This window comes from Gymnoscopelus microlampas (genome assembly GCF_963454915.1).
Source record: "Gymnoscopelus microlampas genome assembly, chromosome: 6".
In the NCBI taxonomy this organism is placed as follows: domain Eukaryota; kingdom Metazoa; phylum Chordata; class Actinopteri; order Myctophiformes; family Myctophidae; genus Gymnoscopelus; species Gymnoscopelus microlampas.
Window position 1 is genome coordinate 23,310,185 of NC_139943.1, and position 65,000 is coordinate 23,375,184.

General features: G+C 41.1%; 5 protein-coding genes across 6 annotated transcripts in view; all 5 read right to left on the reverse strand.

Annotated features, from left to right (window-relative positions):
* tdg.1 (thymine DNA glycosylase, tandem duplicate 1) overlaps positions 1 to 5,512 on the reverse strand; it is a 12,371-nt gene extending 6,859 nt beyond the window's left edge. Inside the window, exons 1-6 of one of the 2 annotated variants that reach the window (XM_084059155.1) lie at positions 5,385 to 5,502; positions 3,958 to 4,029; positions 2,734 to 3,053; positions 1,823 to 2,142; positions 527 to 596; positions 4 to 139 (exon numbers count right to left, since the gene is read on the reverse strand). In XM_084059155.1, coding sequence (XP_083915281.1) covers positions 4 to 139; positions 527 to 596; positions 1,823 to 2,142; positions 2,734 to 3,053; positions 3,958 to 4,013 — 902 coding nt within the window. In that variant the 5' untranslated portion in view covers positions 4,014 to 4,029; positions 5,385 to 5,502. Of the gene's footprint in view, positions 1 to 3; positions 140 to 526; positions 597 to 1,822; positions 2,143 to 2,733; positions 3,054 to 3,957; positions 4,030 to 5,384 lie in introns of both variants that reach the window. The other variant, XM_084059156.1, reaches the window with a different exon arrangement.
* Positions 5,513 to 8,570: 3,058 nt separating this feature from the next.
* LOC311046545 (creatine kinase U-type, mitochondrial-like) lies at positions 8,571 to 29,986 on the reverse strand. Its single transcript, XM_084058917.1, has 10 exons — positions 29,886 to 29,986; positions 27,222 to 27,427; positions 21,650 to 21,848; positions 20,393 to 20,488; positions 19,631 to 19,852; positions 18,799 to 18,884; positions 15,133 to 15,256; positions 14,008 to 14,142; positions 12,574 to 12,699; positions 8,571 to 10,101 (listed from the first exon to the last, which is right to left on the reverse strand). The coding sequence occupies exons 2-10, from the start codon at positions 27,368 to 27,370 to the stop codon at positions 9,988 to 9,990; spliced, it is 1,251 nt and encodes a 416-aa protein (XP_083915043.1). The 5' UTR covers positions 27,371 to 27,427; positions 29,886 to 29,986; the 3' UTR covers positions 8,571 to 9,987.
* Positions 29,987 to 30,815: 829 nt separating this feature from the next.
* Positions 30,816 to 49,287, reverse strand: ticrr (TopBP1-interacting, checkpoint, and replication regulator). Its single transcript, XM_084059338.1, has 21 exons — positions 48,052 to 49,287; positions 47,305 to 47,563; positions 46,715 to 46,953; positions 45,564 to 45,786; positions 45,100 to 45,244; positions 44,460 to 44,605; positions 42,705 to 42,914; positions 42,471 to 42,616; positions 41,516 to 41,616; positions 41,185 to 41,275; positions 40,842 to 40,924; positions 40,004 to 40,231; positions 39,452 to 39,539; positions 38,948 to 39,020; positions 38,132 to 38,263; positions 37,930 to 38,020; positions 37,758 to 37,816; positions 37,222 to 37,496; positions 33,978 to 36,189; positions 32,924 to 33,052; positions 30,816 to 31,437 (listed from the first exon to the last, which is right to left on the reverse strand). The coding sequence occupies exons 1-21, from the start codon at positions 48,742 to 48,744 to the stop codon at positions 31,340 to 31,342; spliced, it is 5,721 nt and encodes a 1,906-aa protein (XP_083915464.1). The 5' UTR covers positions 48,745 to 49,287; the 3' UTR covers positions 30,816 to 31,339.
* A 2,902-nt stretch (positions 49,288 to 52,189) lies between these two features.
* On the reverse strand, positions 52,190 to 54,576 carry cUnh11orf96 (chromosome Un C11orf96 homolog). The gene is made up of 2 exons (XM_084059395.1): positions 54,221 to 54,576; positions 52,190 to 53,853 (listed from the first exon to the last, which is right to left on the reverse strand). The coding sequence occupies exon 2, from the start codon at positions 53,806 to 53,808 to the stop codon at positions 53,392 to 53,394; it is 417 nt and encodes a 138-aa protein (XP_083915521.1). The 5' UTR covers positions 53,809 to 53,853; positions 54,221 to 54,576; the 3' UTR covers positions 52,190 to 53,391.
* Positions 54,577 to 57,371: 2,795 nt separating this feature from the next.
* Positions 57,372 to 59,495, reverse strand: LOC311046918 (kinesin-like protein KIF2A; the record flags this gene model as incomplete). The annotated part of the gene is made up of 1 exon (XM_084059497.1): positions 57,372 to 59,495. One exon carries the CDS (start codon positions 59,493 to 59,495, stop codon positions 57,372 to 57,374), a length of 2,124 nt encoding a protein of 707 aa, XP_083915623.1.
* Positions 59,496 to 65,000: the final 5,505 nt, after the last annotated feature.

Here is a 65,000-nt window from a genome sequence, read left to right on the forward strand (position 1 = left end):
TACGTTGAGAGGTCTTTGCTCCCTGGAGTAGCCCTGGCCACCATGTTGGTGAAGCCGATCTTGTACTTTCCAGGCAGGACGGTGTCACTTGTGTGGTTGAGCAGCTCGTCAGTGAAACCAGACAAGAACAGACACTTCCCTGAAACACACAAAAGAGCATTGACCAATTCAATCTGGAACTTTGTTATTGAGATCAATTGTCCATACCAAGGTTCCCATACATTTTCGTATAACTACAATAGGGATTGGTGATATCATGGACTTCATACAGTGTTCATTTTGACAGCAAATTCTGATTTAGTCTTAGTCTTTTGAATAGCACACCATTTAGTTTTAGTCCTATTTTAGTCATCTGAAATTGTTTAGTCTTAGCCAACTAAATATCTAAATGTTTTTAGTCTTAGTCAACAAAATGTACTTCTTTATATACTGTAACATCACAATATTTTAAGATTTTAACTAAAACACTGCACGTTGATGGGATATATATATTTATGAATATGACAATTTGAGACATGTAACTTACAGAAATGATTTCCAGGACCTGGGAACCAGCGTCCAATAAAAGCTGCCATCAAACCAGGGTTGATGCCAATCTGAAAAATGTAAAAGAGTTTTATGAAAACCTCTACTTTAGGTAGAGAACTATTCCACTCTTAGACAGACATTTACACATGGGAGGTAATGCATTGAGTACCAGTGACCTTACTGAAGAGAACCTCAACAGTGATTGTAGCAGGTTGAGAGGATACTCATACGTTCACCTTCCCCAGCTCAGTTTTTATGATATTATAGCTAGTCCTTTTGTGGCAACATTCTGGTCACCAGCTTGCTTTTCTAATCTTTATGTGTGCAATACTCCATGACTTACATCTGCAAGTCATGGAGTTACAGTAAATAACTAGCTTGATATATCACACCTGTATTGTTCACATGAATGAACTCGACAGGCACTAAAACTCATTATTTTCCTTCTACAGTTATCACACAAATCCTGGAAAAAGTGATTGCGTTCAGCAGACCTAGTTTTCACAGACGTTTTTTTATTTCCCTGCACTTTGCCTTCACCAGATACAGTTATAGGACAACAAATTCAGATGGAATGGTCTTACAGTAAGAAAGTCACATGGTCCACAAATTCCAACATGTAGCATCACCCTACCCACAACACATATGCAACCAAACCTCTTTACACAACAGCGGCAAAATAGTACACTTCGGAAGATCCCATCGTTTTCAGTTGACAACTGTGCCAAAGCAGTACAAAAGCCACACAACCTCGCTGCACGGAGAGGACGTTTTCACGGCCACCACAGCATGGGATACAATTGAAAATATTTTAACTTGTGGTGTCAGGTGACGTTGACGGTACTTCTGCCGCCATAGTGTGAAGGTGATTGCATCCCACTTACAGTAACTCTCGTATACTCCAGCAGCCATGCGTTATGTTTATGCCCAACCTTACAGAATGGGAACATTTCTGCTGCCGTAGTGTTTAAGGGCATTTATGTACCCTCACCACCGTTTCTCAGAAAACTCTTACGTATGTGCTCCTGTACTGTCAGATTACTGTGTTTCTAACTATGCCGTTCATGTTTCGAAAATCTTAGCTTATGTTTACAGGGAATTATATTTACAGAATTTAACACACTGGTAAGTGAAAGTCATGTATTTTTTCCCAATTTAAATCCCTCCAAATAATACACAGAATCCCAACTGTAATGAGTAATGAGTCCCCCATTTAGACAAGACAGCAATTAAAACTTCAGTGGCGAACCATTGCTTAAGATGAACTAGCTACCATCCCAAACCATTTACTTACAATGACGTAGTCCAGGTTGTATTCTAGGAGATCTGGGAGAGTTTTAGTCATCACTTCCTCCTCTGACATCCCTTTGAAACGATCCACTTTCCTCCTGACCTTCTTGAAAGTCTCATCGATCTTCTGCTGACTGCCATCTGCCTCACCCTCCTTGGCTTTCTTGGACTTGGGGCCTGGTTTGGCCTTGGGTGCGTTGGGGTCCTTAGGCGGCTTTGGTGCTTTTGGTGTTTTTGGAGCCTTGGGAGGCTTTGGAGCCTTGGGAATTTTCGGAGGTTTGGGTTCCTTGGGCTGTGCTTGTCTGCCTCTCTTTTTGGCTGGGGCTGGAGGAGTTAGAAAGAATGTAAATATTGGTGTTGTCAAGTAAATACCCCCGCCCCTCCTCCAATTACAATGCTTTCTGTTGATACATGGACTGAAATGTAAGTCTCGAGTCTCACTCCCGCCTTCAACAAGGTATTCTATTGATGTTTGTCTGATTCCATCCCGCAAAAACATGAAATAGTCTAAATTAATCTCGTCAAGCTCATGAGACAGAGGTCTGTTTGGCTATGTGAGTCTGCAGATCGGTGCAGTTCTAGGCAAAAACGTGAATTGGCTTGTTATAGTGCCACCATGAGGCTGACTTGAACATTTTCAGGTGGCATTTCTTCCTCGGCCTAGCCCTAGAGGGAATGTGCGTGCAAAATGTCAAGGCAATCACATGCTGCGTTCATGATTTGAGGCATTTTTTTCAAAACGGACAAATCCTGCAAACTTTAGAAGATTTGATTTGATTGATGCTTGGACAAAATAGTAATATCAAATATGTTTAGTGTTTAGCAAAAAACGGCCTCCTGGCGGCGCTATAACAGGCCAATCTGAGAAATATTGATCCCATAAACAAAACATATATCCAAAAAGGATTACAGTACGTTTTGTGAGGTCTGCAGGCTCCTGCTGAACCATCATGGCCTCTGGATTGGCCGGCATGTTTGGCACAGCCCTCTCTTCCGCCTGTCCCACAGCCACTGGGTACTGAGGCTGCTGCTCTGCCACCTGTCTCACCGGGTAGTGAGGCTGATTCTCTGCTGCCTGGCCCACTTGGTAGTGAGGCTGCTTCTGTACCACCTGGCCCACTGAGTAGTGAGGCTGCTTTTGTGCCACCTGGCCCCCTGGGTAGTGAGGCTGCTGTAGGGGGTTAAAACCCGAATACTGGGTCTGAAGAGCCTGTAGCTGCTGGGCAGACTGGATCCTGTCCACAGGAGGGAGTAGGAAAAAATATATATACAGAGGAGCATCCAAGCATTAATACTAACTACACATGTAGGATGAAACTGAAGTGGGACCTGCTGGAAAGGAACCCAATTAAACATATCTATCTCTCTCTCACACACACACACACACACACACACACACACACACACACACACACACACACACACACACACACACACACACACACACACACACACACACGTGTGTGTGTGTGTAAATGTGATGTGGTTGATGTGCCCTCTAACATCATGATGCCTTTTTTCACTTCTCTGCAAATATTATTTACAGTGTAGCATAAGCTGTTAATAAATGTACAATAGATCGATCAATTGATGGTAGCATGTGTTTTCTATTCCAGTTCTAAGTTAGAACTCACAGTATAATCTCACATTAATTAATTGTATATATTTTTTCCCGTTCAGTTTGACTGAAAAAGGCATCAAAATCAATTAAGCGATCCTACAGATTTGTGACAATAGAAGGCAGCAACCATCCACCATCTAAATTATATCAACCAGATCCACAGTTGAGAACATGGTGAGTAGAAATAACACCACACAGCATCTGCATTAATATACTCATGAAAAGAATTACATTCAATCTGATAACACATTCCTCTTTAATCTGCTGGTGTTAACAGACAATTAAGTAGCCCAACCCCAAACACACTAGTAAACAAGAATTCAGCCCCCCCTAGGCAGCAGCAGAAGCACACAGCACAATCAAGATGATTATGCTGTCAAAACAATGGTGGAAAAAAAAGTTACATGGACGATTGTTCGCACATGCTTTCATTTCATTTTCACACTCGGCCATTCAGAGGAGCTTTGCAATTAATCTGTGTCCTTTACAGCCACATTGGGATGGGGAAGGGGACTCACCACTGTTGAAGGTATTCCGAGGGGTAGGGCACTGATCCATACAGCTTTTCTTCCATCTTAAGGGTGGTTTGACTTTGTCAAATAGATTGATATTCATGTTGAGGATACATATTTGGGTGATACACCATTTGGGCATTACATACATGTATGCATATCTGGCAGTGTATGAAAGTGAATGCATGTGCCAGCAGACAAACTGATAAAACTCTTGCTCAAAAGAAATTGAACAAACAAAATCAAAAGTAAAGGAAATGATGACAGATGATGCAGAATAACAAATCTAAGATAAGTTTGAGCATTATCAACCTCAGTTATCAAATGCTTTGGATTGCACCCAAAGCTCTGATTAGCAAGTGCATCTTTCCCAAATTTGAATAATTATTCCTTTCATGTCTAGGCTAACAAGCTGGTGGCTATGCTAACCTCGATAAATATAATATTACAGGCCTGACCTTTTAACAGTAGTCATAGTTATTGTCTGGAAATAGAATTTGTCATATTTAATTAATGGATTGTTTAAATTATACTGATAGTATGAATGAATTAGCTGAGTGGCTAAGCCTTAGCTCGTGTATTGTGTATAGGGTACTTTTATGGCCGTGTTTAATCAAACAAGACATTACTTCCCCTTTAAAAAATAAAAATCTTACATTATGAAATATATTCAATTGTATCGTTAAATTAGTCTATTTTATTTCTGATAGAGTTGACGAGGTGTATCTTAAATATCGAAGAGTAACGCTTATTTCAAACGGTAACAGGATAGGTGGGCACTAGTAGGGACATCTGGGTACCTCGATGTAAAATTGGCTATTTTGTACATAATGTTAAAAAAAATAGTAAAGTATACATGATTAGAGCATGCTTAGACATTCGACAATTAATGTCAAATCTTTCTACAATTGTCACAAAACCTGTATATCCAGTCATTTTGGGGCTTAAACAAGAAGTTGAAATATATATTTAAGTCTGATAATGATGTTCCGTGTATGTTGAGATCATGTATACTTTACATTACTTAAAACATTTTGGGCAAAATAGCCAATTTTACATCGAGGTGCCCAGGTGTACATAGTGCCCACCTATCCTGTATCCTTTCAAAGGGGCCTTTAAAATGTGTCTGTAGAAGACAGGAATTTTAAGTTTAACATTTAAAGATAACATTTTAAGGCCCCGGGTAAGTTTAAAATAATAAAGCCCTCTTTATGTTCTTTAAGTACTACATGTGCCTTATTTTCCTCATTTCACCAATCAAGGAAAATATGGCAACCTATGCGAGTATCGTATTGTAGACACCGGCAGCTAGCTAGCTACCCGCGCTAACATTAGCTTATTTAGCAGAGCTGAATCATTACGGTTCACTAAAGAGTCCTTATCGCTACAAAATACATACAAACGAGTATTTTCTAAAAGAAAAGTACACATACCCGTTACAGTCGTGGCTATATTCGCGTCTTCTGTGCTGAAAATTGGTATATTTTCATTAATTCCGCGCTTCAAATTCAGATGTTTTTCGAAGCGCTGCCGACCAGCAACAAAGAAGACATGACTGACAGCACGTCACTAAATGTGTTGCCAGTTTGTTTGAGAGAATTAAGCAACCAGGTCTATGAAAACAAGCCCCAAAGAAGCATGAGCCCTTTATCGGCTTTAAAAATATATAATCTACAAGCTCACAACGCGTCACATTGCGACGCGTTGTAGATCGGCTATTTAAAATGTGAGAAATGTGGAATAACTTTGAAACAACTGGTACGGGGGTCCCTGGCACAACATGTTTTCAGATGGGGGTCCGTGGTGGACAAATACATATGAATCTGGGGGTCCTTGACATGAACATGTTTGAGAACCACTGGTTTAAAGAACATTAGGAAACAAGCCCAAATAAGAAACTACACTTTAGAAACCAGCCTAAAAAACGCAACTATTCTACCGATATTTACAAGCAACTTTACAGAAAAAGACGCCAAGAGTCGCTTATAATAAAAGGACATGGCAACACTGGTCACGCAACGTCAACTTTGACACCAGGAGCTACCAAATTGGGAGATTCAAGTGAACAACTTTCTTCTTCATTAATTATAATACAGAAAGCCCACATTAAATGTCCCAGTTCAAAACTAAGAATGGAGTTTCTATAACCTAATGAATATGTTTATGTATTACATAATTGACTAAGCTTTGAGTCTGAGACAGAAATAGTTCAAAGCGGACACCCCTAATTTCGCAGTGGTATGTTCTGTATATAGTAGACTTTTAAACTCTGTGAGATCGTTTCTCATTGGCTCGAGCTGGCTGCATTGTTGCCATGTCGGCTTATTATAGGCGACTTTGGGCTTCTTCTTCTGCAAAGTTGCTTGTAAAAATTGGTAGTTGTTTCTTTTGGGCTAGTTTCTAATGTGTACAAATAATAATTATTTAAACCAGTGGTTCTCAAATATTTTCATGAAAATGTTTTGTGCCAGTGAACATTTGTGTTGTTAGAATGTTTAAAAAATATTCAAAATATTCCACATTTTATACAAGCTCACGACGTGTTGTGAGCTTGTAGATCGGCTATTTTCAAATAGTTTAAAGTGCTCACGTGGCCTATAGTTGCTTCTTTTGGGCTTGTTTTAATAGACCTGGTTGCTTATTTGTCTCACAAAATATGGCAACACTGCCTGGCTGTGGCTGTTGATAACTGGTTGAAGAGCGTCATGTTGGGACCCTATGGTTGGGACGTTTAGACGCAGTCGTGGCAATCGATTGTGTTTTTTTGTAACCTTTGTAATACATAATTATACAATGTGTTTTCGTAGCTGTATGCACAGACTGCACCGTATTTCATTTCAGATTATAATACCCAGTCATTACGCAAAGTAAGATAAACATGTGCTACATGTGTGTGCACAATGTATTTATTTATTTTCTTTTGTTATTAAATTCATTCTTATTTCATGCTTTCTGACCACCAGAGGGCAGTGTTTTCATACATGAATATTCATTGAGAACCACGTCATCCCCTGACCTGATGCTAGTTATGTTGTACATTCAATAAGTGTGCAATTACCAATCAGAAATTCCAGAACATAAATACATTTACACAATCACATTCTCCCAACATGTAAACTACTTTAAATAAACAACAGCAACAACAGCAATAATAATAATACATAGCAATTACAAATAAACAGAGCACCAAACACAAGGAGGATATATAGATGCCACTATGGTGCCATTGCCATTCGTTTATTGTTGTATGCATTTCTTTGTCCTATATTGTGATATGGTGTGATACTCATTGTATTGTTTAGCTCCATAAAGAACCTCTCACTCCGCTATACAGCTCCGGAGTGAAAGGTTCTTTATGGAGCTATGTATTGTTCTGTGTAACATTTTACCCAAAACAATTTCCCACCTCTTTAACACCGGTCTTCACCAGGGCAAATAAGGAAATAAAGTTCTGTAGAAAGACAGTAATTGAGGTAGTTTTTTTAATGTACCTTTAGATAATAGAGATGAAAAACCTTCTCGATGCTAAAGTCTTACTGTATACCACTCTACTTTGATTAATTAAAAGGTGATACTTGTACCCATCACTGCCTTTTGTATGAAAAGGTTGACTGGCCTGGACCCCTCAGTCTGTGAGACATGATCAACATTTTGATTAGATTTTAGTTGGAGCTCTAAATAACATAGGAATAGTAGTAGTAGTGGGAAAACAAAACATAGTTTTAATCCCCAAAATGACCCACCTCTGTTGATTTAAAGAATATCAGTATAAACATTTTTTTTGTGAACAAATTCTCATGAAATCATTAGTTTTATATTCAGTTCTTATGTTTTAGATTCCTAGTTTTAATATGTCAGTCTATTTTGTAATTACTGTTTCCTTGCCACCTTGAATCATATTAGGAGGACCACATTGGAAATAAGTATTTCATTATACTAACTGTGTTATCTGATAGTATTTATATAATATTGTGTATTTACTAGAACACATTGCCCTATTCTATACTTCGTTGTACGATGGCGAAAATAGTTGGATCTACAAAATCGGGACACCAGGTGGAAAATGCTTAATCTATCTTCCCCGCAGGACCGGAACACTGGCATCCATCACACATTTTTAAAATCATTTTTATGAACTGGCTTGTACTCTAGGTTTCTAAAATGCTATTGTATAAATGAAAGCTCCATGCAATAGGTGGTTCCTACCAAGGCATCTCTTGCCTTTCCCCTGACTTCCTATCCCTGTAAAACCATCACAAGCACATGGCCAGGGGCAGGACCTCAAGCTCTTGTTAAACTGTGTACATGTTCACACAGAGCTGGACTGCCTGGCTATCATTAGGGGTATTATATTATATAAAGAGTCTTACAGCAGCCATATAATAGGCTATAGAATTGTTATGGCTCGGACTACATATTGTCACATGACCCTCGCTGACCAAGCTGATCGTAATCACATTTCCCTGAGTAGCTACCATGGTTACCATAAGTCACTCAAGCCTGGCTTACATGCTGGGGCCAAAATCTGCCCTGATAGTGAAGAAATAAATGTCTCATGATTAGGAAAATGAAAGAAATGTGTATTCCACAGATGAATGAGAGACACCAAAGAGAGAGTATACTGTTAAACAGATCATCATGGCTTCTTTAATATTAAAAGAGCGTACATCATGACATTCAATAGTGAGTTGAAATGATATTGCGTCAATAGCCTACAGTACTGAGAGTGTGTTTATCACTCGTCTTCTGTTAGCCACAAGGTTGTTATACCTATAAATCCTTCTCTATGGGAACCTGAGACTTTTCAATCATAGATACTCTACATTCAGATCCATTCACAATGGAAATAAACTACAACTAAATGCTGTACACACAATCCACAATGGAGCATACACCTGACAAGTGGGAAGACTAAACAAGCACCAGGTAATCGTCATCTTCATATCAGCTAATAGACCAAATCTTCATGATGTCACCACAACCAAAAACGTATTTCCGGGTAGATAAGGCCGGCAGTATTATTCGTACACCTTATTCTTGGAAGAAAAGTACACTTATGATATTGTTATTGAGTATAAGAAACATAAAATGTTGTTCTAAATATCCACAGGTTGACAAACTAAACATAGATAATGAACTGGACATCTTGTATTGTGTAGATAGATATCCATAGACATTCCACTCTGAAATACCACTTTTACTGTATATTTACAAACATTCTGATTTGGTCTATAGCCAAGGCCAATGGATAGGCCTAGACAAGAACAGGGGACATACTTATTTAGTGTATGACATGCAGTAGGACAGTACAGTAGATTCAAGCCTGGTATAATGTGCTTTAGGCTTACATATTAAGGAGCGCCATTGTACAAGTGCGTTAGCTGCAGAGCCATATTGTGCGCGGATGCAGGGCTTGGTAAACAGGCAGCCATGTTTGCTCTGTTAAAACAGTTTCTTTTGCATTCTGGCTGCTATTTAGGAGCTCAATTGGAATGCCGTGGCTTGGGTTTAATGGAATGTATGAATTTTGTTTTGGTCAACTAAACTAAACTAATTAAATCCACATGGGAAATACACAACCCACACTAAACTGATACCAATGTAGCCTTTACATAGTACAATCCTCAGTGTTAATGTATCCATTTGTAACTGAGAGTGCACAAATGTAACATTTGTACGCTCTACAAGTTAAAATAACACACAGTGTACACATAAATAAGTTGTTCTGTGGTGTGTTATAACACAGAACTCGTTAAATAATGTATGTGTATCTGAAATGCCCGTTAGCCAACTCCAGCATTCACTGGCTCTAGACGGGTTTGGACGCATAGCTGCACATCATATAATTTCACATAATTTCATATAATGTATATAGAATATAACATAAATAGCATGTGTGACAAGGGTATATAATTGGGTATTTGTGGGGTAGCTAGGTAACAATAAAATGTAAAGGGGTAAATAACATAGATATTAGTCAAGGACAATGTACGTCTGTGGGGTATGTGCATACAGTGTGTTAGTGGGGTCAGACGTCTACTTGAACTGCTTGGAGGATGCAGGGATCTTGATTTCCTGTCCTCTCTCGAGCCTCTTCTCACACTCAATCAAGTAGTTGACGCCATCAATCACTGTCTGCACCAGCTGGACCTGAGGACACACACACACACACACACACACACACACACACACACACACACACACACACACACACACACACACACACACACACACACACACACACACACACACACACACACACACACACACACACACACACACACACACAGATGGGTCAATTCAATATGAAACTATGATTTGCAGGTAGTTGAGAAAAAAGTACCACCGCGCCTCAGCCAAATCAAGGCAGGTCCAGTGTGTCACAGGAGCGGGACACAACAGCAGAGATGAAGAAGAGATGTAGTTTACATCGAAACTTCACCTCCATTAATAAGAGGCTTAAAGGCGCTCGGGTGGCACAGTGGTAAAGTCCCTTCCCACCACGGAGGTTGTGGTACGAATCCACCGTGGTGCATCCGGCTTTGCAAATTTGTAAAGCATCAAAGTAATTTTCTTGCGATGTACTTCCGCCAAATTCAACCACTTCCGGTTGTCACTTCCTAGACAACGAACAGCCCAGGTCTTGCCCAGTATGACTAAATTGGGGAGAAAATGATGCCTAAACCCAGATGGTTTTATAAAACACTCTTGAAGCAACAAAGTGTTTAGTCTACTCCAGCCCTCTTTAGAGCCTGTTGACCTTGCACTGTCCTTGAGAACTCTCCAGCAGTCTGGCTAATAATGGAACACATACACATTCACAAAGATTCTTAGACAGGAGCCTCATTCCTAAAGGTCACAATCTCCATTTAGGAAAGATAGTAGCAATTTACTCTCAATCAGCATGTTTAATAGCACAGAATTAAAACGAGTGGTGGAAAGTAACCAAGTATATTTACTCAAGTGCTGTACTTAAGTACAATTCTGACATAGTCCTGTACTTGACTTGATTATTTTCATGTATTGATGTTATACTTCTGCTCCACTACATGTAAGAGGCAAATATTGCACTTATTTCTCCACTACAATTATTTGACTGCAGTTAGTTACATGTTACTTTGCAGATTTAGATTAATAAAATATTAACTGATGTATTCATTATTATACTGTAGGTTACGCAAACTGTCTCCAAAGAACAAAAGCATTATGGAGAGGAGCATGAATTTAACCACTTAAGCCCCAAAACAAAACAAAAACTGATCATCTTTGATTTAATTTATTTTATATTATATTAATGACATGCCCAAATAGGGAAGTCAGGTTGAAAGTGCAGTCTCAAACATCTAAATTAAAACTGCAGTAAAGAGGACTGCTACAGCCTGCCTATAAAATTTCAAATACGATTTCAAATAAGGCCTTTGTTAGTGGATTCATTACTCTCCCATGGGTCCACTGAACATTGTGCCTTTTTGTTTCATGAACAGCTGTGATGACATGTTGGTGAAAACACATAAACACAACATGGACAAGCACAAACAGACACACAGTGAACAGAAAGGGTTCTCCACATCAGACCTGGCTCAAATAGAGTCCATTTGGTTCCATTCTTACACTCTCAGATACAATAAGACTTTACTGTGTAGAATTTGCAGATAGTTATTTCTTACTGTAGAAGTGTAGTATTTTCAGATAATTCTTCTCTTAGGAGTTTGTTTTACTCTTACCAGATGGGTGGTGTTTACCACATCCAAGCTGCTCAGATAAAATAAAACGTCAAAACATTTGGACTTTAAACACATCTGATAATTTGCGACCAAAACATATCAAAACTGGACATTTGAAATTAAAAAGGTTGAGAATCACTGATGTAAATGAGGTCTTCTCTATTCTCCTACATACGTAGGCTGCTATAACACCAAGGGCGGTAGGGAACATTGATCAATGCTCCTACTCTCCAGTGGCTCATCAGACAACTGAACCAACTCTATTCTTCGACAAAATGTCACAACAATTTGAACCCCGTGCTGCCGTAGGATGGAACAGTACGATGAGCACTGATGAGCAACACTCTCCATGCCTCCATCCAACACTGAAGACCCCTGTCCACGTAATAATTACATCATGTATTTTACACAGAAACAGCACAAGCACATACATGCATTCACACAGTGTGTGTGTGTGTGTGTGTGTGTGTGTGTGTGTGTGTGTGTGTGTGTGTGTGTGTGTGTGTGTGTGTGTGTGTGTGTGTGTGTGTGTGTGTGTGTGTGTGTGTGTGTGTGTGTGCGTGTGCGTGTGGGCGGCGCCCACACAGTCACATATGCACAAACATGCACAACTAACCCTGAATTAGACGTGGAGGCGCTGAAACTAGCCAATCTACAAGTTGTGGCCCTCACAGCCCAGCTGTGAGCTAAGCTCTGAGCTGTGTCCCATGTACGGAATCGGCGTGCAACTAAGTATAAATCAGGCCTTACACAAAATAGAGAATGCCTGTATTGTGTGTGTAATCTATGTGACTCAGGCATGACAGCATGTTGAGACACAATATACAGACTCTACTCTACCCTCCCTCATCCTCCTCTCCTCTCCAGTATGTAGAACTTGAATCCATGGTTGTGTTACCTCAGAGTGTCCCAGGCGGTCCAGGTTGGAGATATCAAATGTCCCCCCTACAGCTGCAGTGTCCACACCTCCAGTCCCTCTCTTCTGGAGACGCAGGTTCTCTAGGATCTTACTGAATCTAGGGTCCTGGGGACAGGGGGAAGTCAATGTTAAGCCACTTTCTCATATGAACACAGGAAAATGTCCGGGGAATCATGTCGGGACATTGTCCGGTGTTGGCGTTTCACACATACTGTATAGCATGCAAAAGGAGAATGTCCGTTTAAGATGCGTTCATTCACAGTTCACACATTAAGGTAAATACTCTGTTTGATAAGGTGAGGGGTGGGGTCTGGGTAGTAGACGCACACATTAGCTACTCCCACTTAAATATAACAGCGTGAGGGAGATGCAAGGAATCAAATGCAAACTAGGGCTTTCACCAACTAGTCCACTAGTAGTCATGTTGTTATTATGTATGTGTATGATTTCTATGTGATGTCTTTTTGCTCTGTTTTTGTTTGATAATTTATAGACATTTAATACAAGAGCCATATTGTTATGTTATATAATTGAAAAGGCCAATAAATATATTGTTAAAAAAAAAAAAACTAGTCGACTAGTAGACTACTACTAGTATAACCAATAGTGGACCTTGTTGGTACTAGTCGAATAGTTGAAAAGAAAAGAAAGTGCCATAGTAATGGCCCATTACTATTATTATTATCCTCCTGCCTTTATTTTCATCAAAAGGGAGTCAAAAGTATGCCCAATAATAGCCTATTATTGGGCAATAACCCCCTTTTGAGGATCCTTGGAGACGCTGCTGTGCTGCTGTGCCAGAAGCACTTCCCTTAAAACGGCATGAAAATAAAGGCAGGAGAATAATAATAATAGTAACTAGAGTTTGGGCCGTTTTGCGACTGGGTCGAGCAGCAAAAATCTCTGGTCGTGAAAGCCCTAAACATTGTTTTACTTTCTTCCACAGACTTGACACATTCAGTCTCCCATTGATGCACCCATACAAAACACAAACAAAACATCTTTCCTACATCAACACGTCCACTCGCCGAATGTAAATTCACCGGACTATCATCGTGTCCATTCACACATTGAGCCATTTTGGCTCAAACGGACATTACCCAGACTTAAGTCAAGGGTCCTGCCAGCATAAAGTCTGTTGCATGTCCGATCCTACTGAGCCAGAATATTGCATTCATACATACAGCCCCTCCGTTTGAAGTCTGGAAAACGTCCATATTACAGTGCATGTCTGAAAGTGCACGGCTTTAGACAGTTTTTAAAGCAATCAAATTCAGTGTAGAACATAAAAACGTGTAGCAAATATACATTTGTGAAGAAACATAGTTTATTGACACATCCTCAAATAGTAGCCTAAAAGTAAAATAATTTCAGGGCATTTTGAGATTTCAGAGGACAGCGTATATTGCTGACCTTTGCGAGGTGGGGAAGCTTGACGTGGACACCCGCACGGAGCCCGGTCCCCAGGTTAGAGGGACAGGTAAGGACGTAACCCAGGTTCTCGTTCCACATAAACTCCCAACCTTTTTCCTGGATGAGATGCTCCACCTGAGAGAGAGAGAGACAGAGAGATGGAAAGTGAGACAGAGAGGAGATACACAGAAAGTAAAGGATCAGACAGTATGAGTAAAGGACTCATGCAGCAATGCTTTTTTATGTGCATGTCACATTTAACACATAAATGTGACATAAAATTAAGTATCATATTAAGCTTCAACATTGAACTTGAATGAAACGATGAATAAGCAATCAAGTAAATATAAAATACACATATACACTGAACTTCCTTTTATTTAAACAATTTAAAATAAAATAAAATGTTCAAAAATGGCAGATCTACTAGCTCACCACACATTGCACCACAACGTAAATAGGCATGCCAGGTAAAAGTGGTAAAAAATCTGAACACATCGTCTGCATAATTGTCGATAGCAATGTCGTCAAAAAAGTAAAATAATGGCTGATATATCTATTGGCCAAACCGATACGGTCATGTTCTAGCTTCTTAACAGTCATAAGTACAGTTTGGCCATTACAACAACCTCACTTAAGTGTTGACTACACTTTCCCTAATAGTGAACTTGGATCGCTGTCAGATATAAATAATTGATGTTGCCTTGCGTTTATATCTCTCTCTCTCTCTGTGTGTGTGTGTGTGTGTGTGTGTGTGTGTGTGTGTGTGTGTGTGTGTGTGTGTGTGTGTGTGTGTGTGTGTGTGTGTGTGTGTGTGTGTGTGTGTGTGTGTGTGTGCGCGCGTGCGTGCGTGCGTGCGTGCGTGCGTGCGTGCGTGCGTGCGTGCGTGCGTGCGTGCGTGCGTGCGTGCGTGCGTGCGTGCGTGCGTGCGTGCGTGCGTGCGTGCGTGCGTGCGTGTGTGTGTGGGGGTGTGTGTGGGGGGGTGCATGAGTGAGTGTGCATGTTTCAACTTGCTGCTCTGTCACACTTAAGCCCAGCCTTTGTGTTTATCATTAAAACTACTTGCGTGTTTATATATGCACACCGGCATGAGGCACTGACACACAGACAGTCACACACGCATACCTGTTTGAGACCTCTGCAGAACCTGTCAAACACTCTCTTCATGTTTCCTCCCTTCTCCATGGAGATGACCCTGGTATGATCCTCCTCATTGATCCAAATTAAGAACGTCTTCTCGTTGTTGTGCCTACGGAGGTCAGAAAGGGACAAATATTAACATTTGGGTAGACTATCCTATTTCATTATGGACCACTCCTATTCATGACCAGTCTACTTAAACCCTCTATACTTAGTCCCTCACTTGTTCCCCTCTACACCAAATCTCTTTGCCAAAAATAGCACCGATTAGTTGGCAGTCGCCCCAGAATAAGGATGCTAGGGTTCATGTGGTTAAGTTCAAATTCAAAATCATGCTACCACATAATATGATACTTTGTTGTAAAGCACAATACAGTCTTACAACACAACAAACACACTAAAATCCTCAGTGTTAATTTAACTTTCACTGTCACAGGGCAGCCCACACACACACACACACACACACACACACACACACACACACACACACACACACACACACACACACACACACACACACACACACACACACACACACACACACACACACACACACACACACACACACACACACACACACACTACAGCTGCTTCCATTTGATGATCATCATGCCGGCTTGGAAGTGGCTGGTTGGTGTGACTGTTTGCAATATTATTTTAAAGTGACTTTTGTATATTATGTGTATGTATATGTTGTACAACCTTTGTGTAATGGTTTAGCTGTTTGATAGGATATCAGATATTCTGTAGATTGGGTAATTGATAGTAAATTGCTAATCTGTGTTCTGGGTGTGGCTCACCCGTTATAAAGACTCCAGATGAAGAATTTCAGGTTGACTTGGGCTAGCTAGTAACAACTCCAAGGGAGAACTGCCAGGGCCTTCATGGAATGTTTAGCCTGTTTAAACAGTGTCTCAAATTGTTTGTTTGTTTGTTGTGTCTTTTCAAGTGTTCATTTCTGATTTCGAAGTTATTTTTGGCCAGCCTTATGTGTTAAATTGTCGTGTCCACCTAGGCCCACTGTGAATAATGCTGCACTGATTTTTATTGGCGTTTGTGGAGGGAAATAAATATAAAAACCCTGCATTCCTGGGCTTTGAACCTTCTTTGGAGCCTAAACTGTTGGTCAACTGTTACAATATTAATTTAGCAATACGTATTTTACTACAAGTCCTCTTCTCTCTTAAAGTAAGTATGATACACGATAAGCAGGAAGTAAGTCCACAATGAGGCTAATGCTCAATTTCCCCTTCTTTATAGCATCAGTTACGAAACAATTGTCTGGTCATGAATTTAATTTAGCAACATTTGTCCAACACACACAGCCATCTTTCCTAGTAGAGAGAAGGGAAACTGAGGGCAGTGAATGTAAAGGACATGCAACACAGGTCTCCAGCTGGTATTGAAGCAGGGAGTTGTGATTATGCAGTTGCTACACTATCAGTGACATTAGCATTCTGAAAGCCTGATAGAAAGAACACCGCTCTTTCCCTTCTTCTGCTGCTGCTGCAGCAGCACAGTTACCCGAGCTGACCTTGTGAGGAACTGCTAGAGGTTTAATGAGGTAATGGATCCAGGAGAGAGAAAGAGAGAGTTTTTCTGCAACAGAAAAGAGTGGAGCCAGAGAAAGTACTACTCGTGGGAAGGAACAGGGGACAGAAGGGAGACAAGCAAGAACAGAGGAGGGGCAAATGGAGAGAGAAAGAAATAGAGAGATGGGAGAAGGAGATAAACGGTGACAGTAAATTATTATAAAACACATTAGTCCAGTAAGAGAAACTGGAGAAAACAAAGGAAGGAGAGAGAGGAAATATTGAGTGTGAGAGGAGGAGGGGAGGTGGAGAGAAAGAGAGACAGAGGGGGCAGCAAGTGAGGGGAGGAAGTAAGAACGGACTAAGGAGAGAGAGATGGAAAGAAGAGATAATGAGGGAGAGAGTGGAGGCGAAGTGTTGGTATGCTGCCATCTCTGAGGCCAGCAGAAAGGGAGATTGTAAGACAGAGATGAATAGAGGTGTATGAGTATGATGATGATACCACAACAGAGAGAGGGGTGGACAAAGAAAGAAAGAAAGAAAAGGAGGAAGGAAGATGGGAAGGACATATTGATAAAGAAAAATGTAAGTGATAAGAGTGGAGAGAAGAGACAGAGAAAGATACTGTATGGTGGGAGAGAAGAGATAAGAGAAGAGACAGAGAAAGATAAGACAGGAGAGAATGAGGTGATTGATACAGGTTGAATCAGGTCTATTTCTGTGCTGAAAACCAACTCTGAGAGGTCATTGTCCACAATGCTAAAATGATCCACCACATCTCAGGACAATAGTCAATCTCATATAAAACTGAAGAGTAAAAACTACTACTCTTCACAACATGGCAGAAAAACTAGTATTTTTATTACTTTTTTTTGTCCCTGCCACCCCCCCCCCCCCCCCCCACACAGTTTTTGTTCCATTCCACACTTTAATTTCTTAATGTAGGCCTATGGTTTGGGAGGCTGAAAGTGAGATAGTGACAATTATTGTCTTTTTTTTATATGCCATTTACATGAGCCATGCACTTCAGTGGCTGCCAATACACCGAATTTCTGCGTATCTCTGCACTAGCTCCAGCAAGCATCAGTGTTATCTGCTGCGTTACTTTATTATGTTAGCAATTAGCCTCATTTTACGATACGTCCTCCGCAACAGTCATTGAGAAAGTGTCTCCAGAAGTTTAATGCACATTTCTGTGATTACCGTCTGTAGTTATGGAGTCAGGACAAACTGAAAAGTAACAGTAAATATACTATACAATGCATGCCACAGAATGTGTACTGGAATAATATGTTTTCATGCTTTGGCATCCCAAATAATATCAGAATATTCAAGGTACAATATCTCGATTTCTTATAGCTGTGATAAGACCTCCGGCTCGTACAGTAAATTGGACATGAAGTTTACCTGCAGTGCATACTGTAAACAAAGTATTTGACATTAATGTGATTCAGATGTGAATGTAAACATATAGCCAGTTAAAAGGAGACACAGGAGCAAGGCTCTTGTGGGATTTGAACATACATTAAGCCAGCTATGGCCTAGGTCCAACTGTGTGTAGCAACCTCTATGGTAGCAACAGCGATCCTAAACTCCCAACTACAGACACACAGATGATGTGGATCCATACTTGCCATAGTTTGATGGCAAGTATGGATCCACATCATGTATTCATAAATGACTTAGGATGTTACGTGATTATTAAAATAATATCACAGTAAGTGTTTCACTCATGAATGTTATTCTCAGTGTTGTGTTCTATTTTTTTTCGGAAGGTATACGCTACGATACGATGCGCGTGGTTGTGGGTATACGCTCGTGCGTTTTCAATGGATGAAACAGTTGAAACAAGGAATACGGTAGCGACGAAAAAAAGTCTCAAGGTATACGCCGTACACAGCATCTGACGGTAGAACACACCACTGGTTATTCTATTGATCTTAATGGAAGGAAAATCAAATTTCACTTCTATTTTGTATACGTGTTATGTTAAGTATTTTGTAAAATATGTTTTGTAAAAGTGCTATAGAAAAAAAAGATGCTTGCTGGAGAATGATCAGTGATCGACTAATATGTCAGAGTTTCAGTATCGTCTGTTCGGATAGGATTCCTTGCTTACCATATACCACGGGCGTCGGGCCAATCGCGGGCCATGCCGGCACAGGTCAGGAGAGGTGACACAGGCTTGTCAAACAGGAAGTGATCCTGCGAGAGACAACCAAGGAAAAACAAACTCATGTTTATAATGAAGATAGTCTTGGCGTCAAGATATTCTGATTAATGTTTGCTTTTTGGCACAACAAGATATGTAGCAGCATCTTTTAATCTGTCTACATCTGTGCTAACAACTACACCCTGTATGGGAATCCACCCAAAGACCTGTATTACAGGTTAATGTCCTCTCTGTACACCCTCCTTCATGTCTTTATCCACAGTACTAATACAACACCTTTAAGAGAGGGAAACAGATCATTTTAAACACTGGAAATTCAAATAATGTGGAAAAACTGTACTACTTTTATAATTTGGCATTCTCATATACAATGAATATGTCATATACATTTAATTTCACAGTTAACCGTAGAGAGGCTTCCAGAGCATTGCAAATATAACTGGTTTTGAATGCGAGACATTTACAATGTAGCCCAATATTATACCAATTACAGTCAATACACTATATACAACTGGCAACTTCCTCCACTTGTGACATTATGATTCTTCATACCCGAACAGGTGTAAATATCTGAAGTCGTGCCTTATCTGTTCCCCTCCCTTTAACATGTTTAACATGTAACAAAAAAATAAATAGAACACAGTAAAATCCTCAGTGTTAATTTATCCATTTGTAACTCTGCTACTATTGGAGTTACAGACCCCCTGGGACCCCCTGGGACCCCCTCTCAAGGACCCCTGGGGGACAGAAGATGCTTCAGCCACCTGAACAGACTCACATCAATGAGCTGCTGCTGCTCCTGGTCTGTCATCACGGTGAGGCTGTAATATTTCCCGGTCAGGTCTCCCTTCAGTCCCGCCAGGGCGTCCACCACCACCCTCTCCACCTCGCGGCGCTCTGCGCGGGTGCAGGCGGGGGGCAGACTCAGCCCGCGGATGCTACGGCCTGTTCTCACCCTGGACGACAGCACGTAGCGCTCGTCAAACTGGCCAGACTGAATCTGAGGGTGGCGGACAGGGTTGGATGTCAATGCTGTGTGTTATATGGATCTATAAGTCGTCTCATGTCTACATAATGTCTTCACTATAGACAGGCTCCGCGGTAAGTAATTGGTAGGGGGATATAGTGTTAAGTGCCTAAGGACACCTGAGAATCACGAGGTGCCCGGTCCCCCCGTCCCCCCGTCCTGTCCCGCCTAGTCTATGTGTGGAAGTGTCCCTGAGCAAGACATTTAACCCTTAGCTGCTCCCCGGGTACTGTATTAACAGCGCTCACTGCTCCTAATAGTTATGATGGGTAAATGCAGAGGACAAATTTCATGTAAAGTGCAATTGTGTAGTGACAAATAAATACCCCATCCACAACACGAACAACAAATATCTTGTCCTCGCTGCCAGTAGGCCATCATTTTTTCACATATCATAATTTGTTTAATATTTAACTTTAACCCTATTTTATACACCCCCCCACACCCCGCTTGAAGATCAATAAGCATAAATTAGGCTTAAGCCCTGGCTGCAATATACATAAAGTTGAGTACCTTACTACAATCCAGGTCAGTGGGGTGTTTCATGACTAGAGGGTCGTAACCATTATGCCTTTCTTTAATGATCGGGTTCAACAGGTCACCAAACACCTAGAAACAAACAAAACAACATTAATTACTTTGAATAGCATGTGTGTGGATTACAATAAGTGCTTTGTGATTACAGAGTGTGATTACAGAGTGTTTTTACATCTAGTGTTTACTACATCTCAGATTTGTCTTTTTCCTTTGTGGTACTGTATATGACAGATACTAGACAGTGGGGAAATGCATTTGGTGCAATACTCCAACCGAATTATCTAGTACAGGCTGTGTTTTCCCCGTTCACATTTGGCAATACAGTATTAAAATGTGAATACTGATGGCCCTGCAATATTCATGTACAGTACAGCTACTGTACTTGGTAATTAACATGATCCTGACCATCCACACATTATTGTTAAGGGGAAAAAATGTAACTGTAATTTTCCCTGCCATTTGTTGTCAAAAATAAAACGTGAAGAGACCTGTTATAGTGCCACCATGAGGCCAATTTAAAAGATTGAGGCCAATTTAAAAGATGTGGGCCCTTTCAACATCAGACTTGATTAAGAGATACGATATTGCCCCAATGAAATAAGGCCAAATAAAATAAAAGCTGTTGAATGAACACTATGCCACATACAAACGTGTGTATACTTGCTGCGGATGTATGTTTAAGCACCATGCCAGAAGGATGTTTTCAGGTTCATGGAACAAAGCCAGAAACAAGGGTTTCTACATCACTGCCAACAAATGAAGAACCCATGCTCTCCCATTTTCCGCAAGTCTAGTCTTGAATGGATTCATTTTCAAACCGACAGAGAATCAATGTAAAACAGCAAGTGGAAGAAACTGAATCAGAAAAGAGGCTTTCCCGCTACTACAGTAGGCAACACAGCCAAACGTGTGATCATTTTAAACCAATTACAGAGTACAGTGTATCAACGGTCTAGTCAGAGGTGTGCAGAAATGTTGACTCCTTGGACACAAGGGTTCATTGAAAAAGTCAATAAAACAATTAAACACTGTTGTTAGATAAGGAAACCCTTTATGCAAATAGGAATAACCATTATACTGTTCACTGTACCCTTTTTTTGACTTGGTAAGAATATGTCCTGTGTGTGTGCTGTGCATAATCTTCATTACTTTGGAAGTCTGTAACTAACTAACTAACTAAAAATGAATCCAAGACAAATTCCTCTTTAATCAAAGCTCTACTATATGTCTGACCTCGTATGACTCCTCATCTCCAGCCACCATGCCCACGGTCTTGATGAAGGGGTGTCCAGGGTTGTCAACACCTGTCTGGATGGCCTGATCCAGGGTGTAGCCGTTGGGAGTGGCCTTGTCGACCAGCTTGGCATAGATAGCTGGGCTGAGGTGGCTGGCCATGCAGTTGTTGTGCTTGCGTAAGTCTGGGTACTCAGCACTGTTGAAAGAGTTAGGTTTGTTTTAGTCTGTATTGCGATTAGTCGAAGGATCACAGTGACTAAAGGGGGAAAAAACACAGTGATAAAATGTGATAAAAACACTGAAGAAAAAAAAAGGAAAAAAGAACACAAAGCCATTAGTTTGACAGAGTTCAATGACAGAATTCTAGATTAATCAGATTTAGTCATGGTTGAACCTATACAGTAAGAATGTAAATCCTTCTGTTTTCCAATTGTCTAGGCTTACTGCATACTGTTAGATCGATCATACATCTGCAACTATGTTGTATGCCTTATTAGACATATTTGTTTTAACTGTATGTGAGGTACTGTTGGCTTAATGAGTGTCAGTGTGAAATGTTAAGGTAGAGTAAGTGATATGTTTTGTTTTTTATTAAAAGGTTAAAGCTCTATATTCTGGTAGTAATCATTTCTGTATAGAGTGTTCAGTACAGGGTCTCCCCGTCTCTCCAGCTCTTTAATGAACAGAAAATACATTTTCAGGTGGGTTGCAAATGTTCAGCCAATCAGGAGAGCGTACCCCTTTATCTGCTTAAATTTGATAGTGTTACAGGTCCAATTTTGTCTGCCAATTGTTTTTGTGTCATCACTTCAATTCACTTGTTTATCCTGTATCCTGTGTGAGTTCTCTCTCCTGATTGGAGAAAATTGGTATCCCATCCATAAAATGTAGTTTCTGTTTACCAAAGAGCTGGAGAGACAAGGAGACTCCTGTTACTGAACAAACACTCTATAGCAAAATTGGTATCCCATCCATAAAATGTAGTTTCTGTTTACCAAAGAGCTGGAGAGACAAGGAGACTCCTGTTACTGAACAAACACTCTATAGCAATGAGTATTATCAGAATATAGAGCTATTTAACACTTATTTTAACAAAAAGATCACAATATACACATTTTATACAATATACACATTTTGTGATCAAAAAGATCACAAAATAGCAGATCTACAAGCTGCACAAGGCTTCATAATGCAATGAGTTGAGCTTGCAGATCATATTTTCAAATGAACGCAGTATAAAATAGGGCTAAGCTACAGTATACTATAAGATACTTTTAATAATTATGAGGCAGAAAAATAATATCTGATGTACAGTATGAAGGTTTCATGTTGTTTTCACTTCCTATGTTGTCACAAACCGGCCCGACTCCGAGCTCCTCCACCAAGCTGCTCCCAGATCTGATAAAAAGAAAACCTTGACACCTCCCTTGCTGCTCACTCCCACCCTTACCCATGCTTCCTAATATGGTGGACCCATGCAAAATGACTAGAAGCTGTTTGTCTAGTTTTGGCTGCTGCAGTCTGTTGGACATGTATGAAGGGAAAGGGGGAGCTGGCATCTACAACCATATTGTCCTACCCAGAATATAGTTGCAATGGAGCATGGCTAGTTAACAGAACAGGATAGGTCTACGACTCCTTGAGAGAGAGCTCTGTCTCGATGCCACAAAACCTCTAATATAAAATTGGAATTGTGTGACTTGCTGATTTAGTGCAATTGTCTTGCTGAATTTACAACATCAACATGTGATGGCTAACAACCGTTTGTATATTCATCCTCCAAACAGCCACGTCTAGCCAAGATACTGCAGTGAACGTTTGGGCCTTATCCAAAGACTCACTTCAATTTGGCTCTCATGTCCAAATGGAAAGATGCACTCCATATAGAGAACAGATCTCCCTTGCGGTGCTGCAGTCTCTGTGTCTCTGTCTATTTATATTGCGGGCCACGTGCGCGTGCAAGCGGCGTGTGTCACAATGTATCTGTGTGTGGGGGATGCACGTACACAGGTGCCCGCTATGTTGGTCGCTGTGCAAGTCTAATTTTGTCTCAGGAATTGTAAAACTGCTGTCGAAAACCAAGCATGGAACTTGCAACTCTAAACTACTGTAGGTACAATCAATGATGTCGGCCCGGACGGCTGGCGTTGTAGCGGTCCGGGCACCTAAGCTGCTAGTGCAGTCTTAAAGAGTGTTGTGGGTTCGACTCCCGATCCCGACGACCTTTGCTGCATGTCACTCCCTGTATTCTGTATTCTATCAATAAAGGCATGAAAAGCCCAAAAATATCTTTAAAAAAAGAGAATCAATGACGTCACCGTATGTGTAGCCAATAGAGGGACTTCTGTATGAACAGAGACACAGGCTTCTCCTTCCTATTCTACTCCGGAGGGACGGTACGGTAGGACTGCGGTAATACATTCACAAAAATATTAAATATCAGTTGTCGTTGAGGGATTGGAACATTTTGGGAGAGTGACTAACATGGCCTACTGGCAAGCGCAAAAGGTTTGGCACTGATTGGTCCAGCGATTTGCGAGGTTAGCACACACTCCATGTGTACACACACACACAGGGGTGAAAAGATAATCTCTCGCCCCGCCTTTGGCTGGCGGAGATAATAAAACATGTGCACACACACACACACACACACACACACACACACACACACACACACACACACACACACACACACACACACACACACACACACACACACACACGTCTTTGTGAATTTGTGTATTTGCCATGATAAGCTCTTGTTATTGTATTTCATATTTTCTTAACCATCCCATCATGTTTAATCAGTATGTGTTCATTGTTTTTTCTATGTGACATGACGACCGTTGAAAAATGATTTATTTTGAATAGTCTGTTAACAATGGTTCCCTCTGATGTCACTGTCAAGGTTACTGTGTGTCTGTTTTCTTTGCACGTTATGTGTTTTTATTCTTATCAGGAAAATGTATAGCTAGCATACAGTTTATACCGCATCTGACAACATGTTTTCTATCTATTCCCAACTTATTTTGCCTACTTCTGTATCAGTTACTTTAGAACTACCATGTGACACTGCCTTGGTGTGACTTCTGTTCTCCCAGCTCGTGCTTGCTTACAGATCTGGTAATTCAACTGAATGACCAGTCACCAGACCAGTCAACATCCTATCAACATCCTAGAGAAGCTTGCTATCACATTGTCATTACTGTGTAATATCACTTTTTTTTAAAAGACAAATGTGAGCATGTACAGCACAATACTGTAAAGAAAATGAAAATACCAATACAGAAAAAGTATGTAGCCTAAATTATGAACTGTAAAATAAAAAACATAGTAAATTAATTCCACTGGCCAATGGCCATCCAGTCACTCATATCTATCTACAGTGACCATTGAAGTGCCTCTTCCTCTGTGCCCGCCCCCCCCCCCCACCCACACTTATTCTTATGTCTCTTGCAAAGTGGCTGGCATGACAGAAGTCGATAGGGCACTATATCGATTTCGGTGTTGCATCTGTTGTCGGCTAGGTAAACCAGCGATTAGGGCACTCAATCAATGGCCGTACAACGTGTGCAGAGGAGCTTCTTCAGAGACTGCATCACACACAGCTGAATCCATCTGCAGCCCACAAGGACTGTCCGCAGACAGGGAGGCAAACATTACAGCAGTTAGCAGTAGACAGGCTACATGTGTATGGGCTACATACATACATGTTTGTGTATGTGTGTCGCAGACATGTAGCATCCCATGATCCCAAAGAGAGAGAACATAGGTCCTGTGGTTGGCTGTCAGGAGACAGGTTTGACATGCTATCATTCAGGAAAATCATGTTCAGCAATGTCCACACATATTCCACACATGAGTGTGTGTGTGTGTGTGTGTGTGTGTGTGTGTGTGTGTGTGTGTGTGTGTGTGTGTGTGTGTGTGTGTGTGTGTGTGTGTGTGTGTGTGTGTGTGTGTGTGTTGGGGGGAGGGGGGGGGGGGTAAAGTAGCCAATTGTCTCTGACAACCACCAGACAACTGCCCATCCCTCCAGGCCAGGGCATAGCAGTCTACCAATTACAATGCGTTTTATAGGCTACAGCAGCGCCTGCATCCAGATCCAGGTCACTCACTATATAATATGACGATGAATTATAGCCCTGTATGAACCAGCTGGGTTGTCTTTGGAGTTCAAGCGAGGACATTCCAGATCATTCTATTGCCTATTGGGCGCTGAGAACACCTGCAGCTTGGAACATGGCAAATGTGTGAATATGAAATTGCATGTCTCCAATCTCTATCTCTTCACTGAAGAATTTGATTTATCATCGTCATCAGATTATCAGTCTCAAACAGTCACCGCGGCGTTTCATGTAGGCTAATCACGGCCCCAATAAGATGCTATGTAAAGGAGGCGCGTTAATTGGTGTAAATTTAGAATCGCAAACGATTTATTGACAGAAGACTGGACGCTTACAGGAGGAATTTGACAAAACTGTATCAATCAACATGAAGTATAAATAAATATCAAGACTATTAGATCTGTAGCCTTGGATCACAAGACGGTCATCGGTCATGACCGTCCTGCATGATCTTCAAAATAGTGTTTGCACTTTCTCCCTTTTTGGTCCGTACATCTACATAAACGTTCAGAATTCAAATATAAAGTGCTTACCCCATGGCCACAGATGTTACAATTATGTACGGGCCCTCGGAAGTACCCGTATCTTCTGTATTGTTCAACTAAAAGCATTTTAGTCCAATCGATTGCCATATTTGCATAGAGTTATAATGTATCAGAGTGCAATACATCTCCCAACCAATAGGGTCGCGTAGTTGAAATAGGTGAAAATACGGAGAAAATGGCCAACAATCGGATTAAAATGCTTTTTATTGAACAATACGGACAATACGGGTAGTTCTGAGGAACCGTACATAATTGCAACATCCATTGCCATAGGGTCCGCAATTTATATTTGAAATACGAATGTTTTGTAGATGTACGGACCAAAAAGGGAGAAAGTGCAAACATAATTTTGAAGGTCATCCATGACTGTCACAGTCATGTATCAGGGCTGTGAGGACAGTGGCGGAGCGTCCGGGGAGGCAAGGGAGGCGGCCGCCTCCCGGCCCGCGACCCTGGAGGGCCCGGCCGCCGGGCCCTCCAGGGTCGCGGCCCCGACCCGGTCGCCGCGACCGGGCCGGGGCCACGACCTCTCCGCGGCGCCTCTCCGCTTCTCATTTAATTAAAGCAACAACATAACCCTAACCTAACCCTATCCTAACCCTAAAACCGAAATAAAGTGACAAAAAGCCCCCCAAAAGGTGACCCGACCCGACCCAAACCCGCAAAATTTTCCGCGCGCGTGGTGGCACGGGGGGGGGCCTGATCACTGTGCTCTGCCTCCCGGCCCGGCTTTCAGTTGTTCCGCCACTGTGTGAGGATGACAGTGCGTGCGCGTAATACATTTATCTCATGTATCTAGTTTAGGCAGAAGAACGGAGGTAAAAAAGAAGAAAAAGACAAAGAACATAAGTGTGTCTATGAAGTCTGCAATAACTGTAGCCTACGGGGCCGGGTTTTTACCTGGCGGGGTACAGTCTCCGTACTGGGGCTCCAGCGCTGACATGGTCCCGGTGGAGCAGAAGCCCAGCCGTTAAGGATCCCGCTCCCACTAATGACAAGATCCCCAGATTCCGTTTAGAGGACACGATCCTGGTGAAGCTGCTTGCCATTTTTCCGTTTTCTTTCTACCTTTATATTTTTCCTCGGTGATGATGCTGATGCGACGCCTGTGGTGGAATGAGAGAGAATGGAGAAATGGTTTTAAGCGAAAGAGAGGAAGAGGAGGAGGCGGGGGGCGAGAGAAAGCGAGAGAGAGAGAGAGAGAGAGAGAGAGAGAGAGAAGAGAGAAAGCGAGAGAGCAGTGGTGGAAAAGGCAGGCTACTCACAAGTAAAAGTATCAATACTGCAATGTAGAAACACTCTGATACAAGTAAAAGTCTGGTAATCAAAATGTACTTTATGTTAAGTACAAAAGTATTGCTATCAAAATGTACTTTAAGTACTAAAAGTAAACATTGTGGAGATTGTCCCATTTCACAAGTTTTCAAATGTATAAATATCTTTTGAAACTTGTAGATCGGCTATTTTCAAATGGCCGAAATGTAAACTATATGGGCTGAAGTGGTTAGTCAGTGTATGTAAATGTAAATAGTTACTTTACACCACTGGAGAGAGAAGAGAGACGTGTGAAACTACAGAGAATAAAGGCATGGTCGCCATACAAAGAACAAATATAGCCTATCATATTTCTAATTATGATATAGCCTATTTGATCAAGCTGCTACCACTCCCACTTAAGAATCATTAGCCTACACCTGTGCACACACAGGAGTGGAGTAGCCTATTGTCTTTTAAATATATCCATTAACTGTTTGAATACTCTGGGACAAACCTGTTGCTGCAAGAGCAATGTGCATGATCTACCATTTTCAGAAATATATGTCACTCTCCTGCATTTCATCCAGTTTGATGTGCAATTCTTTTGTGAAAAGACATAGCCTAGAGATTATATTAACTGAGGGCAGGCATATCAGATAGATAGAGCATTGAATGAATGACAAACATATCCTGTCATTATTTATTCATAAAGACAATGATAACATATCATTTGTTCAAGTTTACAGGTTAATATTCGCTAAAGTATGGGAACTACCCCAGTTAGCAAATATATATTCTGTAGAGATATAGAGATTCTGCCTTCTTTCTTTTTTACCAAATCGGTTTCCAGATCGGCAAATATCCCCCATTGCCCCCAATGTATCAATATATTTTGTGTATTGGTTCCCTGCACACGGATAAATTCCAGTGTCTCCTCAGCCATGAATTTAACATGTAATTCTCACCAACCATGATCGGTAGGTAGGTAGCTGAGTTTTGGTATCAACCGCTAGGTGCCTGTTCAGCCCATGGTGCTAAATCTGAGCTGATTGGTCAGCTTCCAACTTTGCCCAGCTTTCATTATGATTTGTGTGCATGGGTATCTCATCTTAAACAAGCTCAGTGCTTAATGAGTCTCCCAGTTTAGTAGACCTTGTATTGTGAATGTGTACTTCCATGTACTTATGTTCTCATGTCTTACTAAATAAAGTAAATCAATCAATTCCGTATAACCCCTCTGGAAAAATACAGCTTTAGTTTGCACTGATTGGTCAGCTGGCATATAACCCCGGCCCCTGGGGCCAGACATAACCTCGCATCACCAGTCTTTGTTTCAGGCAGACAAGAAAGCTAACCAATCAGTGCAATCATTCTCTCTGTCCTTATATCACTCCCCATGGCAAATAAGGTATACAATAGGCCATTAACAGTCATGGGCTGGTCAAAACCCAGGCAACACAGAATAAAAATTGTAGCCATGGCAACATTTTGAGTTGCTAGAGTGTCTATTTTAAAACATTGTGAAAAATGTTATTTAAAAGTATATTGGCCAATCATTGCAAAAAATAGCCCATGGCAAAGTCACAATGGAACTCAACTGAGCGTAGTCAAGGACAAGGAACTCAGTGTTGTGTTTTGTAATACTAATTAATGTCTTAAGTCTTTATACTGTATATGACCCAACCCTCGGACATTGCCGAGTTGCAGCAATGTCCTCATTCCTATGAATGAGTCAAATGCTTCTGGCAGGTTGCAACAATCAACACACACACACACACACACACACACACACACACACACTCTTTCACAAATATTGGAAGCAGGAACACTTGGCTTTCAGTAAGTACCCTGAGCTGCTTATGAGGGATAACTTCTGCAGATGAATTGGTCAAAACGTGGGCATACAATACACTCAACAGGGCCTGGATATAAGTATGTACTACCTACCGTAGGGTGTGTGTGTGTGTGAGGGGGGATGCTGGTAAAATTGTGCATAAAAAGAAAGAATGAATTTACATAAATTGTGGTGACTGGCTGTTTTGAAAAGCAGCCAGTCATTTGGGTTTTCATCCAAATGACTACAAACGCTAGAAGAAAGAAGGTTACCATGTCAATAACATATAGACATGGAAGGCAAATTAGCATATTAGTAATACATAATGACATGAATAATTGTAAATTAAAAGAAAAATATTACACACAGCAAAATCCAGAGTGTAAATGTAACTTTTGCTGTATTTTGCTGTGCAGATGTGATCAATTTGATCTTGTGTATAAAAATATGCAGAGATGACAAGTTAGTCTTACCTGTTGCAGAACCCAGTACCTGGAAAGAACACGTCCTCTGTAAAGACGCTGCGTCCAAACAAACAGTCCAGTGCAGGCGTGCCTGACGTGAACAATACAACACCAACAATGGCTGTCTGACACAACCTACTGCATGACTAATAAGATACACAAAAACCAAACACACACCCAAGGAAACCATCAACTCTACCAGAAAGAGAGGGGTGGCGAGTGGGGATAAAATTATTGGGCATCTAATTGAAGATAATCACTACTATTAGGTAATTAGATGTCATTAAACGTGATGTCCTATCTACTGTAGTATATTACTAACAACTGTAGAGAAAGTAAGCAATGGAAGGGCTCTGTGACCTTTGAGCACCACAGTTTTAGTTGATTCAGGTTTACTTTTATCAGGTGATAGCTGATAAAGCATACACACTTTGATGATTTCAGAGCAGTTTGCTTTACAGTACAGAGCTACTCTGCAGATTACATTACTGTATTTAAATACAGCAACAAAAAAATCTTACTACCTGAGGAAGATCTTTGCATTATAGTGGTCTCACTTATATTTTTTTATTTGGACCTGACTTTTTTGTGAACATTAGGACTAAACTTTTTTGTGGGGCAAAACCCCTCCGCTAGCATCTAAACTAAGTTTCACCATCATTTGTAAATGCCACAATATGACAGATGCCAGTTGGTCTAAATATATAGAGTACCCTGATACCGTTAGGCAGAAAACCAGGTTTTCCTCCCAATTCCAAAACTTTTCAAGGACCTGGAATTTATCAAACTAATAACATTTCAAACCCTGCTAATTCCATATTTAAAAAATTCTATGACCCGTAGAAAGATTGTTCCATGATCCCCAAATAAATAAAACACTGCAAGAGGATTTATTTAAGAAACATAGTATTTATTTACAAAAAACAATATATTTACATTATAAGTCACCAGTTCTTTCCTTTTATTTAAAATAGAATTTGAGATAAAACAAAACACAAACTAATAAATAAACAGGTATATTACAAAAAAAGTTGTTTCTGAATTGATTGCGAAATGGCTGATTGCAATTTTGACAAACAAGGAAGTGATGGCATTTAAAATGACCACTTTCCAAGTTACAGGCACTAAACATATGTAGTGAAAAAATGCGTAAAAAATGGTGTGGACTTCACAGCAAAAGTCATTTGAGATATTTTGACAGTTGCTCTACAACATTAAGACATTTGTAGCCGCATATTTAGCGGGACATGGATCAACTTCATTCCCAAAATACATTGAGACCTGGATGAGAAAAATTACCTTTTAGGAACGCAACAGCCATGCGACAAAATATGTCTCAGATGGTGAATTAGTGTGTATTGGTGAACTGCAATTGTTGTTTAAAATAGAATTGAATTTAAAGAAAAGTTCTGTTTAGTGCTGTATGCCTTGCCTTAAAAAGTCAGAGTGTCAGGAGCAGTGGTTCAATCCAACAGTCTTTTCCTGCTGAAGGATTTCCCTGTGGTTGAATGCCTGAAGGGAGAGCGTTCCATCTCCACAGTCCTCTCACATACTGGTTCATCTACAGGATTAGTGGAAAGTACATTTTTAGTCAAGTCACATTTCATACAAAGTAAACTCAATGTAATTCACATTAACCAATTTCAACTTGCCGTCCCAAAATTGGCCATGTTATAGGCAAAGAATTATTTGTGAGCTTATCGATCAGCTATTTTCGCCATGCGGCAACACAGTATGATGATAAAAAGATGAGGCTTAAAGGTAGGGTAAGTGATTTGCTTTGGTTAAAATAAGTGTTAAATAGCTCTATATTCTGATAGTACTCATTGCTATAGAGTGTTTGTTCAGTATTAGGAGTCTCCTTGTCTCTCCACCTCTTTATAAAACAGAAAATACATTTTCGTTTCAGTTTCAGTTTCATTTCCAATTTTATCCAACCAGGACAGAGAACTCAGTCAGGATACAGATTAAACAAGTGAAATTGGAAGTGATGAGACTAAGAAATGAGCAGACAAAATTGGAACTGGAACACTATACAAATTAAGCTTAAACATGGGTACTTTCTCCTGATTGGCTGAGATTTTGACACCTACCGAAAAATGTATTTTCTGTTTATTAAAGAGCTGGAGAGACAGGGAGACATCTGTTACTGAAAAAACACTCTATAGCAATGATTACTATCAGAATATAGTATTTTAACCTATATATATTAACAAAATACTTTTTGTTTTAACCAAAAAATATCACTTACCCTACCTTTAAGTGGTTTAGAGACAACTAAAATATATCTACAAAGTATAGTCCACCATATCCATCCCACTCACATAGAATAAAGCATTTATAAACCCCATCCATCCGCACCCCCCAACAACACCCACAGGATACAGCAACCCACACAATTCTTGTTTTTATAAGTGACAGATATCAGGTTGGCCACTGGCTCCCTCTTGTGGATATAACGGTGCTTTAAACCAGTGGTTCTCAAACTTTGTCATGTCAAGGACCCCCAACTTGACACTTATTAGCCCACGGACCCCCATTTGAAAAGATATGCCTCAGGGACCCCCATAAGAGAAGATTTCTACAGCTCTAGCAGTGATTCTCAACCATTTTCATTTCAAGGACCCCCAGTTTGACATGCATTAGGCTACGGACCCCCATTTACTGGCATTTCTATCTCTGGGACCCCAATTTATAGTAAAATAAATGTTAATTTAACTCTGAGAGTGTACAAATGGAACCAAATGGACCCGTTAGGGTCCATTTGGTTCCATTTGTACACTCTCAGAGTTACAGACCCATAAGGGTCCATTTAGTTCCTAACTATCCATCATTTATCTGGGGACCCCCTTGGAACTCCCTCAAGTACCCCTGGGGGTCCCCGGACCCCACTTTGAGAACCAATGCTTTAAACTATTTGCTTTTTTTCCCCCCTTCAAATATAACATAATAAATAACTATTTGACAATGTGTCCCCTTTAACAACTAAAAGGGATACATTTATAACAATATTTTACAAACACAATGTCAAAGGCCAAGTGTTTTACCTTTAAAGTGGGGCCTTCTCCTGGTAGCAGAGGCTGATCTACCCTCAAACAACAGCGGAGACTGAGTGAGAGCGAAAATCCCACTGGCTGTCACCGTCTTCCTCCTCTTGGCGCTCGGTGGCGTCTCCACTGGACAACATAATGAAACCGTGAAAAAGATTAATGGTTGCACGGATGGATAAAGAGATGAGATTCATTAATACACTTTGAATTTCAAAGTTAACCCATTGAGACCTGAAGCCGATTCTACATGTCTCCTAAATTCCAACAGTTTTCTGAAAAACGTATGTTTCTATATCAGTGCTGCTCAATCTTTTTCATGCCAAGGACCCCCAAAATGATATGTATTTGGCCGCGGACCCCCATCAAAATATTTTGTTCCAGGGACCCCCAGAAGCAAAGATTTGAGTTAAAAATGTTCGCTTTAAAAGTATTTATATTCAAAGATTTGCACACATTTTCACGATTTTTCAAAAATAGCAGATCTACAAGCTCGTAGCGCGGCACTCGGTGCCGCGCTATGAGCTTGTATATCTGCTATTTTTGAATAGCCCAAAGTGTAAAATAATGCTTTTTAGCTCAAATCTAAAAATGACACTGTTCCAGGTCTTAATAATTAATACACTTTGAATTTCAAAGTTAAGGCATCAGTTTAAAAACTCTATAGATCAATTATTTAGCTGTATGCAGTTGCAGTGTTTACAATACAAAGCGTTAATGTGTTCATCATTGGAGCTATGTAAACATTTTAATTTATTCAGCACAATTAGTGTATAAGTATGAGCTAAAGATTTACATCTGTCACCACAGTGCTAAAGGGAACTTGTGGATACAAGAAAGCATGCAAAACGAAGTTGCACCCTTGAAACAAATCTAACTTCACTTAAACCACGACCAACAAAAACAATAAGAAATGTGATCAAATGGTCTAAAATCTAGTATTCATGTATAAACAAAATTAGGGTCTACAACATATTGTCCACTCCATTAACTAAAATATATAACATTTTGGAATTAAATTCTTAAAGTCTTATTCATAAACATCTGATCTTACAACACTTCAGGTCTCCATCTCCTGCCATCCACCCCTGGTGATCTCTTGTCTGAGGACCAGTTTCATCAACCTGCTTGGCCAGGCTCTCAATCCAGTCCATGTCCCCCTGTGGAGAAACAGGAGATGCATCTTCTCCTATCAGAGGTGACCTCCTAGAGGGTGCACTCGGTGCAGCAGCTTTACTGCATGAAGGCTCGTCTGTGTCCTCGTTATCCTGTAACCTCCTCACACCGAGCTCCACCTCCTCCAGTAGCTCCTGCTTCCGAGCATGTTCCTTGCCTCCAAATACACTGGCCTGCGCTCTCTTCTTCCTGGGCCAACTTTTAAGGTTGTCTGGGTTCACCCGCCCCATGTTCTGGGGAGATGGGGTCAGGGGAACGGACTCTGTCGGTGCTAGGGGTGACATGGCTCCAGCCGCAGCGCAGTGCTGTGTAGGGGTATAGGATTGGCAGATGTAGGTTTGGACACTTTTGCCAGGCGTGCTCTTGGCTGGAGTGACATGAGAGCAGAGTGAAGGTGAGACACAACCAGGATCTCTGTGTTTAGAGAGCAGAGGCAAAGGACTGTCCAGCTGAGGGGGATTGAAACCCACTGAGGGGCTCTGACCTCCTGATCTGGGATCTCCACCGTCAGCAGTAAAGGAGTCGGTGCGTCTGAATTTGAGCTTTGGAAGCCCTGATTTTTGCATTTCCACTAGTTCCACTTGGTACATCAATGGATTCGGAGTAGTAACACCCTTCCTTCGACGAGGTGTCCCTGAACTCCTTGGGGTTGAAAAGCGAGGTGAATCAGAGTAGCCCCAACGAACTGCTGCTTCCCTCTGTTGGCGGTCGGGCGTCTGTCGAAAGCCGTAGCTTCGTGCTGGGGTTACTTGAGCCGGTAGTGGGTACGATCTTGGAGAGGATGCTGCTGTAAACTCAAAGGCTTCGCTGGACTTGGAGGGCTTCCTGGAGAAGCTGATGTTCATTTTTAGGCCTTGGGTGAGTTCAGTCTTTACAATAGCAGCATCAATGATATCCATACTGTCGCCCTCACTTGCTGTCTTCATGCTGATGTGAGAAGAGTCAAACTGCTGTGAGTCTGTGTGGGAACTGGTTTCGGAGGACTGTGAAGATTCAGACAAGGTTTTTTGTTGTGCCTGTGTTTCGCACTCAATATTTTCTGTTGTTACATGGTCACTGGTCATAGCACAGCTAGAGTCTGTGTTTGGTTTGGAAGGAGGTAGGCTCTCACTAGATTGGGATCTCAAGTTGTGCCTGGTCCTTTTTTTAGCACTTTGGCCAGGCCTGGGTTTCTCTGGAGTTTGTGTAAGAGTTGGGCCTTTTAATCGAGTCAATTCTGGTTTACAAGGAGACACAATATTTTTGACAGGTGTTCTTCCAGAGCGGGTGACAATTTGATATGCAATAACAGGGCTCATGTTTAGGGTTATGGTGTTGTGTGTGCGTGGGGAAAGGTTAGGAGGCGAGGTAGATATGGGAGTTTCCTGAGAACGAACAATTGCGACTTCCTTCACCGGGGTGGTCATCTTGTCTTGAAGTCTTTTAATGAAACTATGACATGGCTTCTCTGGTGTCACCACATTGCTTCTTGATAATGTTTGAGGAGGCTTCTGTGGAGTTACAGGGGAACTGAAGCTATGTGCTCCGTGGTCAGTTTTATCAGGGGTGTGGAAAACCTTTCTTTTGACACCAGATCTTTTAGAGGGACTGTCAAAATTGTTTCTGGAGGCTTTCAACAACCTTGGGGAGGTACGAGTTGAATTGATACAGGGCGACTCTGGCACTTTGAAAGTACTGTTTTCCGTGTGTCTAAATTTCCGGGGTGACGGTGACCAGGTGACACTCTTTCTGGGTGTTACTGTTCTTGAACATGGACTCCTGAGTGAATAAGCTCCAGTAGGTGAGATGTGTTCCGACATTATGGCCTTGATAGGCGTTTTAAGGATCCCCTTCAGCGGGGTCTTCACAGGGCTGTCTTTCTGAGGAGTACCCAGCACCAGGGCTCTTCTGGTTGGGGACCTGAAGGGGCTGCTTCTGAGGGACATCCCCACCTGATGAGAGCAACCTGCTGCAGGGCTGTCTGGGACCATGGTGGTACAGACCCTAGAGGATCCTGGGGTCCTGGGGGTCTGAGGGGTGCTGGGTGATCTGTTCCCATGAGCAGCCCTTCCAGTTTTACCAGGTGATTTTGTTGGGGTTTTGATAGGACTCTGCAGGAAATAATTGAACAAGCTTTAGTTAAATTCATAGCCATTTTTAAAGACCCATGTTTATAGACCCTACAGGTGTCAAATGTCAACTGAGCTGAATTTTGGTCTTAAATATCGGCATATTTTCAATGATATCTGATTATTATTATATTTTGCCAATTGCCAACAACAAGCTTTACAAACATTCACATAGAACTATCAGAAGGCGTAACCCAGATCTGCCCAAATGAACTGTACAATAGTTTAGCTGTCCACCATCATGCTAATTTATTTAGACAGCCCTAATAATCACACAGGATGACTTTAAATGGGATTTAGTTCATCATTGATCAAACTCTCCCATGCCTTGTTGGATTTAAGCTTGGAATTGAATTTCTGATTCCTGAGAAAATGTACTGTATGTAAAATGTTATTGGTTGCATATTCCTTGCCAACAGCTCACCTAAACACAAGCAGGTGATCTGCAGATATCTCAGATCTATGAGAAGCTAATTATATTTTAATTTCTTAGATTCAGTGTCAGCTAACGGCAGATTCACATTGTCTTATTCCAGTGTAGCCCTGAACTGTAACAACAATGACAACAAAATTCACAAAGAGGGAAATTTATAGTGCATCGGACTGATACAGATTTAGCGTAACTATCTAGCGGCAGTGGCCCAGGAAGTACAGCGTTCCATCTGGGAACCGGAAGGACGCTGGTTTGAGGGTATGTTTTAGAAATATGATGCCACAGAGGCTTCCAGTATATGTATTGTACTTACAGGGTGACGTATGCCAAAAACGATAATTCCATTTTACTGGCCCTTTAAGAGTGGGTGTTAAGTCCGTCCTTCAATTATGTAATAGTGCCTCTTTTTAAGTACTCGAAGGAGACAAGATTAGAGAGTAAAAAAAAGTTAAAGCCAAACTTTTACCCTAAAAAATTTAAAAGCTTTCATAGTCATTACTACCTGGATAATTTAATACCTTTTTAACATTTGCAGACAAAATAAGCACCAATGAAAAAATATTACAAATGGGAGAACACACCTCAAACACATCAGAGTTACCAGATGACAGCAATTTCCTGCTGGCCCTGGTGGGGTAGGAGTCAATGGAGGAGGTGGAGGGGCGACCAGGGGACTGAGCTGCTCCGAAAAGGATACGGTGAGGAGAGTGGACAGCCCTGGGGTTGACACCACTGACAGAGAGCTGGGAGGAGGACAACGCTTTGTCCAGGTTGCGGGAACGAGGCTGAGAGCTGGAGTAGAAGATGCTGGAATTTCTTCTGGCAAATGACTTTATCCTCGGGCTCCTCCTCAGCTCTGAGAGAAAAGGTAATGACAAGGGTCAATCAATACATAAAATAAATCGGTGGCCCAGAACATATTTTCTTTCCTAACTTTGTTTTTATTGATTAAAACAAACTGAAAAGCAGGGACTGCTCTAAAAGATAATGTCAAACTGTTTTCTTTGTTTATTTTTTTATTTGGAGAAACACTATTTTTTGCAACTAGTTTTTGCCCTTCACACAGCCCCCCCCCCTCATCCTTGACTGATGTTACGTATGCCATCAATCCGAGTACCTTCTGAAGGCTTTACTGGCGACTCCTCCACTATGCAATCATCCTCTGGGGCAGACCTCCTGTAAACAAGCGGACAAACAGTGCTTAAGCCTAATTTATTTATACTTCCACCTTATTGTGTCATTTAGAATATCCTTCTTGTTTAAGGTTCATGTTTCCCTATTATTCATACCTTCCCATTCTCTGTCTGTACAGTAGGCGGCTGGACACCTGTTTGTGATGGGGCGTTTCACATACTTTCTTTGTCAGGAGTGCATGCGTTTCTGAAAAGCCAAAATTCATTAGAACATCACATAAATGAAACCAACCAGGGTGGAAAATGAAGATAGCCTACGCCTGAGTAAGCCACTAAAGATGACTAAAGTCATCATTACCTTCTGACTCCCGACACTGTTTGTGATTGAGTCCTTCCACAGCAGACACAGACTGACTCCTGGGCAGTTTGGAGCGCTTGGATACAGAGGCCTTCTCCTGGTTGAACAGGTTCCTCCTCACCTTGGTCACCTCTAGAGGCAGTCATCACATCATCAATACTGACTAATCCTTTGCCGACCGAAATTATTTGATGACAACACAAACAAGTTAACCATCTCTTTGCCTCTAAATTCTGGAATTCTAGCCCTTACATCACATGGAATCAGTGTGTGGACACATTGTGCTAACCAGATGAATCCTAGTGTCCCTATTCTGGGCATGTCATAATAGGCAAACATTCAAGAATACTTTAAGTGATATTGTAGAAGAGAACACACTGGAGCAGCTCAGACTTTAAGTGGTTAATTTGTTTTTAAATTGCTCTCCATCTTTTGTATTGATGTGGTACATTTCACCTTCATGACCTGTGCACTTCTTTACTCTCGCCAATGTGAGAGATGTGTGATGTCATAAAACATTTATTCAACGTGTAAACAGGCAGGTTAGGTAAAAGTTTTGGACGACATTGCTCGTCGTTAAACAATTTAGAGCTGCTACAGTATGTCGTGACTAACATTGTAATAGTTTTTGGCCACTTAAGCTAGGTGAAACCTGCCAAATAGACAAACCAGTATGTTCTCTATTATTATCTTGATGTATATTATATTGTTGTTAGCACAGTATTGCAGAACATGCCACACCAAAATCATGTTGCTTGTACTTGTACGAATGAGTGTCAAATAAACACTTCTTAATTCTAACCGCACATACTGTACCTTGTGCTGCTTGTTTCTGAGGTGGTGGCTCTGGAACTGGTTTCTCCACTGGAACACTCGGTTTAGCTTTGGTCTGTGGGCAATAAGTGGGCAATAAGTAATAGTGTAAGGCATTTTGAAAAATTACAATTCATGAATAATACAATTACAATCAGAATGGAGGTGAAACAAGTGGCCAGTAAATGCCCAAATTAAACACCATCCTGATGGATAGAATTTACTACATAGGGCATAACAATGACCATAGGAAAGTCACATCACAGTTAAATATTTGAAAATGAATGTTATTATAATTGATTGATTATATTCTGGTCAGAATTTATATTCAATGAAATATGGTACGTCTTAAAAATGGCACTTTGAGAACTTGAAGCTTGGTACATCATTTTTATCTGTCAACTCCTGTTAAATTTGTGAATTTAATGCATTTAAAAAAATACTTTGAGATGCACAAATATCAGAGAGGAGACTATAGGCATGCGTTATGTGTTGTATTCAGCTTACAGTTTTGGTGGTCTTTCTCGGGATCTCTATTTGGCGAAGACTCTGTGGTGCTTCCGTCATACTGCGATGGCGAGTCAGCATCCCACTCCTGAAACATAAATTTAATAATAATAAAAAAGATAATAGACATGAAAACTATATTAGACCCATCATTACTCTACACTGTTTGCCTGTGATTCTAAGATTTTATTGATGACTTAGGACCAGGCTCCAGGTTATATGCTAATCCCTTATATCTGCGGTGTCCTCTTTTAAAATCAGCCTTAAGAACTTTTCGTTCTCCCAGACCTCTTTGATGGTTAGAATGTGTATGCTATGTGCTAGTTCTTTGTTTGTTCTGCATGTGGGGAGCGTGGGGTCATTAAATGCTGAATCATTTGGATGAGTGGGGTTTTAAATGCTTTCTGTACATGTGTGGACGGTAGGTGCATTACGTTTGCACCTGCATGTGCTATGCAAATAAAACTTACTTGACTAAAATCCTTACTTAGGGCCCTCTTAAGCGAAAAACACAATGCCTACGCAGCTACCATATCCCCCCCCCTTCCTCACCTCCTCTTGCTGGGGGAGCGCTTTCTCAGGTCTTGTAGCCCATCCCCAGCATCTGAGGCTCCCATGATTGAGAGCGAAGGGGAGATGGTGGAAGGAGACAAGCTGTCCTTGTTAAGAGACTCGTCACTGAAGAAGTCCGAAGGCAGTGCAGCCAGTAGGGCATCAGGCAGCTGGCTGCCCAGACTGTTGTAGATGTCAGCCAACAGCCTGGGGATGGTTGTCAAAAACCTGACAGGACATGGACATTATAGTGTTTAGAATATAGTGAGTCAGAATTACTACAATTCTCAACTAGAAAAATGTGCTCCTTGGACCAAAGGTCTCCGCCAGGGCAGGTAGCTTATTGTGGGCCAGCAATGTTTCACGGCAATCGGATGCTGCGTTCATGATTTGAGGCATTTTGTTGAAAACGGGCCACTCCTGCAAACTTTGAAAACCAATCAGGATGGAATATGAAAAATTGGGACAGATCCGTCTTGATTACATGACTATAATACTGAATTGCGTGATGTTTGGACAAGATCTGTACGAGTAATATCAAAAAATGATTTAGCAAAAATTGGCCTGCTGGTGGCACTATAACAGGCCTATGTGAAAATGTTGGGGCAGAGGTTCTGCTCTGGCATCCAGGAAGTGTGTGTGGAGAGTTTCACGCCGATTGGGCCAACGGTGCCGGAGATTAGCTGTGCACAGACGGACGAACACACACACAAGGCCGGACAGACAGGGGTGAAAACATAGTCTCGGCCACACCTTCGGCCTGGTGGAGACAATAAACAGACAGAATTATTTTTATTTTGTCACGAGTCACAATGACAGCCAGATAAAAGTCACTCACCTAGGAAGGAGCTCATCCTGCAGGAACTTGGTGAGACAGACCGGGTCTTTAGTTAGAGAGATCATCCTCAGCATATCAGCCACCTAAGCAGCAAGTTTCATTTATTGTTTTATTTTCATTAGTAACTTACAAATACATTTTAAGGTATCAAAACCCTCAACATAACAATTTCCCTCAATGGGTCCTCAAGCTCTTTATTAGTTTAAGTGGATTTTATTGGAGCACAGTCAAACTGAACGCATTAAGGAAAAACAAAAGGTCATGTCAAATGTGTCAGAAAAGAATCTATTCTGCAATGAAAGGCCTTTTTCTGTTTAAAACTAAAAACATTTGTGTATCCTACCTCCTCCACCATCTCTTCTGTAGCTGATGCATCAATCTGTCCTGGAGAGAGTCTACACAACTCCAACCTCAGCACCGCCTGCAGCTTGCACCTAGGAGACAGAGACAGAGAGACACACACACACACACACACACACACACACACACACACACACACACACACACACACACACACACACACACACACACACACACACACACACACACACACACACACACACACACACACACAAATATGGTGGTCTAATTAACTACGTTAATTAAGAGTTTAATCAGATAATCAACAGATTAATTTATTAGGAAAATAATCGCTACATGTTACAAAAACTCACTCTCTGACTTTGCTTTCAGGATCAGAGGCAGCGCCATAAAACTCCCTGATGGATTTAGTGGACTTAAGAAGATGCTGCTGGACAAACTGAAAGGTCTTTACCTGTAAAGCGCAAGAGAAGAAAACAAATTATACATTATATGGATTGGTGTCGTATACAGAAACATGGATTATTCTGTGGATAATATAATAATTCACTAATTCTTTACTTAGAGGTTATACCTTTCAATGGTAAGTTTTTTTTTTAAAGGTTGTTGTCTGAAAGGTAAATATTTAACTGTTGTTGGGGAGATTATAGAGACAAGACAGTAGGAAAACAAATAGGGAGACAGTGTAGGCGAGTCAGACAACAGGAATGCTGAGAGGGAGACGGTGTAGGAGAGAGACAGTAGGAAAACAGAAAGAGACGGGGTATGACATACAGACAGTAGAAAGGTTGAGAGGGGGACAATGTACGAGGAGACACAGGACAGTACAGTACTGTATGTGCTACTCTGGAGAACAGCTTAACCAATATCAATGCAGTCCACATTCTGTCCCTTAATGTAAAAGCCTGCAGCTTTTCTTAAATATCAAATTAACTGAGATTTTGATACCAGGACTGACCGAATGTAAATGTTATACACACTTTAAGACTGTTGGCTCATAATTTGTACACAAACCAGAGGATTCATCTTCATCTTCCGAGTTGCATTAGATCGGAAAGTTATAAAAACAATTATTTGATCATCAATGAATAAAATTGATTGAATATGTAGTTGGAATAAATATGGCAAGTTATGACAAGACCTTAACGTAATTGTATCTAATATCCATAACTCAGTTGGTCAATTAAAATCTTGACTTTTACATCAGTACCATCTAACTAAATATTTATTTGGAAGAAATAGGGAGTTGTCTCAAGATCTTAAAAAGAAGAAAAGAAAAGGAAAATACAGCAATGATGTTTGTCTCACTGCCTGGTCTGTCTTCGGTGTGATGAAGGATTTGAGAGCAGCCAGAAAGTTGTGGGTTCCAGTGAGGATGCACAAATCTCTCTCAGCTACGGTCTTCTCATAACTGGACTTCAGATGAGCCACCAGCTCGGGCTCACTGCTGAAGACTGATGAGAGGGACAAAAACATGGTTAAATGTCCAAATAATAACCAGTTTTTGTACTATTACTAAGGCTAAGACTATCAACCACTCACTCTGATGGCTGGCTCCTCCATGTTTGGTCTTGTCACCCGAGCATCTCCTCCCTGGCTTGTCGTGGCCTTTGCCCTCTGACCCCTGGTGTTCGGTCTCAGCCTGACCTAGTTCGCGCTGGGCCTTGACATTGAGTCGCGCTACATTCAGCATCTGTAGGGAGCGACTCATCGTCTTCATCTTCTGCTTCACAGGTGTGCGCTGGGCCCCACCTACAGGCAGAATGAGGCAAGTGACGGAAAAGGCAGAAGACATGGGTGACGTCACGCTTAACCACAATAATAAACAACATATCTGTTCAGATCCTTTGACTAGTTGTTTGAGCTGCATGTGAGAGTGCGTCTACCTCGCGTATCGATCAAAAACAACCATTCACACGCCTCTTACCAAAGCTTACAAAAGCTGCAGAGTTTCAACAACGTGAATTAACATAGGAATGACCCTGGCTGGATGCATATCAATGGTCCATCGTGTGACCTGCTAAGTACTGAAGCAGTCTAAAGAAAACGTTTGGATAACAGTGGCTGATGGATTCATTAACTAAATTACAGAGGTGACGTCTGCAAGGTAAATGTATATGACAACACTAAAGTATCCCCATTATGCAAGTAAATAGAATACAATTCGATATATATTGTGATTTTTGATAAATAGGCCTAAATATTAAAGAGGTTATTTCAATCGGCGATCGTACGCGTTCACATGTATGCACGAGCGTGTGTACGCGTGCGTAACGAAACACTTCACTAGTTAAAAAAAGCCACAGTACACCACTTTCCCTAACCGGTTCTGATTTATTACTTACATTGAAAAGCAAAAATGTTATAATAAAAATTCCCTAACCTACTAGTGAGTTGTCAAACTGACAGATTCCTCAATGTTACATTTCTATTTGTTACCAACATAAAATAACCAGAAACATCCTCAATGCAAGTGTATCATATGCCCGAGTTTCCTTGTTTCGTTTTCTTTCAAAGAGCATATTTTTTGGCCACAACAGCTTTGCCTATTGGCACTGGGCGCTTATGTCCTTGGAGGTTTGTAAAGATGTAACTTTTCAAAACAGGCTTGATGGTTACATCAAGCCTATGAATTGAATACCAAGGCCCTCATTGGAAACAAGTCCGCAAGGACTTTTATGAACGGACCTGTTAGACAAAGTATTTTAAATGTAAATGTGTTGTTTTACATTTCTTTTGCCTAATAAAATATTCAATCAATCAATCAATCAAACGTGTAACCAACACGTGTGATGCCATCATTTCACAACGTCAACATTTCATGGAGAAATACATAGAAGACAGGGTCTTTTTTGCCACACTATTATTGATTTCCTCACATTAGATCAATTTAGGTTCAAACTTGGCCAAGCTTCCCTATAATACATTATTATAACTAACATATCCTGCAGTGGTTGGAGGTGGTCTCCCTACTCTTCCATTGAGAAATGTTTACCCTGGTGTCAGGCAGGACACCATGTGGTCAATAAAGTTATTAGAAGCACATGGCGCACTGGATTGGACACTAGATGTGCCGCCCTCTTTATTGTAGTTCGGACACTGTTGTAATTAACTCTCTCCGTCAGGAGAGGAAAACAGACAAAAATATATGGATTGTAGCTTTAACAGACAGAAGTGGTGATCTAGCTTCTCCGTATTTGTTTTTATCTTTTACATTCATATTAGATTAGTTTGTGTTCATTACCTGTGTTACAACAGATATTATCAAAAGAGCATTCTTAGGTGCTGCATTCTTACGATTCTTAGTTCTGTTGTTTCCAGGGCCCTGCGAGGCCTGGTATAGTTCAGCGAGGCTGCTGACTAGCTCCTGCTGCAGTGCAGACAACTCCTCTCCCTGGGTCTCCTCTACTCCTCCTGGCTGCTCTGGAACAGCATTCAACAGTCTAGAGAGCGAGAGACACAGAGACAGACAGACAGACACACAAGAATATTTGTGAATTACTGTTTGTTGCTAAAACTATGTTATCTTGTGATTCCGAAGAAATTAGACATGGCTTTCAAGCTGTTTCTATTTTGTCTGACTAAATGTGTTTCTTTTATAGCAGTTCAATAGACCTTTTTATAGAGCCGAGTATCATATCACTGGACAATTTCTTTCAATACTGGTTGCATGTACCAGTTCTATCAAATTATTGTAAATACGTTTCTAAGTAATGACAAAATAAACTGTTAATATCTATAAGATGTGTACATGCCATCCTAAACTGAACAACTCTAAAATTATGTTTTCAGTGGTAATCAATGCAAAAAATACCGAATTCAATTTGCAGCAAATCATAACAAAAGTAGTATTAATGGCAGTGGTTCTGACAGTTCAATAATGGCAGTGAGAGAGCAGCTGCAGTCATTTTAGGAATAGTGCAGTATACAGCCGTACTTCATTGACTCCATTAGATGGGAGCTGACTCCTGACTGGTCACATTGAGGGAACCAGCTCTCTGTTAGGCTTGTCATCACTGGGCTGGAACAATGTCTAAGCTCCTGTTGAGCCCATTCTGGAACACGGTGCTCCATCGGCTGGACTGAGGAGCAAAAACATCTTAAAGTCACCCTTACTGGTAAATTCTAGTGTTTTTATACCTGCACCCAATGGAGCGGGTGTATTGTGAATGCCCCAGTCTGTTTGTTTAACTGTCACAGCAATAACTCAGTCAGTGTTAAGCCACTGTTGCTCAGGAGTGGGCCTGTCTCAATTATTACATAGTCGCAATCATTTGAGATACAAAATTATTTTGCATAATTGTCATAATCATTTCCATGTTGAAAAATGTTTTCCAAAACAATTGCCGAAATATCAGATCTACAAGCTCATAACCCGTCGCATTAACATTATTTCCTCACCCTCCTCAGTGTTTACATCCTGCTCCATGACCACAGACAGGACACTGCTGACAACATCTGGTAGGTCGGAGAACATATCGGAATCAGCCATATCGGCATCAGCCGTCAGAGGCAAGCTAAGGTGGGCAATGTCAGGTTGGAAGATGGTGAGCAGAGCGTTGAAGGGAGACAGAGGAGAGAGTATGGCCGAGCACAACACACCACTGTCATTCACCTCAGCAAACTGGAAAGAAACGAGAGGGGACAGAAGGGCTTTATTACAGACAGCACAAATGTATGAGAAAAATATGGAAGTTTGTAATCATTATTAGATAACCTAAGAACATGGCTGTGAGTATGATGATACAATATAATTTCCCTCTAAAACAAATGTGGTCCCAAAATGTTGCATTATGATCTTTATGATCAACAAACGAAACCTATGCTCAAGCATATCTGGGATGTGGAATAAACACACAAATTAACCCTAAATGGGTGCTGAGATAAATGTGTTTTTTGATGCGTTTAGCTTTTGTTCTGGTTATTAGATGTTTTTATTTTTATTATTTTATTCTATGCCAGACAATTGAGAAATGGTAGATATTGCTATTAGGGCTGTCGGACGTGCATATCGCGCTGTTCTGTGGCCAGCATCAAATGAGGGAACAAGGCCATGCCATGTTAATTAAAAAATATAGGCAAAACAAAAAGCTCATACAATATTACCAGATAAAATATCTACCCCCCCCCCCCCCCCTCTTTACTACCATCAGATCTGCAGGCAGGTGCATAACTGATGACAATGATGAGAATGGAAACAGGTGTTCCAAGCAAACACTCTCACACAACACAGATACTGACAGGGAGGGACACTTAGACACATAAACACAAAGCACTGCCTGGGGCTGTGACAATTTTTACTTTTTTAGATTATCCATTTTTGCTTGCAACAAGTCCACGCAGTTTCTACAGGAGTTAAATATATGTTTATTAAAACAAAGACAACAGTACATCATGTTGTGTTTTATAGGTAATATTTGGCTAAATTATAGTTTTTAAACTTAAATCCCCCAGTTTATGTGGTGATATTGTTATTGGTGGTGCTGTTTCACTGCCGACTCCGAATGAAAGAATAATAAACACTGGCATCAGCCAATGGTTCTACAGCTCACCATATGCAGATCAAGTGTGGTGAGCAGCTCCATTAGGAGTTGCTGAAAGGCTGTTTGGCCCGGGTCCTTGTTGTTACTGGGACACTGGAGGATCCATGACTCTGAGGAGGTCTTTGTTGGTGATGGGGCTCTCCAACCCTGGAGAACCCCTTTCAGACACACCTCCACGGGCTGAGGGAAGAGCTTCTGCCAGCAAGACACTGGCTCTACAGATACACTGCAGGTCTGGGTAGTATTGCCTGGGTTTTGGGAGAAGGTAATTATAGCATTCATTGTACTTACAGTACTTTATTTATAAAAATGATTAGAGATAGAGTGAGGTAGTATGCTCTACACAGACTCAGCGCATGGGTGTTAGGGTGGGTGGAGAATAGCAGAATATGAATGATGGCAAGACAAGTATATATTTGAGTTACTTTTCATTTTTCAAAAGCAAAACCTGGAATTATGTTTTACTTTTCAACATGAATATAAACAAACGGTCATGTTTTTCTCAATGTGTGTTTGATGATTGCAATAATCCCACAGTGCAGTTGTGGAAAATGTTTATTTTTACTCAACACCTCCGACCTCCCAACCATGCAACCCACCTTGCCCCCAAATCAGAACACCTCCCAGGACAGGAAACGCCAGTCGGTAGAGCCGTTCAGAAGTCAGAAGATATCCAATGCTGGATTCCAGAGGGAAAACCTCTCTCTCGGGGCCTAAATCCTGCACTGTCATCCCAGATGGCGTTCTCTGCGTGCAGGAGAGCTTCAGCAGAGCATCCATAGGAAGCTCTCTGCCTCCCAGTTGCCCCAGTATCTCTGACAGCTTCTGAGAACCAACGTGGTCCTCACACCTCAGCACCTAGTTTAAATCATGTATCAGGGCAATAACATACATCATACAAGAACTATACATTATGTCAGACAGGCAGCATGGACATGCAACATGATTTTTGTTTCCTTGATCATATTTGAATCTATTTCACTGACAATCAGTTAAAGTAGAGCTCAAAGTGTGCAATGAAATAATTCAGTTCCTCTATCATTCCAGTCAGAAACACATACATGCATACATACATACATATATACATATATACATATATACATGTATACACATAAACACACAAAAACAGCCATCACCAATCAATGGATAATTCAGCAAATGCCATTTTCCTACGGTCCTACCGTAAATCTACTTCATAATGGCTTCAGTGTCACTGTCAGCACTAGTAAGTAATAAGTAGCATTGTTAAACCTTTATATTTTAGTTTAAATTAAATATCTGGATGACCAGCATCACAGCCAACATTAGGATTACGACTGATTCTTAAAAGGACCTTGTATCGTTACCTGCAGGTAGGGCCTGCTGTCAACCCAGTGCAGGACCACCCGTCGTTGGACCAACATGTCATGAAGCCCCCTGGACAGAATCTGATCTGACACATCCGTGTGCATCATGTCTTGGACGCTAGTAGTTGATATGTATTCCCCGAGTTGTGCTCTCGAACGAGGACACTCCGACAGAACAAACAACACATTTCTCCCACCATCAGCTGAAGTGTCATCCTCTTGTGAGCTGCTGACTGCTTTCCCGACCGATCGGTTGGACTTCCTCGGTCTTAGGGACAGTTTGGTCGGAGAAGTGATATCAGGTCTGTCCCACTGGAAGTCCAAAAGGGCCTCTTTCAGCGCATTCTGGACCGAGGAGGATGGACTGGGCTGCTGTTTTCGCCGAGCAGTAGTAGAGCATGCCTTGTCCTGCATGTCCCATTTGGCGTCGTATTCCATCTCAAAGTCCTCGAAGGTCTTGTGCCGAAGCTCCTTGAAGTCAGAGCCCCTGGACAGGTTGCCACTGCGGCCAGACCTGGACTGGAAAAACTTGTAGCCCCAGCGCACCTTGTCGAAGCCATACTTGTAACCGAAATGCAGCAGGATCCGCAGAATCCCTCGTTTCAGTGGGTTTGTTGTGGCTGTTTCCGCTCGGATGTGATGATCCCCACCACCGTCCAGATCAATGACAAACACCAAGTTGTGCAGAGCCATAATAATAGTAACAACAGCTCACTGGCCGCTGATCCATTTACAACAGGTAGCAGTTACTACGCTGAATGTAAGATCTGGTAGCATTCATTAGACGTATCTAAAGCCTCGTCTAGATGGACCTGTAAACACACTAGAAAGCTCAGCTGGGTGAAATTAGATTAGACACGTCGTTGTGTTTATTAATAGTTTATAATCTACCAAAGGGTAAAATAATACAGATGTCACCCATCATGTCCGCTGGTTAACTTTACCCAACTTGTCTGAAGTTAAGTTAGCTGTGTTTGCTAACTAGGCTAACGCTAACAACAGTAGAAAGTAACTTTACCAAACTTGTCTGAAGTTAGCTGTTTTTGCTAACTAGGCTAAAGCTAACTACAGTAGAATGAATGCGCCCGCCGTGGCGCTGCTATTTGTTTCAAGCATATCGGTCCAGCACTGACGATACGTAAACATATACGCGCTACTTCGGTTAGGTTATGTCGTTTGTTTGTTACACGGGAGGTTGGGACGTTTTTTAAATTTCTACCATGTTCGCCATTTTCCTTTTTTGCTTCTTGACTCTTCGCGCTCCTCGCACGCGAATCCACCCTTGCTGTCATTGGCTCCATGGTACTGCACGAGCGGCGCTGTCATTGGACCAAAAGGACACAAATGGTTGTTTATGATTTGCCAACGAGTCCTCTACCTTGTGATTGGCCAAATGAAGTGTCATTCATCCTTTTACGACAACGTGAGTGGAGGAGGATCTGATGTGCATTTAAACCAGTGTTGCCTTGTTCGCTTATTTTAAGCGACTTTGGGCTTGTTTTTATGTAGTGGCTTGTAAATGTAAAATGTTTCTAAAGTGTTAGGCCTAGTTGCTTATTTGGGCTTGCTTCCTGGTTGCACGCAATGATTCCCAATGATTCTCAAACATTGACATGTCAAGGAGGACCCCAAATTAATATGTATGTTTCCATGGACCGGGACCCCCATCTGAAAATATTTGTGCCAATCGAGATCCACACAAGATTTGTGTTTTTTTATTTTTTTATTCAAGATTTGTTTTGAAAATAGCAGACCTACAAGCTCAAAACGCGTCGCATCGTGACGCGTTGTGAGCTTGTAGATCTGCTATTTTGAAATAGCTAACGTACATTAGGATTAGTGCTGTGTTGTTGTTTAGTCGCTTCTTTTGGGCATATTTTCATAGACCTGGTTGCTTCTGGCAACACTGATTTAAACCTCAAGCAATGGCATCAGAAATCATCATGGTCAGGGATTATGTACAGCCTAATAGAAACAAGCCATAGTGCTTTCTTGGGTTTAAAATCCTCTTAACATACCTTGTATTAATACATAAATAAATAAATACATTTCTACAGCAGCAGATGGGGGTAGAGAGCTGAGAGAGAAAGACCCATTGAATTGAAAATTGAGAGAGAGCACGTTTGTGTTTTTGGTTACTGTCTTTACCTAACACTATGGTCTGTACTGTACACATCACATTGGTTTGTTTTGACAGCATGTGACCAAGGTTTTTTCCACACAATGTATTATTAACAGACATAGCTAAATCAGCACAATGCAGCTGAAGTGCAATGATGCAACAATAACAGTCTTTGACTTTAACTGAATTTTAAGCAAAACATTCAGCCAAAGTCTCCACAGTGCACTTCTAGTTGACTGCTGTTTTGGCTTTGTGTGATACAAACCCCAGAGGGGACCCAGCTCAAGTGTTGAGAGTTTATACGAGTTCAGTCTGTTCGAAGAAAACCGGGTTAGACAGAGCACATGGTATCAAATCCCCCTCGATGAGAGCTTTGTAGATAGGTCATTTACGGTGAAGAGTTTTGGTAGAGGGAAATGGAGGGCGGCCAGTCAACGTATGTAAGTTTAGTTTAAGTGGTTAAAAATAAAAAAAAGTCAAACTTATTTGTCTGCCTCATTTCTAACACTTCTGTTAGACTCTTATACACTTTGGGACTCAGCAATATTTGTTACAGACAGTGGCACATCTGTGTGGTGGTTCTTCTCATCCATTTCGGATGCTGTCAATGCCCTTGCACTCCCTGCAAGCCATGGTTCACATGACGCTCGTCTGTCACAAGCGTCATGGAACCGGTTGTTCCTGGTTTTCGATTTTTGAGTGGTGCCAGCCACTCCTACACTTGATCGTGTCGTGTGTGTGTGTCTGTCCGTCTGTCGTATGTTTGAGCACAGCCTCAACAGCTGCAGCTGATTGCAACACAAGGATGCAACCAGTTACACTAATTCAAAGGCACCATGCACTCTCTTCACACTGGGTGTGATTTTTCTCTCACATGTACATAAACGTTCAGACTTCAAATATAAAGTGCTGACCCCCATGCCACGGATGTAAAAAGTTGAGCCGGCTAAGGTCTAAGTACCTGTATGAGTACAATACACCTCCCAACCAGTAGTGTCGCATAATTGATTGAAAGCGTCGGAGAAAATTCGAAGAAAATGGCCGGCAATCGGATTAAAAATCTTTTTATTGAACAATACGGAATATACAGGTACTTAGACCTTTGCCGGCTCAACTTGTTACATCCGTGGCATGGGGGTCAGCACTTTATATTTGAAATCTGAACGTTTATGTACATGTGAGAGTTGTAAATGTCAAAAAATCAAAAAACAGGAGCAACCGGTTCCATGACTTGTGACATGACATGTCATGTTTCAGGGCTACACTCCCTCCCTACTATTGGTTATTTATTGTAATCTTGGTCATATGTTTATTCAGAGCTGGGGATCTCAAAGTTTTGGTGACTGACGGCCAAGGGACACACGAGAAAAAAAAGTTGTTAGACGATCATGTCTCAGAATTTAACCTTCGCTTGATGTCTTGCAACCCCCAGCTTCAGCTTGATCAATTCTCTGTCACTTAATACTGTCAGGTTAAAAAAAATGCACATGGCAAAACAGCCTGAGATCTTGTACTGTCGCTATAAATTCAGCAGGTCATCTCTTCTGATCTGAGGTTGTGCAACAGGTGCTTGTTGCAGCTCCTCCCCGCGGGGGGGAAGAGGCTCACGATCTGGGGAAAGCTGCTCCCCTCCACACACGCGAGTTGGGATTTAAAGTGTGTGTTACATAGGCTACTCACTGGATTTCATTTGACAACATTTAAAAAAAAACACTGAGCAGTCCAGCCTCTTTCAAATTGTTCCAGTTTTTCTTGCATTTTCTTTCTCCTGATTTAAAGGGACATTACACTAATTAAAACGGACTGTAATTTATTTTTTATTTGCCTGCTAGCATGGACTTAGAGAAACCCCCTGATCTAGATGAAGGCATCTGCTTAAGTATTAATGCAAAATACTGTACAGTATCAGATTTATGAATGTAATGCAATGTTTGTTGCATGCCAAAGGCAATACTTGTCTTTCATGAATAAACATTCCAAACAAAATTGAGCCTGACTCAGAAATATTTGCAAATATTTATTATAGTCCATATGACAAACAAAATACTTACATTATAACATATATTATGTAGAATCATGTAAAACAAAGTATAAAGGCTATTTATGTTCTCGTTCTATCTACAGTAGAAATTTACACAAATGAAAGAGAATAAATACCATGACATCAGAAAAGGCATTTTGTTTTTGTGTTTTTAGAAAGATACATAGAGTGCAGCTCACTTGAAGCCAAAAAGAATGACTTTGTTAAGTTACTCTACTTCAAATGACAGCCAGGTCACATTGAATCAATCAGCACATGTATCAGTACTTAGTCCTGTTGAAATATTTACAGTTTGGTAAGTATGTCATAATAGTTACATTTATATACAGTAACAGTCCTTTATATCACAACTGGTCACTTACTTAAAAAAAAGAAAAACATTTTATAAGCAAAAATACATATACAACTTTAGCATGGAAAAATATTCAGCTTTCATCTTTCAAGTTTCTCTTCCCTCTTAAAAATCATTCAAGAGTAGAAAAAAGGAATATAAAGGAATATTTTTATATAGCAAATCTAAAGAAAGAGAAATAGCGTTTCGACACAGTGTTACCATTAAAAACGAACACGTCTATTCCACTGTATCCTTATATAACCAGCCAGTTTTAACAATACTGGTAAGAATAAGAAAATATGCACAGAGTGCATGTTTTGGTAATATACGTATGTGGATATGTTAGTACATACTACGCTGTATAAACATCTTTGTCACTGACAGTGGCAGCTACACACAGACTGACAAACAGTCTAGTTCGAATCCATTTGGCCTCCATTTGACACAGTCTTTGGGCAAAACCCCAAAATGGGCAAGGCTTCTATCATGCTGCATTCATGTCATAAAGAAAAGATGGCTGTTACATACTTAATGCTAGAAAAATAGCATTCCTTTCAGCTCTCAATTTGGATGTTGTGCAACAATTTCTGCAGTCAAACCTTAATCAAAACCCACTTTTTCTCAGATAACTGCCTTTTTCTCAGCTAATGTGCCATAGACCTTCCAAATAACATTTCCCAACTTTATCACTTCCAAAGCAAGCAAAATGTCACTTCTACCATAGATTCCCAAATGATGAGAACACAGCAGCATGATATCCAGAGGAGGGAAGAAGGAGATGTAGAGGAGAGGGGTTAGGTGGGACTGAAGCGGGGCGTGTCCATACTTTTCCCCCACCCACTTTCACTGGGTGGAGTCAGAGTCGCTGGAGTCCAGGCTGGCTTGCGGCGTGGGCGGTGTGCTGTGGTGACGGCTGGTAGTAGCGGTGGCGGCCAACGGGCAGCTATGGTGAAGTGTTTGTGTGCTCCTCCTCAGGTTCTCCATTGACTGCAGGAATGAGCGCCTGGCCCTCTCCTCCTCCAGGGGAGAGGAGCCCTCCTCCTCCTCCGCCACTTCGGCGATCTCAGCGAATGTGACTGGCTGGGTTTTGAAACGGGCGTCACGGGGTCGCCGCGAGCGGCTCTTTCCCCGGGCGGCAGGACCCTTGGGCACTGGAAGCTGCTGAGGGAACTCCTCCATGGTGGAGGCCATTAGGTGGGCAGGGAGGACGTGGAAACCCTGGTGGTGCAGGTCCATGGGCATCGGGCGCACGGCAGCCATGGCTGGACCGGGCAGGATGTGGGCAGACTGGATAGAGCCCTTAACCTGGATTTGGAGATAAAATGTGTTGTTGTAAACTCTTTTTAACCACATGAACCCTATTCTGGGGTAAACATTCGGCGAAAATGGCAGATCTACAAGCTCACAATGTGTCGCAATGCGACACAATGTGATCAGCTATTTTGTAGATCTTGAACAGTAGATCAACTATTTTGTAGCTTGTAGATTGGCTATTTTCTGCACACAGATTTGGTGTAGAGGGAAAAAAATAACTAGTCAACGAAGTATACATGTATAGTGGTTACTTTCTTACTTGATAATACAATTTTGTCATTCTTGTTCAAACCTAATGTGGAGCCAGTTGTGAATAAAGACAAAATCCCCACTTTGCAAGTACCACAGCTTTTCTTACTTGAACTCCTGCTGTCTCTGTGTTTCGCTGTCTCTCTCCCTCTGGCCCTCTCTGATCGCTCGTCTTATTCAAATAGTGGTCCGTATTATCAGGAAAGACAAAAAAGCCAAAGTCTTCTCAAATGTGAAATCCGAAAAACTCCTCAAAGCTCCGATGTCCAGGCAAAAGGTCCCCTGCCTTTCCCAACAAAAAGAGGTCACTGTTGAGGTACTGTTCTCCTCTCCTTGCACTTCTTGTCAAAATAAAACCTGTGGCTGCGTTTCAGCTTTAACTCATTGGCACTCTGTCAATCTTTTAGCCTTCTGTCTCTCTCTCTCCGGTTGCTGTCTGTAAGAGCTACTGCCGGTGACAGCTTGCTTATGTCTTATATAGCAGCTCTCTACCCACTCAGCTTCAGTGTCCTCCCTCCCCTCTCTTGGTTCACTCCTTCACCCCCGTTTCCGCACAGGCTCCCCCCCTTACCTCCTACCTCCTCACTTCTCCTCTCCCCACTTCCTCTCCCTGTCACAACTCCAGCTCCAATAACAGTCAGTGACAAGAGTCATCCAGCTGAAATAAACACACAAGAGGGAGGGAGGGAAAGAGAGAGAGAGAGAGAGAGAGATGAAGAAGACTGATTTTGAGGCACAGAAGGGGAGTATGCAGTGGAAAAGAGAAAGGGAGCAGGAAGCAGAGTGAAATAAAAGGAGAACTTTAAATGCAGAGAAACGTTAGCAGAAAGAATCCAAGTATTCCCCTCATGCCACCTGCTATGTTTAAGTACTAAACTTGCACTTGACCTTATCTAACCTTGACATTGCTTTGACCGATTAAAACAAGACCGGGTGGCTTACATGTGCACTCTGTAACTTACTACAGTAGGTGTACAGTTTGTGAATGATGTTCCATACAGCTACATATTTGGGCAAGATTGATTGGTGGTTCAGTGGAAATGTGAAAAATTGCCACGCATCATTTTCTACTGTTTATGCTGAAAACATCAGCTAAATGCTTAAAATGTAACTGCAAACTGATAGATAGTTTATTAGCCTATCAAATGTATTTAATTATATTTACAAGCCATGTTTTGAAACGGACTTTAGTGAATTGAGTTGAGTGGGAATTCGGTCAGACCAGAGGTTGTCCAGAACCTAAAATCCACGATTGCCTGTATCGGTCTGTCTGTCTGCCTGCGTGTGTCTGTGTCCACAGGTATTGGCTTCCCGGATCTTCCTTCTTATCCGTGATTGGCTTCACGGATCAGCTAAGCTTACCAATTGTAGTTATATGATTTCTTTATACACATACAGTATATGGAGATCTCTGAGCTGGCATCATAAACTAGCCTCTGAGTACTATGATAATAGGTACGGCTCTGGATGGCATGCATTCCAACCATGAGTCGTTCCCGAATTACATCGGTCCATAGTATGGACAAATGCTCTTCTAGACAGCTTTCCCCAATAAAAAGTAATAGTTTGATCCAAATTGGGTTAAAACTGACAGTCCTCAGTTTGTTAGTTTTATTTGACAATTTTAAAACAAGGAGACATGCACACATATGAGCATGATTCAAGGATGAACACAATAAAGACAGAAGTATTTCCATTGTGGTCTTCTGTACATTTGTCAATTGGTTGTGTGTGTGCGTGTGCGTGTGCGTGTGCGTGTGCGTGTGCGTGCGCGTGTGAGTGTGGAGGTGTAGGCATCGCCAACTCAACCAGTCAAATGTTTTAATACAGAAGAGAGCGTAGAAGAAGAGGAAGAAGAACAAGAAGAAGAGGAAGAAGGCGAAGAAGAAGAATAGGAAGAACAAGAAGAAGAAGAGGAACAAGGAGGAGGAGGAGCGGTAATAAAGGGAGCAATTAGTAAGGGAGAAATTAGTTCAGCCAAGTCTCTCAAAAACATCACTGGTATTGCATCCAATGTTAGCCTGAGGCCTTGAAGCAGCTCAGCTATCATTTTAGCAACCATGGCTTCTTCTACACTTTCAAAGGGAAATGTATTATGATGGAACCACTTGGTGTAAAGGCTCTTTGTCCTTTCCTGTATGAACCAGTGCAACCCTACTTGCAACTGAAGTAATTTGTTTTGTTGACCTCAACTGTTCCCTACCTATTCTTTTGAGTGTTTTCCACAGTTCCCTTGGGGTCAGTTTTGTTCTCTAACGTTATTAGTAAAGTATACAGTACGTCATAGATGACTAACATCATATACTGGTACATGAAGTCCGAGATTCACATGGGAAATCAGGGTATTGTTAGACCTTGTCTTGTCTTGTTTGTTTTATTTTGTTATTTCACCAAAAATACTTAGACTGTACTTAGTTGACCATAATCCCAAGGGTTCTATACTAGGGCCCTTCCAGTTTTCACTCCGCTAAATATTTTCTCAGAAAATAGCCGATCTATAAGCTCACAACGCATCGTGTTACTACTGGTTGTGAGCTTGTAGATTTTCTATTTCAGAACAGGGATGATAGGGTTCAAGTGGTTAATTAGTGGGCTCATTCACTGGAGAGCCCAGCTATGTTCTTCTCACTATTCATATAATATGTCTTTTTCTCCTAAAACCTTAGCACGTTCTAGCTCCAACATACAGTACTTTCACTCAGAAGATTTGTTCAAATATTAAAATGTTTATCTTCATCTGGAATAGCAAGGCCTTTTTTGAAAACTATTTTACCACCATTACTTTACATTACTACTAAAACTGAGATTTTAGTCTGACAAGTATGAGTAAGAGTGCAGGAATGGATGATGTCATACTTTATTTAGAGCATGGGCACCCCAATTTGTTATTGGGATGCTCTTCCGAAGCCTCGGCCCTCTCATTCTCCCAAAGAATGTCTTTCTTGGTCCAGTCTCCTCTTCCATCCATTCTCTCCAGTTGCGGTCCAGCTGGTATTTGAGGGTCTTTAACCTGTCCCTTCAACATATCATGTTTCTGCCTGACCACTTCCACGGTCTGCTCCATGCAGCCTCTGGTTCCACAGACCTTCTGTCAGGTTTATCTGCTGTATTGTCATCAATGCTGCCACAATGTTGAGGAACCCAAAAAAAACTTGAATCTTCATCTTTCTCCACATCCATGATCTGCTGTGTAGAGCGGAGCTTTTGATCTGTCAAGTTCCAAGCTCTGCTTCGCCGCCTCCTCAGCCTCTGCCAAGGGTTCAGGGCGTAGCAGTTGCCTTATCAGTCGATCTCCAGAAGTGGAAAAACCTTTTCCAACGACTCTTCCTTTCTATGTGTTTGATTTTGGCCTTCTCCTTCAAAATCATTCTGTGTTTGGCAGAAATAAATACTTTCTTGGTATGTTTGTTGTCGAGTTTGGCATTCTCTTCCAAAACCTCCCCGTGATTGGCAGAAAGAAATACTTTCTTGGTAGGTTTGTTGGCGAGTTTGGCATTCTCTTCCAAAACCTCCCCGTGATTGGCAGAAAGAAATACTTTCTTGGTAGGTTTGTTGGCGAGTTTGGCATTCTCCTCTTCCAAAACCTCCCTGTGATTGGCAGAAAGAATTACTTTCTTGGTAGGTTTGTTAATGAGTTTGACATTCTCCTCTTCCAAAACCTTCCTCTGATTGGCAGAAAGAATTACTTTCTTGGTAGGTTTGTTAGTAAGTTTGGCATTCTCCTCTTCCATAACCTCCCTCTGGTTGGCAGAAAGATTGACTTTGTTGGTGAGTTTGGCATTCTCCTCTTCCAAAACCTCCATCTGATTGGCAGAAATAATTACTTCATTGGTGAGTTTGGCATTCTCCTCTCTTAGAGTGGCATTCTCCGCTCTCAGATTGTTCTTCTCAGCCTCTAGTTGACTCAACAATGGATCTTCTTTGTACAATGATTGCTGAACCTGAGGCTCAGGCTGGTGGCTGACAGGCCACTCTTCCAAGCTATTTGAGCTACTTAGCCAGTCCTCTTCCTGAAACTCTAACTGGTTGAGGTGACGCTCTTTCTTTATCTGGTTGGGGTCAACTGTCAGCTCCTTCACCCTGTTAGCATAGTGTAATGTGTTGCGTGTATCTTCACATGAAATCATACCAGGAGATATGGTTGCAATCATGCACAAACGGGAGTTCTCCTCAATGAAGGAGTCTCTGAGGACCCGAGTGAGCTTGCTGTCTCTGAAGGGAGTATGAGGCTTGTTACGTCCCAGAGCCCTGATGTACTCCTTTAGTGCCAGCAGACTTTTGTTAATCTCGGCTCCCTCCAGGCGAATCCGGCGGTCAGCACTGTATGCGTTAGCTCCTCTTACGCTCCCAGCCAGGTCGATGAGTGAGAACTTCCCGTGCAACTTCCCATTCTTCCGTAGAATGATCTGGAACACAGCGTGGCTCCTAGAAGAGTGTTCGTTGGCCAAAGTCTTAGTTGATATTCTGCATTTGTTTCCCACTTCTATGAGTTTGAGAACATCCTCCATACATTTGACACATTCTTCCTGTAGTCCTACCACCTGAACCTGCTGTTGACCATCCTCCATCACCTTCAGCTTTGCTTTACCATTCAGCAGGTCAAACACATTCCCATTGTAGATTTCAAAGAAGGTTGCATACACTTGTAGTTCTAACTTCATATAGTCAGGTTTCTTCAACATGTGAAATACATCCCGAGCAGTTAATGCGTATAGTCCTTTGGACCAGTCCTGGCTCTCTCCAGAAGAATCTCCACCCATAGTATGTGTTTTTCCACTTCCTGTCTGTCCATATGCAAAGCAGGTAGCCATGCCCCTCTCAAATATCGTCTCCACAAGAGGCCTAGCTGTATACCTGTACACCATCTCATTGGTTGTGGAGTCATCGAAGGCGTAGTCAAAGCGGAAGGTCTGATTCTCCAGGTAGCGGGTCATGTCAAACCTCTGTCTGGGTTTGTTGATTATCACCACGTCTTTACTGGGAATGGTAATAACATCCTGTTGTTTCATTATCAATTCCTTCTTGTTCAGTGGACGCTTCCTCACACAAACAATTATTCTATTTTTTTTAATCAGGTCAGCTTTGGGCAGAGGTTTGAAATCTGGACTAGCTTGAAAATCACACTTACTTACTATGTTCTCTTCTGGGTCACTCTTAGACGTTGTCTGTGCCACACCTGGGGCCATATCTGGGTTTAGAGCAAATATACTTAACAGGTCAACCTCTTTCTCTTTTATGTCTCCGTTCTTCTCAATCCACTCCACTGTGACGCTGTTGCTGTCCTCGTTCAGCGAGATCACAATCGCTTTCTGAATCTTCCAATTTCGCCCATTACTGTGCTTTACTTCCACATAGGTACCAACATCAATCTTACCAAAATGCATTCTACATTAAATATCAAGTGTGTCCTAATTTGTTTGGTAAGTGGATCTTCCATCACAGAGAGAGATATTTGAGATATATCTGAATTCTGCATTGCTGACACATTTATTTATATCCCCAAACTCTCCCAAATTGGTGTGTCACACTGCACGCTGATTGGACAGAGTTAGTTTACAACCTCTAGGGTGCCATGGTATGGTAGCAGAGATCAAACAGACTTGTTTTTATATGGCTTGGCTCTGTAAGAGCCAAATCCTGTCTGTGTGAATCTTGTTTGTCTGGACCCGTCAGCAACACCCCTTGAGCACGCGGGCAATAGGCCAACAAGGTACCTCCATGTGCTTCCATGTTTTCACGTTGTTTGTCGTAATGGAGGGTTCAAATGGGAAAGCAACAGAAAATGAGCTTTGCAAAGATGGCAATATTGTTTCACCATTAACAGCGCTGATGAGATGAATTGAATAAACCATTTCTGCATAAATACTCAATATTGTATGACCTAAAACATCATGACAAGTCCTAAAAGTGGCTAAAGAGAACCCTATTTTAAACAAATAAGATAAAAATATTGTACTTAGTCTATTATTTATGGCAAAAGATGTGACCCACTAGGATTAGCAGTTATTTAAAGGTTAATCTACACGAAGGAATTGTTACCCACAGCTATATAATATCTGAAGGAAGGAGAAAGAAAAACCTGCCCACTCATTTCAATGTAGTTGCTCACCCAGTGCATACGTCCCTACGAACACCTTCCTTCCGGGTATTCGTCAAGCCACTTAATGTCCTTTATGGATCTATGTCATGAACTACCTCCACAAGGTCGAGCCTGTGAATCGGTGAGGTCAAGCTTGCAGTACCATAGTTGTCCACTTGTCAACTTCTGCTTCAAAATCCCCTTCCAATCCTGGGGCCTTGGTATTACCTGTCTTATGACATCAATCATCTATGACATCTATGATGCATGACTCCATATTTGGCCACAGTTTCAGCCCCCCATTGACTTCCATTATGATTTTTTATTTAAAGACAATATAAAACGTGAAAAGAATGTGAGGAGGTATTTCCTTGGCCTACAGGCAGACAAACTCTTGTAGATGGCACCATAGTTGTCTTTGACATAATACAAAAAAATCTGTGATTGTGTTCCTTGACCTACTGTCAGCATGCACAAGACATTTGGCACACACACGCACGCACGCACGCACGCACGCACGCACGCACGCACGCACGCACGCACACACACACACACACACACACACACACACACACACACACACACACACACACACACACACACACACACACACACACACAGTACATACATTACATGGCGCCATAAAACAAAGAAATGTCACTTAGTGCCACGCTGTTAGCTTGCACATCTGCTATTTTTTAACATTTTTGAAAAATCTTGAGAGTGTGAGAACTACAGAAGGCATCTGTAGAATCGGCCGCAGGTCTTAATTTAACAAAAGCCCTTGTGCACACACACACACACACACACACACACACACACACACACACACACACACACACACACACACACACACACACACACACACACACACACAACTGTCGACCAACTAAATCTACAGTAGCCTGTGCAGCCAGACACACATAGTGAGCATGACCTTGTATTAGTTCCTTTAACAGTGTCACATACAGACTGTGGCACAATTATCATATTTGAACTGGGGACCCCAAAAATAATCATATTTGAAATGGGGACCCCACCCTGACAAGCACTTGGAATATAGGAGTTGAGGCATTCAATTTTGTTTGACTCAATATTGTGAAAATAGCCGATCTACAAGCTCACAACGCCTCGCAGCGTGAGACGTTTTTTGCTATTTTCAAAAATGTTGGCTCTTTCTTATATTATTTGACAATTTGGCCAATGTTTGACCAGTTTTTATAGTATAGTTTGTTTATGCAGTAATGGTATTTTTACTTTCTTTCTTTTTTCTTTAGGTATTAAAAAGGTCTTAAAAGTCCTTAAATTGCCACTTCACTGACACCCCCCAACATGACCCCCACAGGCTGAGAACCACTGCTATACTATAGTGAGATGTCAGGCATAAAAGTCAGTGACTCCAACAACCCCCCCCCCCCCCCCCCCCCCACACACACACACACACACACACACACTGCATATAATATGACTATATCGTTGCTGTCCAGTGGAAACCGTGTATGTCTAAAACCGTTACTTGGCAGGAAATGGAAATACTGTGTTAAGTAAAGTCAAATTGTATTATAGCCCAATATCACAAAACAAGCTATAACGAAAACAATAATAAAACAAAGTACTGCAATGCATATACTTACATGCGTACAAATGAGCTGGATGACTGTAATGTAGTGTTCCAACAATGGATTCATTAAGTATTACTTAGTCACAAGCTTCTTTTTTTTTTACACTTTTCACTGGTTACATATTTATAAAACCCACATACTTAATCACTTTCACTTTCAAATAGTATGAAAAATAATGAAAATAGCAGAGGTACAAGCTTACAACACATTATGATGCATGCAACGCATTGTGAGCTTTTAGATATTCCGCTATTTCTGTTTTGTTTGCGCGACGAAGCAGGGCATTCATTTCTGAAAAAAACATAAAAAGCTGAAATATGTAGAATAGATACAGGGTTTCTGCCCGACAGCAACCCTGTATCTATTCTATCTATTCTATTCTATTCTAAGAGGTGTTTTTAAACAGATATAGATATCTATACTTCAATACTTCATATATCAGTGAAGTATTGAAATAAGTTAATTTATGGACCATTTCTCTTACAAAGTGTGCCTGTGTGACATGTGGTTTGACATATTTCTAAAAATAACCTGTTATACACGTATAGGCTACTGTACATTTCACATTCATGTTTCAAAATATCCTACATTTAATCAAAATGTATACCTGTAATAATATTTTGGATCCTATTTTCAAATTATGAAACTGTCTGATGGGAAGATCAGGGCCAGGGGCTTAACCCACGTGACACAAGGAAGACATCCCCTGAATTCCTCTCCTTGTCAGTCATTCTAAAGCCTAATTTATACTGCCGGGGCTCATGTCTCCAAGCTCTGTACTAGACACTATGAGCCATGAGCCATGTCAGCTTGGCTCACACAAGATAAATTACGTCACTGGTTCTCAACATGGGGCCAGGCGGGATTCAAGGGGGTCCCCAGCCAAATGATTGATAGTTAGGAACCTAATGGACCCTATGGGTCCATTAGGTTCATCAGGTTAAACTATAAAGGGTTTAAGTCGTTCCCAAACTTTTTAGCCTCGAGACCCAAAAGAGAAATTTGATGTCTCCCCGGGACCCAAACTAGTGAAAATAGCCAATCTACAAGCTCACAACGTGTCGCTTGTAGTGAGCTTGTAGATCGGCTTGTAGATCTGCTATTTTCACTACTTCTTAAAAGTAATTTCTCTCAAATTTGTGTAATTTATTTGATTTGTTTATTCATGAAATTATTTTGGAAAATGTTTTTAATTTATGAAAAACATAAGATTTTTAGGGCTTTTAAAAAAAGATCTTTTGAAATAATAATGATAAAAAATCAAATAAAGGAAGAATAAAGGGATTTTTACTCGCAACCCATTTGGGAGTGCCAGCCTGTCATGTGTGTCCATTTCAAGACCGTACGTACCATACCTGCTCGTCGTTCTTGATGAGAGCGACTGCTAAATGTCTACGTTGTAACGTAATGTTTAGAATGACCTCATCAAGAAGCTTCCTACACAGTGTGACGGAAAGCTCTAAAATGGCTTCCGTTCAGTCACACATTCCAGGGAGGACCTTGGGACACACGCACACATGCATGCGTGCACACACACACACACACACACACACACACACACACACACACACACACACACACACACACACACACACACACACACACACACACACACACACACACACACACGTAAATATTCCTCTGCTCTATTTCAGTCGTTGTAAGGTGACCCACTACCAGCTGCTTGTCAAGTGACATCACACAACTCACTCGTTCATTTTCACCCATGCATGGTTGTGTGTGTGTGCTTGTTTGCCTGTGAGCATTTGACACGTGAGTCTGTATGCAGTGTGTTGCCACATCTGTCAAGTGCCATGTTTGATATACTGTGTTTGTGTTCATTCAAGCTGGCAGGCCTGTGTTACACCATGTTTTGCTCTGGGAGGTCTGTGGGTCAGATGATTTATCATTGTCCTTGGGAATCCCTTGTTTGTGACACTCAGGAATTATGAATTTGCAACTCATGTACATGCAGTGTTGTTGTGCTATTTTTAAACGTGGGGAGTGTACCAGCCCCTCACTAAACTGTTATAGCTTTAACCACTTAAATCCTATATACTCCCTGTACGTCAAATAGCAAATGTTTGCCTAATTTTGACGAATGCTCGCCTGTTTTCGCTGAATGTTCACCTTTAATAAAAATATATTTACGTAAAAAATATTTAATTGCTTGTAGAGAGCAAATATAAACATGGTGTCATAAATAAATTATATTTACTATATTATAATAATAATAATAATAATAAACCTTACTAGCACCTTTCATGACATGAAATGCAGCTCAAAGTGCTTAACAGAGCAAGAATACAATTACAGAAAAAGTACAACTAATTTAACAATAAAGCAAAAAAAGGAAAGCAAAAGCATAACACATTAAAATAAAAGCAAAAAAGGCAGTGAGTCAGGCAAAACAGTGAGGACATGAATAACAACACTGAGGTGTAAAAATCAACTAAAAGCAAGAGTGAAGAAATATGACATCCATGAGTTCAAGTTGAAATGAGTTCAAGTTCAGCTTTGCACCTGCTATTGGTTGTTCAAAAGGACAACATAAAAGGGCGTTAAGTTTCAACGGTGCATGAATGAAAGTGCACTGAGGTGTAGAATACATGGGATATTATCAAGCAAAGATTACTTATAGGAGTAAATGCACACACATAAATCTAACAACTTTGTAGCACAGTGATGGAAGAAGTACTCACATTTTCTACTTAAGTAAAAGTATCAATACCCTATTGTAGAAATAGTCTGTTACAGGTACAAGTTCGGTATTCAAAATGTACTTGAGTAAAAGTACAAAAGTATTGGCATCAAAATCCCATTTCACAAGTTTTAAAATGTATAAAAATCCTTAGAAAATAGCAGATCTACAAGCTCACAACGCGTCGCAAAGCTACGCATTGTGAGCTTGTAGATCTGCTATTTTCAAATGATATAAGTATATATAGGGCTGAAGTGGTTAATGTATGTTTTGTAATAATAATCAAAATCTACAAAGTAACTAGTAACTAAAGTTTTCAAATAATTGTAGTGGAGTAAAAGTACAATATTTGCCTCTGAGATGTAGTGAAGTACTGTAGAAGTAAAAGTATCGAAATTTGTAAATACTCCAGTAATACTACCTCAAAATTGTATTTAGTTACTTTACACCACTGTGTAGCACACATGTCTGCTTTTCAGCAGAAGGG

Bases quoted from the DNA above. Each gene is read 5' to 3' on its own strand.
- ticrr (XM_084059338.1), bottom strand. From the start codon at position 48,744: ATGGCTCTGCACAACTTGGTGTTTGTCATTGATCTGGACGGTGGTGGG. The intron at 42,915-44,459 runs GTAAGAATGCAG...TTCTGCCTGTAG, and splicing joins AAACAACAGAACTAAGAATC to GTGGGGCCCAGCGCACACCT. The intron at 37,817-37,929 runs GTATGAATAATA...GCTTGTTTACAG, and splicing joins TACAGACAGAGAATGGGAAG to GAGGTCTGCCCCAGAGGATG.
- LOC311046545 (XM_084058917.1), bottom strand. From the start codon at position 27,370: ATGGCAAGCAGCTTCACCAGGATCGTGTCCTCTAAACGGAATCTGGGG. The intron at 20,489-21,649 runs GTCAGACATATA...GTTTGTTTCTAG, and splicing joins GAGATGAGGAGTCATACGAG to GTGTTTGGTGACCTGTTGAA. The intron at 19,853-20,392 runs GTACTCAACTTT...CGCCACCCTCAG, and splicing joins CTGACCTGGATTGTAGTAAG to ATTCAGTCTGGCCAGTTTGA.
- cUnh11orf96 (XM_084059395.1), bottom strand. From the start codon at position 53,808: ATGGCTGCCGTGCGCCCGATGCCCATGGACCTGCACCACCAGGGTTTC.